This window comes from Pristiophorus japonicus, unplaced genomic scaffold (assembly GCF_044704955.1).
Source record: "Pristiophorus japonicus isolate sPriJap1 unplaced genomic scaffold, sPriJap1.hap1 HAP1_SCAFFOLD_312, whole genome shotgun sequence".
Taxonomy (NCBI): domain Eukaryota; kingdom Metazoa; phylum Chordata; class Chondrichthyes; family Pristiophoridae; genus Pristiophorus; species Pristiophorus japonicus.
The window spans coordinates 316053-388141 of record NW_027252911.1 but is presented as its reverse complement, the minus strand read 5'-3'; the positions used below and the strand labels follow the sequence as shown (position 1 = coordinate 388141).

Genomic DNA, 72089 nt, shown 5'->3' with positions numbered 1-72089 from the left:
CCTACGCTCCACTGTATCACAGGCATTCCCTTTTGTCCTTCCTCGCTACCTATTTTTCCAGGCGCTATTTTCCAGGAAAAATCAGTAAACTTTACATTTTTCTTAAAATATCGGAATGATCATCTGACTGAACGTGAGCCCGGGAAATTCATCCATAGAATGTTCACGGCCTGCTGAGTTTTACAGAATGCTTTGTTTATGTTCATTGTGTTTCTGTATCCCTTTTAAGGTGATGTGCTGGTCTGCCCGGGGTCATTCTCTGTCTCTCCAAAATGGTGTGCTATCAGTATCGGATCATTATCTATCTGTTTAAAAGGAATGTGCTGTCTGCCCCGGATTTCAAATTTCAAATTTCAAAAACTGCCTTTGGAGAGTGCAGAATTTTTAGTTTGTTGGTGTGTTTGTGTAAGTGAGAGAGTGCGTGGAAACGTTCTGCTCGATCTTACTGTGCATTTCATGTCATGGGAGGAAAAATGCATTACATGCAACTTGAAGCCACACTGATTTGATTCAACACGCATTCAGGGACTGACTGACAGGAGAAGAGTCTGCTGTGGGATTTTGCTATTCCACATGTGAAAGAAGGCAAATTATATAAGTTAGAAACATAGAGATTTTAGCGAGAGCTTGCGGATGGGCTGTGTGACATGATGAGCTTCTTCCCCCTTATTTTCAAATACAAATCAAATCAAGACAAGACAAGACATGACTGACTGACTGACTTTGTTTATATAAATTTCTGTATCAATATTTATATATGCATATATTTACATACATTCCCTACTTTTTAACTTTCACAATAAATGTGCTTTTCTGTTCTGCCTGCATTGGCTCTATTACATTTGACCTCTTTCACAGCACACGCTGCTTCTGTCTGATCCTGCAGAAAAGCACTCGCGACTTTAAAAATGGCCTTTGTTTCCCACATCTTCCCTCGTGGCTTGTCTTACACCATGGGCTTACTGTGTTTGGGAATTTACTGACTGCACACCCTGATTTCCAGTGGATTTCATGCAGTCGCACAGACTTCTTTCAATCAAAAATATATAGATTAAGAAACAATTATTTATTTATTTCAATCAAATCAAATTCAATTTTTTGCAATAAAATTGTAAATTTATTTATTTTCTTATTATGATAAATATATATATGTTTTAAATTGTCTTTTTGTCTGGGTTGGTTTTATTTCCCTCCCTCTTTCCTGCTTGTCTATCACCTGTGGCTTCAACAACCGTCCCAGTCCCGCGTGCTCATGAGAACCGCGCTCATTCACGCACAACACAATTGCATTCAGGAATGAAAGAAATCCCACTTTATTCTTCTGAAAGGGAACTGCTGTCCGTGAAGGACAATTCTACAGCTGTGTAAGAGGGATGTGCTTCTGGTCCAGGATCATTCGGTGTCTGTTTCAACGGGATGGTTGTCAGTTCCGGTTCATCAATTGCCCCTTTAAAACGTATTTTCTCAATATCCGGATCATCCTGTACATTTAAAAAGGAGTGTGATTATCAGCTGTGATAACCGAATTGTTAAACTGTTGTGTTTCAAGCTGCATTGACTTTGCCTGTGTCCGTGTACATCCATATCGCAGCGCATCTGTTCATTACTCAAAATATGCTCATGTTTTCCGATATCCACTCCTTGATGTAACCCTTGTCCCAAATTTGCTCTCAATATAAAAAACAACAAATTATGTACCGACTGTGGCGGCCGCGTGGACTAAAGGATAAGGTGTCTGATTTCGATTGTAACTGTGATCTTATCAGATGATTGCAAGTTCGAGACCGGCAGTGGTCAGCTATTGCGCTGCGTGAACTTTTATATTCTTTGTTTTGATTCTGCCTCAAAACCAACCATCTCGGACAGTCACTCACCTGAAGTAAAGGAAGGCTGTGTGCTTTAAGAAGCTAATGACACATTTTCATCACTGTCGATCTGGTTGCACGGGCAAAACAAGTGGTGAAGTAGACTTTCGTGCACAATATTTCTGTTTGAATGCAAAAAGTAGGGGATGGATGTCTGACTTTGCATTAAATCGGAGACAAGGTGACTGACAAGTTGAAGCAATGGACTGCTGATCCAGTATGCCCCCAGCTTTGTCGTTATTGTGTTAAACATTTTCCCCTAGTTTTTTTACACAATCACATTTATCCTCATTGATAAATTCACCTTTTACTGAAAAGGATGCAGCTCGTTGGTGAAGTAATGTAACAAAAAATAATCACTTCATCAAAGGGAAAACATTAGCAGAACGATGGAGAGGGGGACTCATGAAATCGGTCTCTGAGAGTCAGCACAGGCACGATGGGCCGAATAGCAAACTAACGTCAGAAACTGAGAGCGACGTTCCCCACTGTCGGCGGCTCGTTGGTCTAGGGTTGCGATTCTCACTTTGGGATTATAATAATTGAAATGCGAGAGGTCCCGAGTTCAAATCCCGGACGAGCCCTGCCAACTTTTTGTCAAAAAACGACTTCTCAGCCGGTCGACATGTGAGAAAACTGACATGTTTCAAATTAAAACGTGTGATTGCACTCCGTTGTTCACACAGCGTACAAAAATCCTGGAGATTCCCAGGAGCAAAGTGAAACTCACCGAACTGAGTAAACTTCATGTCTCTCAGATGTACTCGGCTCTGCGTCTCATTGGACAACATAAACCCCGGTTTGATTCCGGCAAATACTTGATCAGTGTATCTTCCTTTCTGCACGCATGAGCTCACCTCCATAGGGATAAGCATACATTCAACATCAATCTCAAATTCAACGTGAAACAGACTCTGCCCTGAATATGAGTGCGTCCTGTTTCTCTCGCGCTGAAAAGATGTGAGAAGCTGGCTTTGGATTTAGTCCCTTGGCTGCCGAATTTAAACCGTGCAGGAAATCAATCCGGTGTGGCCAAGCTGCCTGGTCTAATTAAAAGGGGTTCAAACCCTACATTCCAAGCAGGTTATAGTGTTCTGGCCTCAACATTCGGTTCAACGTATCGGATCATAAGCACCGCTCCCATTGTCTGCTAATGGTTCTGCTGTTCACACCAACACCTCCTCTGATCCATCCTTTGTTACTTTATTGCCCGCTTACCACTCACTTTGCCTTTTCGCATTGAGCCATTTATTATTCAATCACTCCTACGCTCTACTGTATCACAGGCATTCCCTTTTGTCCTTCCTCGCTGCCTATTTTTCCAGGCGCTATTTTCCAGGAAAAATCTGTAAACTTTACATTTTTCTTAAAATATCGGAATGATCATCTGACTGAACGTGAGCCCGGGAAATTCATCCACAGAATGTTCACGGCCTGCTGAGTTTTACAGAATGCTTTGTTTTTGTTCATTGAGTTTCTGTATCCCTTTTAAGGTGAGGTGCTGGTCTGCCCGGGGTCATTCTCTGTCTCTCCAAAATGGTGTGCTATCAGTATCGGATCATTATCTATCTGTTTAAAAGGAATGTGCTGTCTGTCCCGGATTTCAAATTTCAAATTTCAAAAACTGCCTTTGGAGAGTGCAGAATTTTTAGTTTGTTGGTGTGTTTGTGTAAGTGAGAGAGTGCGTGGAAATGTTCAGCGCGATCTTACTGTGCATTTCATGTCATGGGAGGAAAAATGCATTACATGCAACTTGAAGCCACACTGATTTGATTCAACACGCATTCAGGGACTGACTGACAGGAGAAGAGACTGCTGTGGGATTTTGCTATTCTACATGTGAAAGAAGGCAAATTATATAAGTTAGAAACATAGCGATTTTAGCGAGAGCTTGCGGATGGGCTGTGTGACATGATGAGCTCCTTCCCCCTTATTTTCAAATACAAATCAAATCAAGACAAGACAAGACATGACTGACTGACTGACTTTGTTTATATAAATTTCTCTATCAATATTTATATATGCATATATTTACATACATTCCCTACTTTTTAACTTTCACAATAAATGTGCTTTTCTGTTCTGCCTGCATTGGCTCTATTACATTTGACCTCTTTCACAGCACATGCAGCTTCTGTCTGATCCTGCAGAAAAGCACTCGCGACTTTAAAAGATGGCCTTTGTTGCCCACATCTTCCCTCGTGGCTTGTCTTACACCATGGGCTTACTGTGTTTGGGAATTTACTGACTGCACACCCTGATTTCCAGTGCATTTCATGCAGTCGCACAGACTTCGTTCAATCAAAAATATATAGATTAAGAAACAATTATTTATTAATTTCAATCAAATCAAATTCAATTTTTTGCAATAAAATTGTAAATTTATTTATTTTCTTATTATAATAAATATATATATGTTTTAAATTGTCTTTTTGTCTGGGTTGGTTTTATTTCCCTCCCTCTTTCCTGCTTGTCTATCACCTGTGGCTTCAACAACCGTCCCAGTCCCGCGTGCTCATGAGAACCGCGCTCATTCACGCACAACACAATTGCATTCAGGAATGATAGAAATTCCAATTTATTCTTCTGAAAGGGAACTGCTGTCCGTGAAGGGCAATTCTACAGCTGTGTAAGAGGGATGTGCTTCCTGTCCAGGATCATTCGGTGTCTGTTTCAACGGGATGGTTGTCAGTTCCGGTTCATCAATTGCCCCTTTAAAACGTATTTTCTCATTATCCGGATCATCCTGTACATTTAAAAAGGAGTGTGATTATCAGCTGTGATAACCGAAATGTTAAACTGTTGTGTTTCAAGATACATTGACTTTGCCTGTGTCCGTGTACATCCATATCGCAGCGCATCTGTTCATTACTCAAAATATGCTCATGTTTTCCGATATCCACTCCTTGATGTAACCCTTGTCCCAAATTTGCTCTCAATATAAAAAACAACAAATTATGCACCGACGGTAGCGGCCGCGTGGCCTAAAGGATAAGGTGTCTGATTTCGATTGTAACTGTGATCTTATCAGATGATTGCAGGTTAGAGTCCGGCAGTGGTCAGCTATCGCGCTTTGTGAAATTTTATATTCTTTGTTTTGATTCTGCCTCAAAACCAACCATCTCGGACAGTCACTCACCTGAAGTAAAGGAAGGCTGTGTGCTTTAAGAAGCTAATGGCACATTTTCATCACTGTCGATCTGGTTGCACGGGCAAAACAAGTGGTGAAGTAGATTTTCGTGCACATTATTTCTGTCTGAATGCAAAAAGTAGGGGATGGATGTCTGACTTTGCAGTAAATAGGAGACAAGGGGACTGACAGGTTGAAGCAATGGACTGCTGATCCAGTATGCCCTAGCTTCGTCGTTATTGTGTTAAACATTTTCCCCTAGTTTTTTTATTCAATCACATTTATCCTCATTGTCAAATTCACCTTTTACTGAAAAGGATGCAGCTCGTTGGTGAAGTAATGTCACAAAAAATAATCACTTCATCAAAGGGAAAACATTAGCAGGACGATGGAGAGGGGGACTCATGAAATCGGTCTCTGAGAGTCAGCACAGGCACGATGGGCCGAATAGCAAACTTTCCTCAGAAACTGAGAGCTACGCTCCTCACTGTCGGCGGCTCGTTGGTCTAGGGGTATGATTCTCGCTTTGGGATTATAATAATTGAAATGCGAGAGGTCCCGGGTTCAAATCCCGGACTAGCCCTGCCAACCTTTTGTCAAAAAACGACTTCTCAGCCGGTCGACATGTGAGAAAACTGACTTGTTTCAAATTAAAACGTGTGATTGCACTCCGTTGTTCACACAGCGTCCAAAAATCCTGGAGATTCCCAGGAGCAAAGTGAAACTCACCGAACTGAGTAAAGTTCATGTTTCTCAGATGTGCTCGGCTCTGCGTCTCATTGGACAACATAAACCCCGTTTTGATTCCGGCAAATACTTGATCAGTGTATCTTCCTTTCTGCACGCATGAGCTCACCTCCATAGGGATAAGCATACATTCAACGCCAATCTCAAATTCAACGTGAAACAGACTCTGCCCTGAATATGAGTGCGTCCTGTTTCTCTCGCGCTGAAAAGATGTGAGAAGCTGGCCTTGGCTGCCGAATTTAAACCGTGCAGGAAATCAATCCGGGGTGGCCAAGCTGCCTGGTCTAATTAAAAGGCATTCAAACCCTACATTCCAGGCAGGTTATAGTGTTCTGCCCTCAACATTCGGTTCAACGTATCGGATCATAAGCACAGCTCCCATTGTCTGCTAATGGTTCTGCTGTTCACACTAACACCTCCTCTGGTCCATCCTTTGTTACTTTATTGCCCGCTTACCACTCACTTTGCCTTTTTGCATTGTGCCATTTATTATTCAATCACTCCTACGCTCCACTGTATCACAGGCATTCCATTTTGTCCTTCCTCGCTGCCTATTTTTCCAGGCGCTATTTTCCAGGGAAAATCTGTAAACTTTACATTTTTCTTAAAATATCGGAATGATCATCTGACTGAACGTGAGCCCGGGAAATTCATCCACAGAATGTTCACGGCCTGCTGAGTTTTACAGAATGCTTTGTTTTTGTTCATTGTGTTTCTGTATCCCTTTTAAGGTGATATGCTGGTCTGCCCGGGGTCATTCTCTGTCTCTCCAAAATGGTGTGCTATCAGTATCGGATCATTATCTATCTGTTTAAAAGGAATGTGCTGTCTGTCCCGGATTTCAAATTTCAAATTTCAAAAACTGCCTTTGGAGAGTGCAGAATTTTTAGTTTGTTGGTGTGTTTGTGTAAGTGAGAGAGTGCGTGGAAACGTTCTGCGCGATCTTACTGTGCATTTCATGTCATGTGAGGAAAAATGCATTACATGCAACTTGAAGCCACACTGATTTGATTCAACACGCATTCAGGGACTGACTGACAGGAGAAGAGTCTGCTGTGGGATTTTGCTATTCCACATGTGAAAGAAGGCAAATTATATAAGTTAGAAACATAGCGATTTTAGCGAGAGCTTGCGGATGGGCTGTGTGACATGATGAGCTCCTTCCCCCTTATTTTCAAATACAAATCAAATCAAGACAAGACAAGACATGACTGACTGACTGACTTTGTTTATATAAATTTCTGTATCAATATTTATATATGCATATATTTACATACATTCCCTACTTTTTAACTTTCACAATAAATGTGCTTTTCTGTTCTGCCTGCATTGGCTCTATTACATTTGACCTCTTTCACAGCACACGCAGCTTCTGTCTGATCGTGCAGAAAAGCACTCGCGACTTTAAAAGATGGCCTTTGTTTCCCACATCTTCCTTCGTGGCTTGTCTTACACCATGGGCTTACTGTGTTTGGGAATTTACTGACTGCACACCCTGATTTCCAGTGTATTTCATGCAGTCGCACAGACTTCGTTCAATCAAAAATATATAGATTAAGAAACAATTATTTATTTATTTCAATCAAATCAAATTCAATTTTTTGCAATAAAATTGTAAATTTATTTATTTTCTTATTATGATAAATATATATATGTTTTAAACTGTCTTTTTGTCTGGGTTGGTTTTATTCCCCTCCCTCTTTCCTGCTTGTCTATCACCTGTGGCTTCAACAACCGTCCCAGTCCCGCGTGCTCATGAGAACCGCGCTCATTCACGCACAACACAATTGCATTCAGGAATGATAGAAATTCCAATTTATTCTTCTGAAAGGGAACTGCTGTCCGTGAAGGGCAATTCTACAGCTGTGTAAGAGGGATGTGCTTCCTGTCCAGGATCATTCGGTGTCTGTTTCAACGGGATGGTTGTCAGTTCCGGTTCATCAATTGCCCCTTTAAAACGTATTTTCTCATTATCCGGATCATCCTGTACATTTAAAAAGGAGTGTGATTATCAGCTGTGATAACCGAATTGTTAAACTGTTGTGTTTCAAGATACATTGACTTTGCCTGTGTCCGTGTACATCCATATCGCAGCGCATCTGTTCATTACTCAAAATATGCTCATGTTTTCCGATATCCACTCCTTGATGTAACCCTTGTCCCAAATTTGCTCTCAATATAAAAAACAACAAATTATGCACCGACGGTAGCGACCGCGTGGCTTAAAGTATAAGGTGTCTGATTTTGATTGTAACTGTGATCTTATCAGATGATTGCAGGTTCGAGTCCGGCAATGGTCAGCTATCGCGCTTTGTGAAATGTTATATTCTTTGTTTTGATTCTGCCTCAAAACCAACCATCTCGGACAGTCACTCACTTGAAGTAAAGGAAGGCTGTGTGCTTTAAGAAGCTAATGGCACATTTTCATCACTGTCGATCTGGTTGCACGGGCAAAACAAGTGGTGCAGTAGATTTTCGTGCATATTATTTCTGTTTGAATGCAAAAAGTAGGGGATGGATGTCTGACTTTGCAGTCAATAGGAGACAAGGTGACTGACAGGTTGAAGCAATGGACTGCTGATCCAGTATGCCCCCAGCTTCGTCGTTATTGTGTTAAACATTTTCCTCTAGTTTTTTTATTCAATCACATTTATCCTCATTAGCAAATTCACCTTTTACTGAAAAGGATGCAGCTCGTTGATGAAGTAATGTCACAAAAAATAATCACTTCATCAACGGGAAAACATTAGCAGAACGATGGAGAGGGGGACTCACGAAATCGGTCTCTGAGAGTCAGCACAGACACGATGGGCCGAATAGCAAACTAACGTCAGAAACTGAGAGCTACGCTCTTCACTGTCGGCGGCTCGTTGCTCTAGGGGTATGATTCTCGCTTTGGGATTATAATAATTGAAATGCGAGAGGTCCCGGGTTCAAATCCCGGACGAGCCCTGCCAACCTTTTGTCAAAAAACGACTTCTCAGCCGGTCGACATGTGAGAAAACTGACATGTTTCAAATTAAAACGTGTGATTGCACTCCGTTGTTCACACAGCGTACAAAAATCCTGGAGGTTCCCAGGAGCAAAGTGAAACTCACCGAACTGAGTAAAGTTCATGTTTCTCAGATGTGCTCGGCTCTGTGTCTCATTGGACAACATAAACCCCGTTTTGATTCCGGCAAATACTTGATCAGTGTATCTTCCTTTCTGCACGCATGAGCTCACCTCCATAGGGATAAGCATACATTCAACGTCAATCTCAAATTCAACGTGAAACAGACTCTGCCCTGAATATGAGTGCGTCCTGTTTCTCTCGCGCTGAAAAGATGTGAGAAGCTGGCCTTGGCTGCCGAATTTAAACCGTGCAGGAAATCAATCCGGGGTGGCCAAGCTGCCTGGTCTAATTAAAAGGCATTCAAACCCTACATTCCAGGCAGGTTATAGTGTTCTGCCCTCAACATTCGGTTCAACGTATCGGATCATAAGCACCGCTCCCATTGTCTGCTAATGGTTCTGCTGTTCACACTAACACCTCCTCTGGTCCATCCTTTGTTACTTTATTGCCCGCTTACCACTCACTTTGCCTTTTTGCATTGTGCCATTTATTATTCAATCACTCCTACGCTCCACTGTATCACAGGCATTCCATTTTGTCCTTCCTCGCTGCCTATTTTTCCAGGCGCTATTTTCCAGGAAAAATCTGTAAACTTTACATTTTTCTTAAAATATCGGAATGATCATCTGACTGAACGTGAGCCCGGGAAATTCATCCACAGAATGTTCACGGCCTGCTGAGTTTTACAGAAAGCTTTGTTTTTGTTCATTGTGTTTCTGTATCCCTTTTAAGGTGATATGCTGGTCTGCCCGGGGTCATTCTCTGTCTCTCCAAAATGGTGTGCTATCAGTATCGGATCATTATCTATCTGTTTAAAAGGAATGTGCTGTCTGTCCCGGATTTCAAATTTCAAATTTCAAAAACTGCCTTTGTAGAGTGCAGAATTTTTAGTTTGTTGGTGTGTTTGTGTAAGTGAGAGAGTGCGTGGAAACGTTCTGCGCGATCTTACTGTGCATTTCATGTCATGTGAGGAAAAATGCATTACATGCAACTTGAAGCCACACTGATTTGATTCAACACGCATTCAGGGACTGACTGACAGGAGAAGAGTCTGCTGTGGGATTTTGCTATTCCACATGTGAAAGAAGGCAAATTATATAAGTTAGAAACATAGCGATTTTAGCGAGAGCTTGCGGATGGGCTGTGTGACATGATGAGCTCCTTCCCCCTTATTTTCAAATACAAATCAAATCAAGACAAGACAAGACATGACTGACTGACTGACTTTGTTTACATAAATTTCTTTATCAATATTTATATATGCATATATTTACATACATTCCCTACTTTTTAACTTTCACAATAAATGTGCTTTTCTGTTCTGCCTGCATTGGCTCTATTACATTTGACCTCTTTCACAGCACACGCAGCTTCTGTCTGATCGTGCAGAAAAGCACTCGCGACTTTAAAAGATGGCCTTTGTTTCCCACATCTTCCTTCGTGGCTTGTCTTACACCATGGGCTTACTGTGTTTGGGAATTTACTGATTGCACACGCTGATTTCCAGTGTATTTCATGCAGTCGCACAGACTTCGTTCAATCAAAAATATATAGATTAAGAAACAATTATTTATTTATTTCAATCAAATCAAATTCAATTTTTTGCAATAAAATTGTAAATTTATTTATTTTCTTATTATGATAAATATATATATGTTTTAAACTGTCTTTTTGTCTGGGTTGGTTTAATTTCCCTCCCTCTTTCCTGCTTGTCTATCACCTGTGGCTTCAACAACCGTCCCAGTCCCGCGTGCTCATGAGAACCGCGCTCATTCACGCACAACACAATTGCATTCAGGAATGATAGAAATTCCAATTTATTCTTCTGAAAGGGAACTGCTGTCCGTGAAGGGCAATTCTACAGCTGTGTAAGAGGGATGTGCTTCCTGTCCAGGATCATTCGGTGTCTGTTTCAACGGGATGGTTGTCAGTTCCGCTTCATCAATTGCCCCTTTAAAACGTATTTTCTCATTATCCCGATCATCCTGTACATTTAAAAAGGAGTGTGATTATCAGCTGTGATAACCGAATTGTTAAACTGTTGTGTTTCAAGATACATTGACTTTGCCTGTGTCCGTGTACATCCATATCGCAGCGCATCTGTTCATTACTCAAAATATGCTCATGTTTTTCGATATCCACTCCTTGATGTAACCCTTGTCCCAAATTTGCTCTCAATATAAAAAACAACAAATTATGCACCGACGGTAGCGACCGCGTGGCTTAAAGTATAAGGTGTCTGATTTCGATTGTAACTGTGATCTTATCAGATGATTGCAGGTTCGAGTCCGGCAATGGTCAGCTATCGCGCTTTGTGAAATGTTATATTCTTTGTTTTGATTCTGCCTCAAAAGCAACCATCTCGGACAGTCACTCACCTGAAGTAAAGGAAGGCTGTGTGCTTTAAGAAGCTAATGGCACATTTTCATCACTGTCGATCTGGTTGCACGGGCAAAACAAGTGGTGAAGTAGATTTTCGTGCATATTATTTCTGTTTGAATGCAAAAAGTAGGGGATGGATGTCTGACTTTGCAGTCAATAGGAGACAAGGTGACTGACAGGTTGAAGCAATGGACTGCTGATCCAGTATGCCCCCAGCTTCGTCGTTATTGTGTTAAACATTTTCCCCTAGTTTTTTTATTCAATCACATTTATCCTCATTGCCAAATTCACCTTTTACTGAAAAGGATGCAGCTCGTTGATGAAGTAATGTCACAAAAAATAATCACTTCATCAAAGGGAAAACATTAGCAGAACGATGGAGAGGGGGACTCACGAAATCGGTCTCTGAGAGTCAGCACAGACACGATGGGCCGAATAGCAAACTAACGTCAGAAACTGAGAGCTACGCTCCTCACTGTCGGCGGCTCGTTGGTCTAGGGGTATGATTCTCGCTTTGGGATTATAATAATTGAAATGCGAGAGGTCCCGGGTTCAAATCCCGGACGAGCCCTGCCAACCTTTTGTCAAAAAACGACATCTCAGCCGGTCGACATGTGAGAAAACTGACATGTTTCAAATTAAAACGTGTGATTGCACTCCGTTGTTCACACAGCGTACAAAAATCCTGGAGATTCCCAGGAGCAAAGTGAAACTCACCGAACTGAGTAAAGTTCATGTTTCTCAGATGTGCTCGGCTCTGTGTCTCATTGGACAACATAAACCCCGTTTTGATTCCGGCAAATACTTGATCAGTGTATCTTCCTTTCTGCACGCATGAGCTCACCTCCATAGGGATAAGCATACATTCAACGTCAATCTCAAATTCAACGTGAAACAGACTCTGCCCTGAATATGAGTGCGTCCTGTTTCTCTCGCGCTGAAAAGATGTGAGAAGCTGGCCTTGGCTGCCGAATTTAAACCGTGCAGGAAATCAATCCGGGGTGGCCAAGCTGCCTGGTCTAATTAAAAGGCATTCAAACCCTACATTCCAGGCAGGTTATAGTGTTCTGCCCTCAACATTCGGTTCAACGTATCGGATCATAAGCACAGCTCCCATTGTCTGCTAATGGTTCTGCTGTTCACACTAACACCTCCTCTGGTCCATCCTTTGTTACTTTATTGCCCGCTTACCACTCACTTTGCCTTTTTGCATTGTGCCATTTATTATTCAATCACTCCTACGCTCCACTGTATCACAGGCATTCCATTTTGTCCTTCCTCGCTGCCTATTTTTCCAGGCGCTATTTTCCAGGAAAAATCTGTAAACTTTACATTTTTCTTAAAATATCGGAATGATCATCTGACTAAACGTGAGCCCGGGAAATTCATCCACAGAATGTTCACGGCCTGCTGAGTTTTACAGAATGCTTTGTTTTTGTTCATTGTGTTTCTGTATCCCTTTTAAGGTGATATGCTCGTCTGCCCGGGGTCATTCTCTGTCTCTCCAAAATGGTGCGCTATCAGTATCGGATCATTATCTATCTGTTTAAAAGGAATGTGCTGTCTGTCCCGGATTTCAAATTTCAAATTTCAAAAACTGCCTTTGGAGAGTGCAGAATTTTTAGTTTGTTGGTGTGTTTGTGTAAGTGAGAGAGTGCGTGGTAACGTTCTGCGCGATCTTACTGTGCATTTCATGTCATGTGAGGAAAAATGCATTACATGCAACTTGAAGCCACACTGATTTGATTCAACACGCATTCAGGGACTGACTGACAGGAGAAGAGTCTGCTGTGGGATTTTGCTATTCCACATGTGAAAGAAGGCAAATTATATAAGTTAGAAACATAGCGATTTTAGCGAGAGCTTGCGGATGGGCTGTGTGACATGATGAGCTCCTTCCCCCTTATTTTCAAATACAAATCAAATCAAGACAAGACAAGACATGACTGACTGACTGACTTTGTTTATATAAATTTCTGTATCAATATTTATATATGCATATATTTACATACATTCCCTACTTTTTAACTTTCACAATAAATGTGCTTTTCTGTTCTGCCTGCATTGGCTCTATTACATTTGACCTCTTTCACAGCACACGCAGCTTCTGTCTGATCGTGCAGAAAAGCACTCGCGACTTTAAAAGATGGCCTTTGTTTCCCACATCTTCCTTCGTGGCTTGTCTTACACCATGGGCTTACTGTGTTTGGGAATTTACTGATTGCACACGCTGATTTCCAGTGTATTTCATGCAGTCGCACAGACTTCGTTCAATCAAAAATATATAGATTAAGAAACAATTATTTATTTATTTCAATCAAATCAAATTCAATTTTTTGCAATAAAATTGTAAATTTATTTATTTTCTTATTATGATAAATATATATATGTTTTAAACTGTCTTTTTGTCTGGGTTGGTTTAATTTCCCTCCCTCTTTCCTGCTTGTCTATCACCTGTGGCTTCAACAACCGTCCCAGTCCCGCGTGCTCATGAGAACCGCGCTCATTCACGCACAACACAATTGCATTCAGGAATGATAGAAATTCCAATTTATTCTTCTGAAAGGGAACTGCTGTCCGTGAAGGGCAATTCTACAGCTGTGTAAGAGGGATGTGCTTCCTGTCCAGCATCATTCGGTGTCTGTTTTAACGGGATGGTTGTCAGTTCCGGTTCATCAATTGTGCCTTTAAAACGTATTTTCTCATTATCCGGATCATCCTGTACATTTAAAAAGGAGTGTGATTATCAGCTGTGATAACCGAATTGTTAAACTGTTGTGTTTCAAGATACATTGACTTTGCCTGTGTCCGTGTACATCCATATCGCAGCGCATCTGTTCATTACTCAAAATATGCTCATGTTTTCCGATATCCACTCCTTGATGTAACCCTTGTCCCAAATTTGCTCTCAATATAAAAAACAACAAATTATGCACCGACGGTAGCGGCCGCGTGGCCTAAAGGATAAGGTGTCTGATTTCGATTGTAACTGTGATCTTATCAGATGATTGCAGGTTCGAGTCCGGCAGTGGTCAGCTATCGCGCTTTGTGAAATTTTATATTCTTTGTTTTGATTCTGCCTCAAAAGCAACCATCTCGGACAGTCACTCACCTGAAGTAAAGGAAGGCTGTGTGCTTTAAGAAGCTAATGGCACATTTTCATCACTGTCGATCTGGTTGCACGGGCAAAACAAGTGGTGAAGTAGATTTTCGTGCATATTATTTCTGTTTGAATGCAAAAAGTAGGGGATGGATGTCTGACTTTGCAGTCAATAGGAGACAAGGTGACTGACAGGTTGAAGCAATGGACTGCTGATCCAGTATGCCCCCAGCTTCGTCGTTATTGTGTTAAACATTTTCCCCTAGTTTTTTTATTCAATCACATTTATCCTCATTGCCAAATTCACCTTTTACTGAAAAGGATGCAGCTCGTTGATGAAGTAATGTCACAAAAAATAATCACTTCATCAAAGGGAAAACATTAGCAGAACGATGGAGAGGGGGACTCATGAAATCGGTCTCTGAGAGTCAGCACAGGCACGATGGGCCGAATAGCAAACTAACATCAGAAACTGAGAGCTACGCTCCTCACTGTCGGCGGCTCGTTGGTCTAGGGGTATGATTCTCGCTTTGGGATTGTAATAATTGAAATGCGAGAGGTCCCGGGTTCAAATCCCGGACGAGCCCTGCCAACCTTTTGTCAAAAAACGACTTCTCAGCCGGTCGACATGTGAGAAAACTGACATGTTTCAAATTAAAAGGTGTGATTGCACTCCGTTGTTCACACAGCGTCCAAAAATCCTGGAGATTCCCAGGAGCAAAGTGAAACTCACCGAACTGAGTAAAGTTCATGTTTCTCAGATGTGCTCGGCTCTGCGTCTCATTGGACAACATAAACCCCGTTTTGATTCCGGCAAATACTTGATCAGTGTATCTTCCTTTCTGCACGCATGAGCTCACCTCCATCGGGATAAGCATACATTCAACGTCAATTCAAATTCAACGTGAAACAGACTCTGCCCTGAATATGAGTGCGTCCTGTTTCTCTCGCGCTGAAAAGATGTGAGAAGCTGGCTTTGGATTTAGTCCCTTGGCTGCCGAATTTAAACCGTGCAGGAAATCGATCCGGGGTGGCCAAGCTGCCTGGTCTAATTAAAAGCCGTTCAAACCCTAGATTCCAGGCAGGTTATAGTGTTCTGGCCTCAACATTCGGTTCAACGTATCGGATCATAAGCACCGCTCCCATTGTCTGCTAATGGTTCTGCTGTTCACACGAACACCTCCTCTGGTCCATCCTTTGTTACTTTATTGCCCGCTTACCACTCACTTTGCCTTTTTGCATTGTGCCATTTATTATTCAATCACTCCTACGCTCCACTGTATCACAGGCATTCCCTTTTGTCCTTCCTCGCTGCCTATTTTTCCAGGCGCTATTTTCCAGGAAAAATCTGTAAACTTTACATTTTTCTTAAAATATCGGAATGATCATCTGACTGAACGTGAGCCCGGGAAATTCATCCACAGAATGTTCACGGCCTGCTGAGTTTTACAGAATGCTTTGTTTTTGTTCATTGTGTTTCTGTATCCCTTTTAAGGTGATGTGCTGGTCTGCCCGGGGTCATTCTCTGTCTCTCCAAAATGGTGTGCTATCAGTATCGGATCATTATCTATCTGTTTAAAAGGAATGTGCTGTCTGTCCCGGATTTCAAATTTCAAATTTCAAAAACTGCCTTTGGAGAGTGCAGAATTTTTAGTTTGTTGGTGTGTTTGTGTAAGTGAGAGAGTGGCTGAAACGTTCTGCGCGATCTTACTGTGCATTTCATGTCATGGGAGGAAAAATGCATTACATGCAACTTGAAGCCACACTGATTTGATTCAACACGCATTCAGGGACTGACTGACAGGAGAAGAGTCTGCTGTGGGATTTTGCTATTCCACATGTGAAAGAAGGCAAATTATATAAGTTAGAAACATAGCGATTTTAGCGAGAGCTTGCGGATGGGCTGTGTGACATGATGAGCTCCTTCCCCCTTATTTTCAAATACATATCAAATCAAGACAAGACAAGACATGACTGACTGACTGACTTTGTTTATATAAATTTCTGTATCAATATTTATATATGCATATATTTACATACATTCCCTACTTTTTAACTTTCACAATAAATGTGCTTTTCTGTTCTGCCTGCATTGGCTCTATTACATTTGACCTCTTTCACAGCACACGCAGCTTCTGTCTGATCGTGCAGAAAAGCACTCGCGACTTTAAAAGATGGCCTTTGTTTCCCACATCTTCCTTCGTGGCTTGTCTTACACCATGGGCTTACTGTGTTTGGGAATTTACTGATTGCACACGCTGATTTCCAGTGTATTTCATGCAGTCGCACAGACTTCGTTCAATCAAAAATATATAGATTAAGAAACAATTATTTATTTATTTCAATCAAATCAAATTCAATTTTTTGCAATAAAATTGTAAATTTATTTATTTTCTTATTATGATAAATATATATATGTTTTAAACTGTCTTTTTGTCTGGGTTGGTTTAATTTCCCTCCCTCTTTCCTGCTTGTCTATCACCTGTGGCTTCAACAACCGTCCCAGTCCCGCGTGCTCATGAGAACCGCGCTCATTCACGCACAACACAATTGCATTCAGGAATGATAGAAATTCCAATTTATTCTTCTGAAAGGGAACTGCTGTCCGTGAAGGGCAATTCTACAGCTGTGTAAGAGGGATGTGCTTCCTGTCCAGGATCATTCGGTGTCTGTTTCAACGGGATGGTTGTCAGTTCCGGTTCATCAATTGCCCCTTTAAAACGTATTTTCTCATTATCCGGATCATCCTGTACATTTAAAAAGGAGTGTGATTATCAGCTGTGATAACCGAATTGTTAAACTGTTGTGTTTCAAGATACATTGACTTTGCCTGTGTCCGTGTACATCCATATCGCAGCGCATCTGTTCATTACTCAAAATATGCTCATGTTTTCCGATATCCACTCCTTGATGTAACCCTTGTCCAAATTTTGATCTCAATATAAAAAACAACAAATTATGCACCGACGGTAGCGGCCGCGTGGCCTAAAGGATAAGGTGTCTGATTTCGAATGTAACTGTGATCTTATCAGATGATTGCAGGTTCGAGTCCGGCAATGGTCAGCTATCGCGCTTTGTGAAATTTTATATTCTTTGTTTTGATTCTGCCTCAAAACCAACCATCTCGGACAGTCACTCACCTGAAGTAAAGGAAGGCTGTGTGCTTTAAGAAGCTAATGGCACATTTTCATCACTGTCGATCTGGTTGCACGGGCAAAACAAGTGGTGAAGTAGATTTTCGTGCATATTATTTCTGTTTGAATGCAAAAAGTAGGGGATGGATGTCTGACTTTGCAGTCAAAAGGAGACAAGGTGACTGACAGGTTGAAGCAATGGACTGCTGATCCAGTATGCCCCCAGCTTCGTCGTTATTGTGTTAAACATTTTCCCCTAGTTTTTTTATTCAATCACATTTATCCTCATTGCCAAATTCACCTTTTACTGAAAAGGATGCAGCTCGTTGGTGAAGTAATGTCACAAAAAATAATCACTTCATCAAAGGGAAAACATTAGCAGGACGATGGAGAGGGGGACTCATGAAATCGGTCTCTGAGAGTCAGCACAGGCACGATGGGCCGAATAGCAAACTAACGTCAGAAACTGAGAGCTACGTTCCTCACTGTCGGCGGCTCGTTGGTCTAGGGGTATGATTCTCGCTTTGGGATTATAATAATTGAAATGCGAGAGGTCACGGGTTCAAATCCCGGATGAGCCCTGCCAACCTTTTGTCAAAAAACGACTTCTCAGCCGGTCGACATGTGAGAAAACTGACTTGTTTCAAATTAAAACGTGTGATTGCACTCCGTTGTTCACACAGCGTCCAAAAATCCTGGAGATTCCCAGGAGCAAAGTGAAACTCACCGAACTGAGTAAAGTTCATGTTTCTCAGATGTGCTCGGCTCTGCGTCTCATTGGACAACATAAACCCCGTTTTGATTCCGGCAAATACTTGATCAGTGTATCTTCCTTTCTGCACGCATGAGCTCACCTCCATAGGGATAAGCATACATTCAACGTCAATCTCAAATTCAACGTGAAACAGACTCTGCCCTGAATATGAGTGCGTCCTGTTTCTCTCGCGCTGAAAAGATGTGAGAAGCTGGCCTTGGCTGCCGAATTTAAACCGTGCAGGAAATCAATCCGGAGTGGCCAAGCTGCCTGGTCTAATTAAAAGGCATTCAAACCCTACATTCCAGGTAGGTTATAGTGTTCTGGCCTCAACATTCGGTTCAACGTATCGGATCATAAGCACAGCTCCCATTGTCTGCTAATGGTTCTGCTGTTCACACTAACACCTCCTCTGGTCCATCCTTTGTTACTTTATTGCCCGCTTACCACTCACTTTGCCTTTTTGCATTGTGCCATTTATTATTCAATCACTCCTACGCTCCACTGTATCACAGGCATTCCATTTTGTCCTTCCTCGCTGCCTATTTTTCCAGGCGCTATTTTCCAGGAAAAATCTGTAAACTTTACATTTTTCTTAAAATATCGGAATGATCATCTGACTGAACGTGAGCCCGGGAAATTCATCCACGGAATGTTCACGGCCTGCTGAGTTTTACAGAATGCTTTGTTTTTGTTCATTGTGTTTCTGTATCCCTTTTAAGGTGATGTTCTGGTCTGCCCGGGGTCATTCTCTGTCTCTCCAAAATGGTGTGCTATCAGTATCGGATCATTATCTATCTGTTTAAAAGGAATGTGCTGTCTGTCCCGGATTTCAAATTTCAAATTTCAAAAACTGCCTTTGGAGAGTGCAGAATTTTTAGTTTGTTGGTGTGTTTGTGTAAGTGAGAGAGTGCGTGGAAACGTTCTGCGCGATCTTACTGTGCATTTCATGTCATGTGAGGAAAAATGCATTACATGCAACTTGAAGCCACACTGATTTGATTCAACACGCATTCAGGGACTGACTGACAGGAGAAGAGTCTGCTGTGGGATTTTGCTATTCCACATGTGAAAGAAGGCAAATTATATAAGTTAGAAACATAGCGATTTTAGCGAGAGCTTGCGGATGGGCTGTGTGACATGATGAGCTCCTTCCCCCTTATTTTCAAATACAAATCAAATCAAGACAAGACAAGACATGACTGACTGACTGACTTTGTTTATATAAATTTCTCTATCAATATTTATATATGCATATATTTACATACATTCCCTACTTTTTAACTTTCACAATAAATGTGCTTTTCTGTTCTGCCTGCATTGGCTCTATTACATTTCACCTCTTTCACAGCACACGCAGCTTCTGTCTGATCGTGCAGAAAAGCACTCGCGACTTTAAAAGATGGCCTTTGTTTCCCACATCTTCCTTCGTGGCTTGTCTTACACCATGGGCTTACTGTGTTTTGGAATTTACTGACTGCACACCCTGATTTCCAGTGTATTTCATGCAGTCGCACAGACTTCGTTCAATCAAAAATATATAGATTAAGAAACAATTATTTATTTATTTCAATCAAATCAAATTCAATTTTTTGCAATAAAATTGTAAATTTATTTATTTTCTTATTATAATAAATATATATATGTTTTAAATTGTCTTTTTGTCTGGGTTGGTTTTATTTCCCTCCCTCTTTCCTGCTTGTCTATCACCTGTGGCTTCAACAACCGTCCCAGTCCCGCGTGCTCATGAGAACCGCGCTCATTCACGCACAACACAATTGCATTCAGGAATGATAGAAATTCCAATTTATTCTTCTGAAAGGGAACTGCTGTCCGTGAAGGGCAATTCTACAGCTGTGTAAGAGGGATGTGCTTCCTGTCCAGGATCATTCGGTGTCTGTTTCAACGGGATGGTTGTCAGTTCCGGTTCATCAATTGCCCCTTTAAAACGTATTTTCTCATTATCCGGATCATCCTGTACATTTAAAAAGGAGTGTGATTATCAGCTGTGATAACCGAATTGTTAAACTGTTGTGTTTCAAGATACATTGACTTTGCCTGTGTCCGTGTACATCCATATCGCAGCGCATCTGTTCATTACTCAAAATATGCTCATGTTTTCCGATATCCACTCCTTGATGTCACCCTTGTCCCAAATTTGCTCTCAATATAAAAAACAACAAATTATGCACCGACGGTAGCGGCCGCGTGGCCTAAAGGATAAGGTGTCTGATTTCGATTGTAACTGTGATCTTATCAGATGATTGCAGGTTAGAGTCCGGCAGTGGTCAGCTATCGCGCTTTGTGAAATTTTATATTCTTTGTTTTGATTCTGCCTCAAAACCAACCATCTCGGACAGTCACTCACCTGAAGTAAAGGAAGGCTGTGTGCTTTAAGAAGCTAATGGCACATTTTCATCACTGTCGATCTGGTTGCACGGGCAAAACAAGTGGTGAAGTAGATTTTCGTGCATATTATTTCTGTTTGAATGCAAAAAGTAGGGGATGGATGTCTGACTTTGCAGTCAATAGGAGACAAGGTGACTGACAGGTTGAAGCAATGGACTGCTGATCCAGTATGCCCCCAGCTTCGTCGTTATTGTGTTAAACATTTTCCCCTAGTTTTTTTATTCAATCACATTTATCCTCATTGCCAAATTCACCTTTTACTGAAAAGGATGCAGCTCGTTGATGAAGTAATGTCACAAAAAATAATCACTTCATCAAAGGGAAAACATCAGCAGAACGATGGAGAGGGGGACTCATGAAATCGGTCTCTGAGAGTCAGCACAGGCACGATGGGCCGAATAGCAAACTAACGTCAGAAACTGAGAGCTACGCTCCTCACTGTCGGCGGCTCGTTGGTCTAGGGGTATGATTCTCGCTTTGGGATTATAATAATTGAAACGCGAGAGGTCCCGGGTTCAAATCCCGGACGAGCCCTGCCAACCTTTTGTCAAAAAACGACTTCTCAGCCGGACGACATGTGAGAAAACTGACATGTTTCAAATTAAAACGTGTGATTGCACTCCGTTGTTCACACAGCGTACAAAAATCCTGGAGATTCCCAGGAGCACAGTGAAACTCACCGAACTGAGTAAAGTTCATGTTTCTCAGATGTGCTCGGCTCTGCGTCTCATTGGACAACATAAACCCCGGTTTGATTCCGGCAAATACTTGATCAGTGTATCTTCCTTTCTGCACGCATGAGCTCACCTCCATAGGGATTAGCATACATTCAACGTCAATCTCAAATTCAACGTGAAACAGACTCTGCCCTGAATATGAGTGCGTCCTGTTTCTCTCGCGCTGAAAAGATGTGAGAAGCTGGCCTTGGCTGCCGAATTTAAACCGTGCAGGAAATCAATCCGGGGTGGCCAAGCTGCCTGGTCTAATTAAAAGGCGTTCAAACCCGACATTCCAGGCAGGTTATAGTGTTCTGGCCTCAACATTCGGTTCAATTTATCGGATCATAAGCACCGCTCCCATTGTCTGTTATGGTTCTGCTGTTCACACTAACACCTCCTCTGGTCCATCCTTTGTTACTTTATTGCCCGCTTACCACTCACTTTGCCTTTTTGCATTGTGCCATTTATTATTCAATCACTCCTACGCTCCACTGTATCACAGGCATTCCCTTTTGTCCTTCCTCGCTGCCTATTTTTCAAGGCGCTATTTTCCAGGAAAAATCTGTAAACTTTACATTTTTCTTAAAATATCGGAATGATCATCTGACTGAACGTGAGCCCGGGAAATTCATCCACAGAATGTTCACGGCCTGCTGAGTTTTACAGAATGCTTTGTTTTTGTTCATTGTGTTTCTGTATCCCTTTTAAGGTGATGTGCTGGTCTGCCCGGGGTCAATCTCTGTCTCTCCAAAATGGTGTGCTATCAGTATCGGATCATTATCTATCTGTTTAAAAGGAATGTGCTATCTGTCTCGGATTTCAAATTTCAAATTTCAAAATCTGCCTTTGGAGAGTGCAGAATTTTTAGTTTGTTGGTGTGTTTGTGTAAGTGAGAGAGTGCGTGGAAACGTTCTGCGCGATCTTACTGTGCATTTCATGTCATGGGAGGAAAAATGCATTACATGCAACTTGAAGCCACACTGATTTGATTCAACACGCATTCAGGGACTGACTGACAGGAGAAGAGTCTGCTGTGGGATTTTGCTATTCCACATGTGAAAGAAGGCAAATTATATAAGTTAGAAACATAGCGATTTTAGCGAGAGCTTGCGGATGGGCTGTGTGACATGATGAGCTCCTTCCCCCTTATTTTCAAATACAAATCAAATCAAGACAAGACAAGACATGACTGACTGACTGACTTTGTTTATATAAATTTCTGTATCAATATTTATATATGCATATATTTACATACATTCCCTACTTTTTAACTTTCACAATAAATGTGCTTTTCTGTTCTGCCTGCATTGGCTCTATTACATTTGACCTCTTTCACAGCACACGCAGCTTCTGTCTGATCCTGCAGAAAAGCACTCGCGACTTTAAAAGATGGCCTTTGTTGCCCACATCTTCCCTCGTGGCTTGTCTTACACCATGGGCTTACTGTGTTTTGGAATTTACTGACTGCACACCCTGATTTCCAGTGCATTTCATGCAGTCGCACAGACTTCGTTCAATCAAAAATATATAGATTAAGAAACAATTATTTATTTATTTCAATCAAATCAAATTCAATTTTTTGCAATAAAATTGTAAATTTATTTATTTTCTTATTATAATAAATATATATATGTTTTAAATTGTCTTTTTGTCTGGGTTGGTTTTATTTCCCTCCCTCTTTCCTGCTTGTCTATCACCTGTGGCTTCAACAACTGTCCCAGTCCCGCGTGCTCATGAGAACCGCGCTCATTCACGTACAACACAATTGCATTCAGGAATGATAGAAATTCCAATTTATTCTTCTGAAAGGGAACTGCTGTCCGTGAAGGGCAATTCTACAGCTGTGTAAGAGGGATGTGCTTCCTGTCCAGGATCATTCGGTGTCTGTTTCAACGGGATTGTTTTCAGTTCCGGTTCATCAATTGCCCCTTTAAAACGGATTTTCTCATTATCCGGATCATCCTGTACATTTAAAAAGGAGTGTGATTATCAGCTGTGATAACCGAATTGTTAAACTGTTGTGTTTCAAGATACATTGACTTTGCCTGTGTCCGTGTACATCCATATCGCAGCGCATCTGTTCATTGCTCAAAATATGCTCATGTTTTCCGATATCCACTCCTTGATGTAACCCTTGTCCCAAATTTGCTCTCAATATAAAAAACAACAAATTATGCACCGACGGTAGCGGCCGCGTGGCCTAAAGGGTAATGTGTCTGATTTCGATTGTAACTGTGATCTTATCAGATGATTGCAGGTTCGAGTCCGGCAGTGGTCAGCTATCGCGCTTTGTGAAATTTTATATTCTTTGTTTTGATTCTGCCTCAAAACCAACCATCTCGGACAGTCACTCACCTGATGTAAAGGAAGGCTGTGTGCTTTAAGAAGCTAATGGCACATTTTCATCACTGTCGATCTGGTTGCACGGGCAAAACAAGTGGTGAAGTAGATTTTCGTGCATATTATTTCTGTTTGAATGCAAAAAGTAGGGGATGGATGTCTGACTTTGCAGTCAATAGGAAACAAGGTGACTGACAGGTTGAAGCAATGGACTGCTGATCCAGTATGCCCCCAGCTTCGTCGTTATTGTGTTAAACATTTTCCCCTAGTTTTTTTATTCAATCACATTTATCCTCATTGTCAAATTCACCTTTTACTGAAAAGGATGCAGCTCGTTGGTGAAGTAATGTCACAAAAAATAATCACTTCATCAAAGGGAAAACATTAGCAGGACGATGAGGAGGGGGACTCATGAAATCGGTCTCTGAGAGTCAGCACAGGCACGATGGGCCGAATAGCAAACTAACGTCAGAAACTGAGAGCTACGTTCCTCACTGTCGGCGGCTCGTTGGTCTAGGGGTATGATTCTTGCTTTGGGATTATAATAATTGAAATGCGAGAGGTCACGGGTTCAAATCCCGGATGAGCCCTGCCAACCTTTTGTCAAAAAACGACTTCTCAGCCGGTCGACATGTGAGAAAACTGACTTGTTTCAAATTAAAACGTGTGATTGCACTCCGTTGTTCACACAGCGTCCAAAAATCCTGGAGATTCCCAGGAGCAAAGTGAAACTCACCGAACTGAATAAAGTTCATGTTTCTCAGATGTGCTCGGCTCTGTGTCTCATTGGACAACATAAACCCCGTTTTGATTCCGGCAAATACTTGATCAGTGTATCTGCCTTTCTGCACGCATGAGCTCACCTCCATAGGGATAAGCATACATTCAACGTCAATCTCAAATTCAACGTGAAACAGACTCTGCCCTGAATATGAGTGCGTCCTGTTTCTCTCGCGCTGAAAAGATGTGAGAAGCTGGCTTTGGATTTAGTCCCTTGGCTGCCGAATTTAAACCGTGCAGGAAATCGACCCGGGGTGGCCAAGCTGCCTGGTCTAATTAAAAGGCGTTCAAACCCTACTTTCCAGGCAGGTTATAGTGTTCTGGCCTCAACATTCGGTTCAACGTATCGGATCATAAGCACCGCTCCTATTGTCTGCTAATGGTTCTGCTGTTCACACTAACACCTCCTCTGGTCCATCCTTTGTTACTTTATTGCCCGCATTCCACTCACTTTGCCTTTTTGCATTGTGCCATTTATTATTCAATCACTCCCACGCTCCACTGTATCACAGGCATTCCCTTTTGTCCTTCCTCGCTGCCTATTTTTCCAGGCGCTATTTTCCAGAAAAAATCTGTAAACTTTACATTTTTCTTAAAATATCGGAATGATCATCTGACTGAACGTGAGCCCGAGAAATTCATCCACAGAATGTTCACGGCCTGCTGAGTTTTACAGAATGCTTTGTTTTTGTTCCTTGTGTTTCTGTATCCCTTTTAAGGTGATGTGCTGGTCTGCCCGGGGTCATTCTCTGTCTCTCCAAAATGGTGTGCTATCAGTATCGGATCATTATCTATCTGTTTAAAAGGAATGTGCTGTCTGTCTCGGATTTCAAATTTCAAATTTCAAAAACTGCCTTTGGAGAGTGCAGAATTTTTAGTTTGTTGGTGTGTTTGTGTAAGTGAGAGAGTGCGTGGAAACGTTCTGCGCGATCTTACTGTGCATTTCATGTCATGGGAGGAAAAATGCATTACATGCAACTTGAAGCCACACTGATTTGATTCAACACGCATTCAGGGACTGACTGACAGGAGAAGAGTCTGCTGTGGGATTTTGCTATTCCACCTGTGAAAGAAGGCAAATTATATAAGTTAGAAACATAGCGATTTTAGCGAGAGCTTGCGGATGGGCTGTGTGACATGATGAGCTCCTTCCCCCTTATTTTCAAATACAAATCAAATCAAGACAAGACAAGACATGACTGACTGACTGACTTTGTTTATATAAATTTCTGTATCAATATTTATATATGCATATATTTACATACATTCCCTACTTTTTAACTTTCACAATAAATGTGCTTTTCTGTTCTGCCTGCATTGGCTCTATTACATTTGACCTCTTTCACAGCACACGCAGCTTCTGTCTGATCCTGCAGAAAAGCACTCGCGACTTTAAAAGATGGCCTTTGTTGCCCACATCTTCCCGAGTGGCTTGTCTTACACCATGGGCTTACTGTGTTTGAGAATTTACTGACTGCACACCCTGATTTCCAGTGCATTTCATGCAGTCGCACAGACTTCGTTCAATCAAAAATATATAGATTAAGAAACAATTATTTATTAATTTCAATCAAATCAAATTCAATTTTTTGCAATAAAATTGTAAATTTATTTATTTTCTTATTATAATAAATATATATATGTTTTAAATTGTCTTTTTGTCTGGGTTGGTTTTATTTCCCTCCCTCTTTCCTGCTTGTCTATCACCTGTGGCTTCAACAACCGTCCCAGTCCCGCGTGCTCATGCGAACCGCGCTCATTCACGCACAACACAATTGCATTCAGGAATGATAGAAATTCCAATTTATTCTTCTGAAAGGGAACTGCTGTCCGTGAAGGGCAATTCTACAGCTGTGTAAGAGGGATGTGCTTCCTGTCCAGGATCATTCGGTGTCTGTTTCAACGGGATGGTTGTCAGTTCCGGTTCATCAATTGCCCCTTTAAAACGTATTTTCTCATTATCCGGATCATCCTGTACATTTAAAAAGGAGTGTGATTATCAGCTGTGATAACCGAATTGTTAAACTGTTGTGTTTCAAGATACATTGTCTTTGCCTGTGTCCGTGTACATCCATATCGCAGCGCATCTGTTCATTACTCAAAATATGCTCATGTTTTCCGATATCCACTCCTTGATGTAACCCTTGTCCCAAATTTGCTCTCAATATAAAAAACAATAAATTATGCACTGACAGTAGCGACCGCGTGGCTTAAAGTATAAGGTGTCTGATTTCGATTGTAACTGTGATCTTATCAGATGATTGCAGGTTCGAGTCTGGCAATGGTCAGCTATCGCGCTTTGTGAAATTTTATATTCTTTGTTTTGATTCTGCCTCAAAACCAACCATCTCGGACAGTCACTCACCTGAAGTAAAGGAAGGCTGTGTGCTTTAAGAAGCTAATGGCACTTTTTCATCACTGTCGATCTGGTTGCACGGGCAAAACAAGTGGTGAAGTAGATTTTCGTGCATATTATTTCTGTTTGAATTCAAAAAGTAGGGGATGGATGTCTGACTTTGCAGTCAATAGGAGACAAGGTGACTGACAGGTTGAAGCAATGGACTGCTGATCCAGTATGCCCCCAGCTTCGTCGTTATTGTGTTAAACATTTTCCCCTAGTTTTTTTATTCAATCACATTTATCCTCATTGCCAAATTCACCTTTTACTGAAAAGGATGCAGCTCGTTGATGAAGTAATGTCACAAAAAATAATCACTTAATCAAAGGGAAAACATTAGCAGAACGATGGAGAGGGGGACTCATGAAATCGGTCTCTGAGAGTCAGCACAGGCACGATGGGCCGAATAGCAAACTAACGTCAGAAACTGAAAGCTACGCTCCTCACTGTCGGCGGCTCGTTGGTCTAAGGGTATGATTCTCGCTTTGGGATTATAATAATTGAAATGCGAGAGCTCCCGGGTTCAAATCCCGGACGAGCCCTGCCAACCTTTTGTCAAAAAACGACTTCTCAGCCGGTCGACATGTGACAAAACTGACATGTTTCAAATTAAAACGTGTGATTGCACTCCGTTGTTCACACAGCGTACAAAAATCCTGGAGATTCCCAGGAGCAAAGTGAAACTCACCGAACTGAGTAAAGTTCATGTTTCTCAGATGTGCTCGGCTCTGTGTCTCATTGGACAACATAAACCCCATTTTGATTCCGGCAAATACTTGATCAGTGTATCTTCCTTTCTGCACGCATGAGCTCACCTCCTTCGGGATAAGCATACATTCAACGTCAATCTCAAATTCAACGTGAAACAGACTCTGCCCTGAATATGAGTGCGTCCTGTTTCTCTCGCGCTGAAAAGATGTGAGAAGCTGGCCTTGGCTGCAAATTTAAACCGTGCAGGAAATCAATCCGGGGTGGCCAAGCTGCCTGGTCTAATTAAAAGGCATTCAAACCCTACATTCCAGGCAGGTTATAGTGTTCTGGCCTCAACATTCGGTTCAACGTATCGGATCATAAGCACAGCTCCCATTATCTGCTAATGGTTCTGCTGTTCACACTAACACCTCCTCTGGTCCATCCTTTGTTACTTTATTGCCCGCTTACCACTCACTTTGCCTTTTTGCATTGTGCCATTTATTATTCAATCACTCCTACGCTCCACCGTATCACAGGCATTCAATTTTGTCCTTCCTCGCTGCCTATTTTTCCAGGCGCTATTTTCCAGGAAAAATCTGTAAACTTTACATTTTTCTTAAAATATCGGAATGATCATCTGACTGAACGTGAGCCCGGGAAATTCATCCACAGAATGTTCACGGCCTGCTGAGTTTTACAGAATGCTTTGTTTTTGTTCATTGTGTTTCTGTATCCCTTTTAAGGTGATGTGCTGGTCTGCCCGGGGTCATTCTCTGTCTCTCCAAAATGGTGTGCTATCAGTATCGGATCATTATCTATCTGATTAAAAGGAATGTGCTGTCTGTCCCGGATTTCAAATTTCAAATTTCAAAAACTGCCTTTGGAGAGTGCAGAATTTTTAGTTTGTTGGTGTGTTTGTGTAAGTGAGAGAGTGCGTGGAAACGTTCTGCGCGATCTTACTGTGCATTTCATGTCATGTGAGGAAAAATGCATTACATGCAACTTGAAGCCACACTGATTTGATTCAACACGCTTTCAGGGACTGACTGACAGGAGAAGAGTCTGCTGTGGGATTTTGCTATTCCACATGTGAAAGAAGGCACATTATATAAGTTAGAAACATAGCGATTTTAGCGAGAGCTTGCGGATGGGCTGTGTGACATGATGAGCTCATTCCCCCTTATTTTCAAATACAAATCAAATCAAGACAAGACAAGACATGACTGACTGACTGACTTTGTTTATATAAATTTCTGTATCAATATTTATATATGCATATATTTACATACATTCCCTACTTTTTAACTTTCACAATAAATGTGCTTTTCTGTTCTGCCTGCATTGGCTCTATTACATTTGACCTCTTTCACAGCACACGCAGCTTCTGTCTGATCGTGCAGAAAAGAACTCGCGACTTTAAAAGATGGCCTTTGTTTCCCACATCTTCCTTCGTGGCTTGTCTTACACCATGGGCTTACTGTGTTTGGGAATTTACTGACTGCACACGCTGATTTCCAGTGTATTTCATGCAGTCGCACAGACTTCGTTCAATCAAAAATATATAGATTAAGAAACAATTATTTATTTATTTCAATCAAATCAAATTCAATTTTTTGCAATAAAATTGTAAATTTATTTATTTTCTTATTATGATAAATATATATATGTTTTAAATTGTCTTTTTGTCTGGGTTGGTTTTATTTCCCTCCCTCTTTCCTGCTTGTCTATCACCTGTGGCTTCAACAACCGTCCCAGTCCCGCGTGCTCATGAGAACCGCGCTCATTCACGCACAACACAATTGCATTCAGGAATGATAGAAATTCCAATTTATTCTTCTGAAAGGGAACTGCTGTCCGTGAAGGGCAATTCTACAGCTGTGTAAGAGGGATGTGCTTCCTGTCCAGGATCATTCGGTGTCTGTTTCAACGGGATGGTTGTCAGTTCCGGTTCATCAATTGCCCCTTTAAAACGTATTTTCTCATTATCCGGATCATCCTGTACATTTAAAAAGGAGTGTGATTATCAGCTGTGATAACCGAATTGTTAAACTGTTGTGTTTCAAGATACATTGACTTTGCCTGTGTCCGTGTACATCCATATCGCAGCGCATCTGTTCATTACTCAAAATATGCTCATGTTTTCCGATATCCACTCCTTGATGTAACCCTTGTCCAAAATTTGCTCTCAATATAAAAAACAACAAATTATGCACCGACGGTAGCGGCCGCGTGGCCTAAAGGATAAGGTGTCTGATTTCGATTGTAACTGTGATCTTATCAGATGATTGCAGGTTCGAGTCCGGCAGTGGTCAGCTATCGCGCTTTGTGAAATTTTATATTCTTTGTTTTGATTCTGCCTCAAAACCAACCATCTCGGACAGTCACTCACCTGAAGTAAAGGAAGGCTGTGTGCTTTAAGAAGCTAATGGCACATTTTCATCACTGTCGATCTGGTTGCACGGGCAAAACAAGTGGTGAAGTAGATTTTCGTGCATATTATTTCTGTTTGAATGCAAAAAGTAGGGGATGGATGTCTGACTTTGCAGTCAATAGGAGACAAGGTGACTGACAGGTTGAAGCAATGGACTGCTGATCCAGTATGCCCCCAGCTTCGTCGTTATTGTGTTAAACATTTTCCCCTAGTTTTTTTATTCAATCACATTTATCCTCATTGCCAAATTCACCTTTTACTGAAAAGGATGCAGCTCGTTGATGAAGTAATGTCACAAAAAATAATCACTTCATCAAAGGGAAAACATTAGCAGAACGATGGAGAGGGGGACTCATGAAATCGGTCTCTGAGAGTCAGCACAGGCACGATGGGCCGAATAGCAAACTAACATCAGAAACTGAGAGCTACGCTCCTCACTGTCGGCGGCTCGTTGGTCTAGGGGTATGATTCTCGCTTTGGGATTATAATAATTGAAATGCGAGAGGTCCCGGGTTCAAATCCCGGACGAGCCCTGCCAACCTTTTGTCAAAAAACGACTTCTCAGCCGGTCGACATGTGAGAAAACTGACATGTTTCAAATTAAAACGTATGATTGCACTCCGTTGTTCACACAGCGTACAAAAATCCTGGAGATTCCCAGGAGCAAAGTGAAACTCACCGAACTGAGTAAAGTTCATGTTTCTCAGATGTGCTCGGCTCTGCGTCTCATTGGACAACATAAACCCCGTTTTGATTCCGGCAAATACTTGATCAGTGTATCTTCCTTTCTGCACGCATGAGCTCACCTCCATCGGGATAAGCATACATTCAACGTCAATCTCAAATTCAACGTGAAACAGACTCTGCCCTGAATATGAGTGCGTCCTGTTTCTCTCGCGCTGAAAAGATGTGAGAAGCTGGCTTTGGATTTAGTCCCTTGGCTGCCGAATTTAAACCGTGCAGGAAATCGATCCGGGGTGGCCAAGCTGCCTGGTCTAATTAAAAGGCGTTCAAACCCTAGATTCCAGGCAGGTTATAGTGTTCTGGCCTCAACATTCGGTTCAACGTATCGGATCATAAGCACCGCTCCCATTTTCTGCTAATGGTTCTGCTGTTCACACGAACACCTCCTCTGGTCCATCCTTTGTTACTTTATTGCCCGCTTACCACTCACTTTGCCTTTTTGCATTGTGCCATTTATTATTCAATCACTCCTACGCTCCACTGTATCACAGGCATTCCCTTTTGTCCTTCCTCGCTGCCTATTTTTCCAGGCGCTATTTTCCAGGAAAAATCTGTAAACTTTACATTTTTCTTAAAATATCGGAATGATCATCTGACTGAACGTGAGCCCGGGAAATTCATCCACAGAATGTTCACGGCCTGCTGAGTTTTACAGAATGCTTTGTTTTTGTTCATTGTGTTTCTGTATCCCTTTTAAGGTGATGTGCTGGTCTGCCCGGGGTCATTCTCTGTCTCTCCAAAATGGTGTGCTATCAGTATCGGATCATTATCTATCTGTTTAAAAGGAATGTGCTGTCTGTCCCGGATTTCAAATTTCAAATTTCAAAAACTGCCTTTGGAGAGTGCAGAATTTTTAGTTTGTTGGTGTGTTTGTGTAAGTGAGAGAGTGCGCGGAAACGTTCTGCGCGATCTTACTGTGCATTTCATGTCATGTGAGGAAAAATGCATTACATGCAACTTGAAGCCACACTGATTTGATTCAACACGCATTCAGGGACTGACTGACAGGAGAAGAGTCTGCTGTGGGATTTTGCTATTCCACATGTGAAAGAAGGCAAATTATATAAGTTAGAAACATAGCGATTTTAGCGAGAGCTTGCGGATGGGCTGTGTGACATGATGAGCTCCTTCCCCCTTATTTTCAAATAAAAATCAAATCAAGACAAGACAAGACATGACTGACTGACTGACTTTGTTTATATAAATTTCTGTATCAATATTTATATATGCATATATTTACATACATTCCCTACTTTTTAACTTTCACAATAAATGTGCTTTTCTGTTCTGCCTGCATTGGCTCTATTACATTTGACCTCTTTCACAGCACACGCAGCTTCTGTCTGATCCTGCAGAAAAGCACTCGCGACTTTAAAAGATGGCCTTTGTTGCCCACATCTTCCCTCGTGGCTTGTCTTACACCATGGGCTTACTGTGTTTTGGAATTTACTGACTGCACACCCTGATTTCCAGTGCATTTCATGCAGTCGCACAGACTTCGTTCAATCAAAAATATATAGATTAAGAAACAATTATTTATTTATTTCAATCAAATCAAATTCAATTTTTTGCAATAAAATTGTAAATTTATTTATTTTCTTATTATAATAAATATATATATGTTTTAAATTGTCTTTTTGTCTGGGTTGGTTTTATTTCCCTCCCTCTTTCCTGCTTGTCTATCAAATGTGGCTTCAACAACCGTCCCAGTCCCGCGTGCTCATGAGAACCGCGCTCATTCACGCACAACACAATTGCATTCAGGAATGATAGAAATTCCAATTTATTCTTCTGAAAGGGAACTGCTGTCCGTGAAGGGCAATTCTACAGCTGTGTAAGAGGGATGTGTTTCCTGTCCAGGATCATTCGGTGTCTGTTTCAACGGGATGGTTGTCAGTTCCGGTTCATCAATTGCCCCTTTAAAACGTATTTTCTCATTATCCGGATCATCCTGTACATTTAAAAAGGAGTGTGATTATCAGCTGTGATAACCGAATTGTTAAACTGTTGTGTTTCAAGATACATTGACTTTGCCTGTGTCCGTGTACATCCATATCGCAGCGCATCTGTTCATTACTCAAAATATGCTCATGTTTTCCGATATCCACTCCTTGATGTAACCCTTGTCCAAATTTTGCTCTCAATATAAAAAACAACAAATTATGCACCGACGGTAGCGGCCGCGTGGCCTAAAGGATAAGGTGTCTGATTTCGATTGTAACTGTGATCTTATCAGATGATTGCAGGTTCGAGTCCGGCAGTGGTCAGCAATCGCGCTTTGTGAAATTTTATATTCTTTGTTTTGATTCTGCCTCAAAACCAACCATCTCGGACAGTCACTCACCTGAAGTAAAGGAAGGCTGTGTGCTTTAAGAAGCTAATGGCACATTTTCATCACTGTCGATCTGGTTGCACGGGCAAAACAAGTGGTGAAGTAGATTTTCGTGCATATTATTTCTGTTTTAATGCAAAAAGTAGGGGATGGATGTCTGACTTTGCAGTCAATAGGAGACAAGGTGACTGACAGGTTGAAGCAATGGACTGCTGATCCAGTATGCCCCCAGCATCGTCGTTATTGTGTTAAACATTTTCCCCTAGTTTTTTTATTCAATCACATTTATCCTCATTGCCAAATTCACCTTTTACTGAAAAGGATGCAGCTCGTTGGTGAAGTAATGTCACAAAAAATAATCACTTCATCAAAGGGAAAACATTAGCAGGACGATGGAGAGGGGGACTCATGAAATCGGTCTCTGAGAGTCAGCACAGGCACGATGGGTCGAATAGCAAACTAACGTCAGAAACTGAGAGCTACGTTCCTCACTGTCGGCGGCTCGTTGGTCTAGGGGTATGATTCTCGCTTTGGGATTATAATAATTGAAATGCGAGAGGTCACGGGTTCAAATCCCGGATGAGCCCTGCCGACCTTTTGTCAAAAAACGACTTCTCAGCCGGTCGACATGTGAGAAAACTGACTTGTTTCAAATTAAAACGTGTGATTGCACTCCGTTGTTCACACAGCGTCCAAAAATCCTGGAGATTCCCAGGAGCAAAGTGAAACTCACCGAACTGAGTAAAGTTCATGTTTCTCAGATGTGCTCGGCTCTGCGTCTCATTGGACAACATAAACCCCGTTTTGATTCCGGCAAATACTTGATCAGTGTATCTTCCTTTCTGCACGCATGATCTCACCTCCATAGGGATAAGCATACATTCAACGTCAATCTCAAATTCAACGTGAAACAGTCTCTGCCCTGAATATGAGTGCGTCCTGTTTCTCTCGCGCTGAAAAGATGTGAGAAGCTGGCCTTGGCTGCCGAATTTAAACCGTGCAGGAAATCAATCCGGGGTGGCCAAGCTGCCTGGTCTAATTAAAAGGCATTCAAACCCTACATTCCAGGCAGGTTATAGTGTTCTGGCCTCAACATTCGGTTCAACGTATCGGATCATAAGCACAGCTCCCATTGCCTGCTAATGGTTCTGCTGTTCACACTAACACCTCCTCTGGTCCATCCTTTGTTACTTTATTGCCCGCTTACCACTCACTTTGCCTTTTTGCATTGTGCCATTTATTATTCAATCACTCCTACGCTCCACTGTATCACAGGCATTCCATTTTGTCCTTCCTCGCTGCCTATTTTTCCAGGCGCTATTTTCCAGGAAAAATCTGTAAACTTTACATTTATCTTAAAATATCGGAATGATCATCTGACTGAACGTGAGCCCGGGAAATTCATCCACAGAATGTTCACGGCCTGCTGAGTTTTACAGAATGCTTTGTTTTTGTTCATTGTGTTTCTGTATCCCTTTTAAGGTGATGTGCTGGTCTGCCCGGGGTCATTCTCTGTCTCTCCAAAATGGTGTGCTATCAGTATCGGATCATTATCTATCTGTTTAAAAGGAATGTGCTGTCTGTCCCGGATTTCAAATTTCAAATTTCAAAAACTGCCTTTGGAGAGTGCAGAATTTTTAGTTTGTTGGTGTGTTTGTGTAAGTGAGAGAGTGCGTGGAAACGTTCTGCGCGATCTTACTGTGCATTTCATGTCATGTGAGGAAAAATGCATTACATGCAACTTGAAGCCACACTGATTTGATTCAACACGCATTCAGGGACTGACTGACAGGAGAAGAGTCTGCTGTGGGATTTTGCTATTCCACATGTGAAAGAATGCAAATTATATAAGTTAGAAACATAGCGATTTTAGCGAGAGCTTGCGGATGGGCTGTGTGACATGATGAGCTCATTCCCCCTTATTTTCAAATACAAATCAAATCAAGACAAGACAAGACATGACTGACTGACTGACTTTGTTTATATAAATTTCTGTATCAATATTTATATATGCATATATTTACATACATTCCCTACTTTTTAACTTTCACAATAAATGTGCTTTTCTGTTCTGCCTGCATTGGCTCTATTACATTTGACCTCTTTCACAGCACACGCAGCTTCTGTCTGATCGTGCAGAAAAGCACTCGCGACTTTAAAAGATGGGCTTTGTTTCCCACATCTTCCCTCGTGGCTTGTCTTACACCATGGGCTTACTGTGTTTTGGAATTTACTGACTGCACACCCTGATTTCCAGTGCATTTCATGCAGTCGCACAGACTTCGTTCAATCAAAAATATATAGATTAAGAAACAATTATTTATTTATTTCAATCAAATCAAATTCAATTTTTTGCAATAAAATTGTAAATTTATTTATTTTCTTATTATAATAAATATATATATGTTTTAAATTGTCTTTTTGTCTGGGTTGGTTTTATTTCCCTCCCTCTTTCCTGCTTGTCTATTAAATGTGGCTTCAACAACCGTCCCAGTCCCGCGTGCTCATGAGAACCGCGCTCATTCACGCACAACACAATTGCATTCAGGAATGATAGAAATTCCAATTTATTCTTCTGAAAGGGAACTGCTGTCCGTGAAGGGCAATTCTACAGCTGTGTAAGAGGGATGTGCTTCCTGTCCAGGATCATTCGGTGTCTGTTTCAACGGGATGGTTGTCAGTTCCGGTTCATCAATTGCCCCTTTAAAACGTATTTTCTCATTATCCGGATCATCCTGTACATTTAAAAAGGAGTGTGATTATCAGCTGTGATAACCGAATTGTTAAACTGTTGTGTTTCAAGATACATTGACTTTGCCTGTGTCCGTGTACATCCATATCGCAGCGCATCTGTTCATTACTCAAAATATGCTCATGTTTTCCGATATCCACTCCTTGATGTCACCCTTGTCCCAAATTTGCTCTCAATATAAAAAACAACAAATTATGCACCGACGGTGGCGGCCGCGTGGCCTAAAGGATAAGGTGTCTGATTTCGATTGTAACTGTGATCTTATCAGATGATTGCAGGTTAGAGTCCGGCAGTGGTCAGCTATCGCGCTTTGTGAAATTTTATATTCTTTGTTTTGATTCTGCCTCAAAACCAACCATCTCGGACAGTCACTCACCTGAAGTAAAGGAAGGCTGTGTGCTTTAAGAAGCTAATGGCACATTTTCATCACTGTCGATCTGGTTGCACGGGCAAAACAAGTGGTGAAGTAGATTTTCGTGCATATTATTTCTGTTTGAATGCAAAAAGTAGGGGATGGATGTCTGACTTTGCAGTCAATAGGAGACAAGGTGACTGACAGGTTGAAGCAATGGACTGCTGATCCAGTATGCCCCCAGCTTCGTCGTTATTGTGTTAAACATTTTCCCCTAGTTTTTTTATTCAATCACATTTATCCTCATTGCCAAATTCACCTTTTACTGAAAAGGATGCAGCTCGTTGATGAAGTAATGTCACAAAAAATAATCACTTCATCAAAGGGAAAACATCAGCAGAACGATGGAGAGGGGGACTCATGAAATCGGTCTCTGAGAGTCAGCACAGGCACGATGGGCCGAATAGCAAACTAACGTCAGAAACTGAGAGCTACGCTCCTCACTGTCGGCGGCTCGCTGGTCTAGGGGTATGATTCTCGCTTTGGGATTATAATAATTGAAATGCGAGAGGTACCGGGTTCAAATCCCGGACGAGCCCTGCCAACCTTTTGTCAAAAAACGACTTCTCAGCCGGACGACATGTGAGAAAACTGACATGTTTCAAATTAAAACGTGTGATTGCACTCCGTTGTTCACACAGCGTACAAAAATCCTGGAGATTCCCAGGAGCACAGTGAAACTCACCGAACTGAGTAAAGTTCATGTTTCTCAGATGTGCTCGGCTCTGCGTCTCATTGGACAACATAAACCCCGGTTTGATTCCGGCAAATACTTGATCAGTGTATCTTCCTTTCTGCACGCATGAGCTCACCTCCATAGGGATTAGCATACATTCAACGTCAATCTTAAATTCAACGTGAAACAGACTCTGCCCTGAATATGAGTGCGTCCTGTTTCTCTCGCGCTGAAAAGATGTGAGAAGCTGGCCTTGGCTGCCGAATTTAAACCGTGCAGGAAATCAATCCGGGGTGGCCAAGCTGCCTGGTCTAATTAAAAGGCGTTCAAACCCTACATTCCAGGCAGGTTATAGTGTTCTGGCCTCAACATTCGGTTCAACGTATCGGATCATAAGCACCGCTCCCATTGTCTGTTATGGTTCTGCTGTTCACACTAACACCTCCTCTAGTCCATCCTTTGTTACTTTATTGCCCGCTTACCACTCACTTTGCCTTTTTGCATTGTGCCATTTATTATTCAATCACTCCTACGCTCCACTGTATCACAGGCATTCCCTTTTGTCCTTCCTCGCTGCCTATTTTTCAAGGCGCTATTTTCCAGGAAAAATCTGTAAACTTTACATTTTTCTTAAAATATCGGAATGATCATCTGACTGAACGTGAGCCCGGGAAATTCATCCACGGAATGTTCACGGCCTGCTGAGTTTTACAGAATGCTTTGTTTTTGTTCATTGTGTTTCTGTATCCCTTTTAAGGTGATGTGCTGGTCTGCCCGGGGTCAATCTCTGTCTCTCCAAAATGGTGTGCTATCAGTATCGGATCATTATCTATCTGTTTAAAAGGAATGTGCTATCTGTCCCGGATTTCAAATTTCAAATTTCAAAAACTGCCTTTGGAGAGTGCAGAATTTTTAGTTTGTTGGTGTGTTTGTGTAAGTGAGAGAGTGCGTGGAAACGTTCTGCGCGATCTTACTGTGCATTTCATGTCATGTGAGGAAAAATGCATTACATGCAACTTGAAGCCACACTGATTTGATTCAACACGCATTCAGGGACTGACTGACAGGAGAAGAGTCTGCTGTGGGATTTTGCTATTCCACATGTGAAAGAAGGCAAATTATATAAGTTAGAAACATAGCGATTTTAGCGAGAGCTTGCGGATGGGCTGTGTGACATGATGAGCTCATTCCCCCTTATTTTCAAATACAAATCAAATCAAGACAAGACAAGACATGACTGACTGACTGACTTTGTTTATATAAATTTCTGTATCAATATTTATATATGCATATATTTACATACATTCCCTACTTTTTAACTTTCACAATAAATGTGCTTTTCTGTTCTGCCTGCATTGGCTCTATTACATTTGACCTCTTTCACAGCACACGCAGCTTCTGTCTGATCGTGCAGAAAAGCACTCGCGACTTTAAAAGATGGCCTTTGTTTCCCACATCTTCCTTCGTGGCTTGTCTTACACCATGGGCTTACTGTGTTTGGGAATTTACTGACTGCACACCCTGATTTCCAGTGCATTTCATGCAGTCGCACAGACTTCGTTCAATCAAAAATATATAGATTAAGAAACAATTATTTATTTATTTCAATCAAATCAAATTCAATTTTTTGCAATAAAATTGTAAATTTATTTATTTTCTTATTATAATAAATATATATATGTTTTAAATTGTCTTTTTGTCTGGGTTGGTTTTATTTCCCTCCCTCTTTCCTGCTTGTCTATTAAATGTGGCTTCAACAACCGTCCCAGTCCCGCGTGCTCATGAGAACCGCGCTCATTCACGCACAACACAATTGCATTCAGGAATGATAGAAATTCCAATTTATTCTTCTGAAAGGGAACTGCTGTCCGTGAAGGGCAATTCTACAGCTGTGTAAGAGGGATGTGCTTCCTGTCCAGGATCATTCGGTGTCTGTTTCAACGGGATGGTTGTCAGTTCCGGTTCATCAATTGCCCCTTTAAAACATATTTTCTCATTATCCGGATCATCCTGTACATTTAAAAAGGAGTGTGATTATCAGCTGTGATAACCGAATTGTTAAACTGTTGTGTTTCAAGATACATTGACTTTGCCTGTGTCCGTGTACATCCATATCGCAGCGCATCTGTTCATTACTCAAAATATGCTCATGTTTTCCGATATCCACTCCTTGATGTAACCCTTGTCCCAAATTTTCTCTCAATATAAAAAACAACAAATTATGCACCGACGGTAGCGGCCGCGTGGCCTAAAGGATAAGGTGTCTTATTTCGATTGTAACTGTGATCTTATCAGATGATTGCAGGTTAGAGTCCGGCAGTGGTCAGCTATCGCCCTTTGTGAAATCTTATATTCTTTGTTTTGATTCTGCCTCAAAACCAACCATCTCGGACAGTCACTCACCTGAAGTAAAGGAAGGCTGTGTGCTTTAAGAAGCTAATGGCACATTTTCATCACTGTCGATCTGGTTGCACGGGCAAAACAAGTGGTGAAGTAGATTTTCGTGCATATTATTTCTGTTTGAATGCAAAAAGTAGGGGATGGATGTCTGACTTTGCAGTCAATAGGAGACAAGGTGACTGACAGGTTGAAGCAATGGGCTGCTGATCCAGTATGCCCCCAGCTTCGTCGTTATTGTGTTAAACATTTTCCCCTAGTTTTTTTATTCAATCACATTTATCCTCATTGCCAAATTCACCTTTTACTGAAAAGGATGCAGCTCGTTGATGAAGTAATGTCACAAAAAATAATCACTTCATCAAAGGGAAAACATCAGCAGAACGATGGAAAGGGGGACTCATGAAATCGGTCTCTGAGAGTCAGCACAGGCACGATGGGCCGAATAGCAAACTAACGTCAGAAACTGAGATCTACGCTCCTCACTGTCGGCGGCTCGTTGGTCTAGGGGTATGATTCTCGCTTTGGGATTATAATAATGGAAATGCGAGAGGTCCCGGGTTCAAATCCCGGACGAGCCCTGCCAACCTTTTGACAAAAAACGACTTCTCAGCCGGACGACATGTGAGAAAACTGACATGTTTCAAATTAAAACGTGTGATTGCACTCCGTTGTTCACACAGCGTACAAAAATCCTGGAGATTCCCAGGAGCACAGTGAAACTCACCGAACTGAGTAAAGTTCATGTTTCTCAGATGTGCTCGGCTCTGCGTCTCATTGGACAACATAAACCCCGGTTTGATTCCGGCAAATACTTGATCAGTGTATCTTCCTTTCTGCACGCATGAGCTCACCTCCATAGGGATAAGCATACATTCAACGTCAATCTCAAATTCAACGTGAAACAGACTCTGCCCTGAATATGAGTGCGTCCTGTTTCTCTCGCGCTGAAAAGATGTGAGAAGCTGGCTTTGGATTTATTCCCTTGGCTGCCGAATTTAAACCGTGCAGGAAATCAATCCGGGGTGGCCAAGCTGCCTGGTCTAATTAAAAGGCGTTCAAACCCTACATTCCAGGCAGGTTATAGTGTTCTGGCCTCAACATTCGGTTCAACGTATCGGATCATAAGCACCGCTCCCATTGTCTGTTATGGTTCTGCTGTTCACACTGACACCTCCTCTGGTCCATCCTTTGTTACTTTATTGCCCGCTTACCACTCACTTTGCCTTTTTGCATTGTGCCATTTATTATTCAATCACTCCTACGCTCCACTGTATCACAGGCATTCCCTTTTGTCCTTCCTCGCTGCCTATTTTTCCAGGCGCTATTTTCCAGGAAAAATCTGTAAACTTTACATTTTTCTTAAAATATCGGAATGATCATCTGACTGAACGTGAGCCCGGGAAATTCATCCACAGAATGTTCACGGCCTGCTGAGTTTTACAGAATGCTTTGTTTTTGTTCATTGTGTTTCTGTATCCCTTTTAAGGTGATGTGCTGGTCTGCCCGGGTCATTCTCTGTCTCTCCAAAATGGTGTGCTATCAGTATCGGATCATTATCTATCTGTTTAAAAGGAATGTGCTGTCTGTCTCGGATTTCAAATTTCAAATTTCAAAAACTGCCTTTGGAGAGTGCAGAATTTTTAGTTTGTTGGTGTGTTTGTGTAAGTGAGAGAGTGCGTGGAAACGTTCTGCGCGATCTTACTGTGCATTTCATGTCATGGGAGGAAAAATGCATTACATGCAACTTGAAGCCACACTGATTTGATTCAACACGCATTCAGGGACTGACTGACAGGAGAAGAGTCTGCTGTGGGATTTTGCTATTCCACCTGTGAAAGAAGGCAAATTATATAAGTTAGAAACATAGCGATTTTAGCGAGAGCTTGCGGATGGGCTGTGTGACATGATGAGCTCCTTCCCCCTTATTTTCAAATACAAATCAAATCAAGACAAGACAAGACATGACTGACTGACTGACTTTGTTTATATAAATTTCTGTATCAATATTTATATATGCATATATTTACATACATTCCCTACTTTTTAACTTTCACAATAAATGTGCTTTTCTGTTCTGCCTGCATTGGCTCTATTACATTTGACCTCTTTCACAGCACACGCAGCTTCTGTCTGATCCTGCAGAAAAGCACTCGCGACTTTAAAAGATGGCCTTTGTTGCCCACATCTTCCTTCGTGGCTTGTCTTACACCATGGGCTTACTGTGTTTTGGAATTTACTGACTGCACACCCTGATTTCCAGTGCATTTCATGCAGTCGCACAGACTTCGTTCAATCAAAAATATATAGATTAAGAAACTATTATTTATTTATTTCAATCAAATCAAATTCAATTTTTTGCAATAAAATTGTAAATTTATTTATTTTCTTATTATAATAAATATATATATGTTTTAAATTGTCTTTTTGTCTGGGTTGGTTTTATTTCCCTCCCTCTTTCCTGCTTGTCTATTAAATGTGGCTTCAACAACCGTCCCAGTCCCGCGTGCTCATGAGAACCGCGCTCATTCACGCACAACACAATTGCATTCAGGAATGATAGAAATTCCAATTTATTCTTCTGAAAGGGAACTGCTGTCCGTGAAGGGCAATTCTACAGCTGTGTAAGAGGGATGTGCTTCCTGTCCAGGATCATTCGGTGTCTGTTTCAACGGGATGGTACTCAGTTCCGGTTCATCAATTGCCCTTTAAAACGTATTTTCTCATTATCCGGATCATCCTGTACATTTAAAAAGGAGTGTGATTATCAGCTGTGATAACCGAATTGTTAAACTGTTGTGTTTCAAGATACATTGACTTTGCCTGTGTCCGTGTACATCCATATCGCAGCGCATCTGTTCATTACTCAAAATATGCTCATGTTTTCCGATATCCACTCCTTGATGTAACCCTTGTCCCAAATTTGCTCTCAATATAAAAAACAACAAATTATGCACCGACGGTAGCGGCCGCGTGGCCTAAAGGATAAGGTGTCTGATTTCGATTGTAACTGTGATCTTATCAGATGATTGCAGGTTAGAGTCCGGCAGTGGTCAGCTATCGCGCTTTGTGAAATTTTATATTCTTTGTTTTGATTCTGCCTCAAAACTAACCATCTCGGACAGTCACTCACCTGAAGTAAAGGAAGGCTGTGTGCTTTAAGAAGCTAATGGCACATTTTCATCACTGTCGATCTGGTTGCACGGGCAAAACAAGTGGTGAAGTAGATTTTCGTGCATATTATTTCTGTTTGAATGAAAAAGTAGGGGATGGATGTCTGACTTTGCAGTCAATAGGAGACAAGGTGACTGACAGGTTGAAGCAATGGACTGCTGATCCAGTATGCCCCCAGCTTCGTCGTTATTGTGTTAAACATTTTCCCCTAGTTTTTTTATTCAATCACATTTATCCTCATTGTCAAATTCACCTTTTACTGAAAAGGATGCAGCTCGTTGATGAAGTAATGTCACAAAAAATAATCACTTCATCAAAGGGAAAACATCAGCAGAACGATGGAGAGGGGGACTCATGAAATCGGTCTCTGAGAGTCAGCACAGGCACGATGGGCCGAATAGCAAACTAACGTCAGAAACTGAGAGCTACGCTCCTCACTGTCGGCGGCTCGTTGGTCTAGGCGTATGATTCTCGCTTTGGGATTATAATAATTGAAATGCGAGAGATCCCGGGTTCAAATCCCGGACGAGCCCTGCCAACCTTTTGTCAAAAAACGACTTCTCAGCCGGACGACATGTGAGAAAACTGACATGTTTCAAATTAAAACGTGTGATTGCACTCCGTTGTTCACACAGTGTACAAAAATCCTGGAGATTCCCAGGAGCACAGTGAAACTCACCGAACTGAGTAAAGTTCATGTTTCTCAGATGTGCTCGGCTCTGCGTCTCATTGGACAACATAAACCCCGGTTTGATTCCGGCAAATACTTGATCAGTGTATCTTCCTTTCTGCACGCATCAGCTCACCTCCATAGGGATAAGCATACATTCAACGTCAATCTGAAATTCAACGTGAAACAGACTCTGCCCTGAATATGAGTGCGTCCTGTTTCTCTCGCGCTGAAAAGATGTGAGAAGCTGGCTTTGGATTTATTCCCTTGGCTGCCGAATTTAAACCGTGCAGGAAATCAATCCGGGGTGGCCAAGCTGCCTGGTCTAATTAAAAGGCGATCAAACCCTACATTCCAGGCAGGTTATAGTGTTCTGGCCTCAACATTCGGTTCAACGTATCGGATCAAAAGCACCGCTCCCATTGTCTGTTATGGTTCTGCTGTTCACACTAACACCTCCTCTGGTCCATCCTTTGTTGCTTTATTGCCCGCTTACCACTCACTTTGCCTTTTTGCATTGTGCCATTTATTATTCAATCACTCCTACGCTCCACTGTATCACAGGCATTCCCTTTTGTCCTTCCTCGCTGCCTATTTTTCCAGGCGCTATTTTCCAGGAAAAATCTGTAAACTTTACATTTTTCTTAAAATATCGGAATGATCATCTGACTGAACGTGAGCCCGGGAAATTCATCCACAGAATGTTCACGGCCTGCTGAGTTTTACAGAATGCTTTGTTTTTGTTCATTGTGTTTCTGTATCCCTTTTAAGGTGATGTGCTGGTCTGCCCGGGGTCATTCTCTGTCTCTCCAAAATGGTGTGCTATCAGTATCGGATCATTATCTATCTGTTTAAAAGGAATGTGCTGTCTGTCTCGGATTTCAAATTTCAAATTTCAAAAACTGCCTTTGGAGAGTGCAGAATTTTTAGTTTGTTGGTGTGTTTGTGTAAGTGAGAGAGTGCGTGGAAACGTTCTGCGCGATCTTACTGTGCATTTCATGTCATGGGAGGAAAAATGCATTACATGCAACTTGAAGCCACACTGATTTGATTCAACACGCATTCAGGGACTGACTGACAGGAGAAGTGTCTGCTGTGGGATTTTGCTATTCCACCTGTGAAAGAAGGCAAATTATATAAGTTAGAAACATAGCGATTTTAGCGAGAGCTTGCGGATGGGCTGTGTGACATGATGAGCTCCTTCCCCCTTATTTTCAAATACAAATCAAATCAAGACAAGACAAGACATGACTGACTGACTGACTTTGTTTATATAAATTTCTGTATCAATATTTATATATGCATATATTTACATACATTCCCTACTTTTTAACTTTCACAATAAATATGCTTTTCTGTTCTGCCTGCATTGACTCTATTACATTTGACCTCTTTCACAGCACACGCAGCTTCTGTCTGATCCTGCAGAAAAGCACTCGCGACTTTAAAAGATGGCCTTTGTTGCCCACATCTTCCCTCGTGGCTTGTCTTACACCATGGGCTTACTGTGTTTTGGAATTTACTGACTGCACACCCTGATTTCCAGTGCATTTCATGCAGTCGCACAGACTTCGTTCAATCAAAAATATATAGATTAAGAAACAATTATTTATTTATTTCAATCAAATCAAATTCAATTTTTTGCAATAAAATTGTAAATTTATTTATTTTCTTATTATAATAAATATATATATGTTTTAAATTGTCTTTTTGTCTGGGTTGGTTTTATTTCCCTCCCTCTTTCCTGCTTGTCTATTAAATGTGGCTTCAACAACCGTCCCAGTCCCGCGTGCTCATGAGAACCGCGCTCATTCACGCACAACACAATTGCATTCAGGAATGATAGAAATTCCAATTTATTCTTCTGAAAGGGAACTGCTGTCCGTGAAGGGCAATTCTACAGCTGTGTAAGAGGGATGTGCTTCCTGTCCAGGATCATTCGGTGTCTGTTTCAACGGGATGGTTGTCAGTTCCGGTTCATCAATTGCCCCTTTAAAACGTATTTTCTCATTATCCGGATCATCCTGTACATTTAAAAAGGAGTGTGATTATCAGCTGTGATAACCGAATTGTTAAACTGTTTTGTTTCAAGATACATTGACTTTGCCTGTGTCCGTGTACATCCATATCGCAGCGCATCTGTTCATTACTCAAAATATGCTCATGTTTTCCGATATCCACTCCTTGATGTAACCCTTGTCCCAAATTTGCTCTCAATATAAAAAACAACAAATTATGCACCGACGGTAGCGGCCGCGTGGCCTAAAGGATAAGGTGTCTGATTTCGATTGTAACTGTGATCTTATCAGATGATTGCAGGTTAGAGTCCGGCAGTGGTCAGCTATCGCGCTTTGTGAAATTTTATATTCTTTGTTTTGATTCTGCCTCAAAACGAACCATCTCGGACAGTCACTCACCTGAAGTAAAGGAAGGCTGTGTGCTTTAAGAAGCTAATGGCACATTTTCATCACTGTCGATCTGGTTGCACGGGCAAAACAAGTGGTGAAGTAGATTTTCGTGCATATTATTTCTGTTTGAATGAAAAAGTAGGGGATGGATGTCTGACTTTGCAGTCAATAGGAGACAAGGTGACTGACAGGTTGAAGCAATGGACTGCTGATCCAGTATGCCCCCAGCTTCGTCGTTATTGTGTTAAACATTTTCCCCTAGTTTTTTTATTCAATCACATTTATCCTCATTGTCAAATTCACCTTTTACTGAAAAGGATGCAGCTCGTTGATGAAGTAATGTCACAAAAAATAATCACTTCATCAAAGGGAAAACATCAGCAGAACGATGGAGAGGGGGACTCATGAAATCGGTCTCTGAGAGTCAGCACAGGCACGATGGGCCGAATAGCAAACTAACGTCAGAAACTGAGAGCTACGCTCCTCACTGTCGGCGGCTCGTTGGTCTAGGCGTATGATACTCGCTTTGGCATTATAATAATTGAAATGCGAGAGGTCCCGGGTTCAAATCCCGGACGAGCCCTGCCAACCTTTTGTCAAAAAACGACTTCTCAGCCGGACGACATGTGAGAAAACTGACATGTTTCAAATTAAAACGTGTGATTGCACTCCGTTGTTCACACAGTGTACAAAAATCCTGGAGATTCCCAGGAGCACAGTGAAACTCCCCGAACTGAGTAAAGTTCATGTTTCTCAGATGTGCTCGGCTCTGCGTCTCATTGGACAACATAAACCCCGGTTTGATTCCGGCAAATACTTGATCAGTGTATCTTCCTTTCTGCACGCATGAGCTCACCTCCATAGGGATAAGCATACATTCAACGTCAATCTTAAATTCAACGTGAAACAGACTCTGCCCTGAATATGAGTGCGTCCTGTTTCTCTCGCGCTGAAAAGATGTGAGAAGCTGGCTTTGGATTTATTCCCTTGGCTGCCGAATTTAAACCGTGCAGGAAATCAATCCGGGGTGGCCAAGCTGCCTGGTCTAATTAAAAGGCGATCAAACCCTACATTCCAGGCAGGTTATAGTGTTCTGGCCTCAACATTCGGTTCAACGTATCGGATCATAAGCACCGCTCCCATTGTCTGTTATGGTTCTGCTGTTCACACTAACACCTCCTCTGGTCCATCCTTTGTTACTTTATTGCCCGCTTACCACTCACTTTGCCTTTTTGCATTGTGCCATTTATTATTCAATTACTCCTACGCTCCACTGTATCACAGGCATTCCCTTTTGTCCTTCCTCGCTGCCTATTTTTCCAGGCGCTATTTTCCAGGATAAATCTGTAAACTTTTACATTTTTCTTAAAATATCGGAATGATCATCTGACTGAACGTGAGCCCGGGAAATTCATCCACAGAATGTTCACGGCCTGCTGAGTTTTACAGAATGCTTTGTTTTTGTTCATTGTGTTTCTGTATCCCTTTTAAGGTGATGTGCTGGTCTGCCCGGGGTCATTCTCTGTCTCTCCAAAATGGTGTGCTATCCGTATCGGATCATTATCTATCTGTTTAAAAGGAATGTGCTGTCTGTCTCGGATTTCAAATTTCAAATTTCAAAAACTGCCTTTGGAGAGTGCAGAATTTTTAGTTTGTTGGTGTGTTTGTGTAAGTGAGAGAGTGCGTGGAAACGTTCTGCGCGATCTTACTGTGCATTTCATGACATGTGAGGAAAAAATGCATTACATGCAACTTGAAGCCACACTGATTTGATTCAACACGCATTCAGGGACTGACTGACAGGAGAAGAGTCTGCTGTGGGATTTTGCTATTCCACATGTGAAAGAAGGCAAATTATATAAGTTAGAAACATAGCGATTTTAGCGAGAGCTTGCGGATGGGCTGTGTGACATGATGAGCTCATTCCCCCTTATTTTCAAATACAAATCAAATCAAGACAAGACAAGACATGACTGACTGACTGACTTTGTTTATATAAATTTCTGTATCAATATTTATATATGCATATATTTACATACATTCCCTACTTTTTAACTTTCACAATAAATGTGCTTTTCTGTTCTGCCTGCATTGACTCTATTACATTTGACCTCTTTCACAGCACAGGCAGCTTCTGTCTGATCCTGCAGAAAAGCACTCGCGACTTTAAAAGATGGCCTTTGTTTCCCACATCTTCCTTCGTGGCTTGTCTTACACCATGGGCTTACTGTGTTTTGGAATTTACTGACTGCACACCCTGATTTCCAGTGCATTTCATGCAGTCGCACAGACTTCGTTCAATCAAAAATATATAGATTAAGAAACAATTATTTATTTATTTCAATCAAATCAAATTCAATTTTTTGCAATAAAATTGTAAATTTATTTATTTTCTTATTATAATAAATATATATATGTTTTAAATTGTCTTTTTGTCTGGGTTGGTTTTATTTCCCTCCCTCTTTCCTGCTTGTCTATTAAATGTGGCTTCAACAACCGTCCCAGTCCCGCGTGCTCATGAGAACCGCGCTCATTCACGCACAACACAATTAAATTCAGGAATGATAGAAATTCCAATTTATTCTTCTGAAAGGGAACTGCTGTCCGTGAAGGGCAATTCTACAGCTGTGTAAGAGGGATGTGCTTCCTGTCCAGGATCATTCGGTGTCTGTTTCAACGGGATGGTTGTCAGTTCCGGTTCATCAATTGCCCCTTTAAAACGTATTTTCTCATTATCCGGATCATCCTGTACATTTAAAAAGGAGTGTGATTATCAGCTGTGATAACCGAATTGTTAAACTGTTGTGTTTCAAGATACATTGACTTTGCCTGTGTCCGTGTACATCCATATCGCAGCGCATCTGTTCATTACTCAAAATTTGCTCATGTTTTCCGATATCCACTCCTTGATGTAATCCTTGTCCCAAATTTGCTCTCAATATAAAAAACAACAAATTATGCACCGACGGTAGCGGCCGCGTGGCCTAAAGGATAAGGTGTCTGATTTCGATTGTAACTGTGATCTTATCAGATGATTGCAGGTTCGAGTCCGGCAATGGTCAGCTATCGCGCTTTGTGAAATTTTATATTCTTTGTTTTGATTCTGCCTCAAAACCAACCATCTCGGACAGTCACTCACCTGAAGTAAAGGAAGGCTGTGTGCTTTAAGAAGCTAATGGCACATTTTCATCACTGTCGATCTGGTTGCACGGGCAAAACAAGTGGTGAAGTAGATTTTCGTGCATATTATTTCTGTTTGAATGCAAAAAGTAGGGGATGGATGTCTGACTTTGCAGTCAATAGGAGACAAGGTGACTGACAGGTTGAAGCAATGGACTGCTGATCCAGTATGCCCCCAGCTTCGTCGTTATTGTGTTAAACATTTTCCCCTAGTTTTTTTATTCAATCACATTTATCCTCATTGCCAAATTCACCTTTTACTGAAAAGGATGCAGCTCGTTGATGAAGTAATGTCACAAAAAATAATCACTTCATCAAAGGGAAAACATTAGCAGAACGATGGAGAGGGGGACTCATGAAATCGGTCTCTGAGAGTCAGCACAGGCACGATGGGCCGAATAGCAAACTAACGTCAGAAACTGAGAGCTACGCTCCTCACTGTCGGCGGCTCGTTGGTCTAGGGGTATGATTCTCGCTTTGGGATTATAATAATTGAAATGCGAGAGGTACCGGGTTCAATATCCCGGACGAGCCCTGCCAACCTTTTGTCAAAAAACGATTTCTCAGCCGGTCGACATGTGAGAAAACTGACATGTTTCAAATTAAAACGTGTGATTGCACTCCGTTATTCACACAGCGTACAAAAATCCTGGAGATTCCCAGGAGCAAAGTGAAACTCACCGAACTGAGTAAAGTTCATGTTTCTCAGATGTGCTCGGCTCTGCGTCTCATTGGACAACATAAACCCCGTTTTGATTCCGGCAAATACTTGATCAGTGTTTCTTCCTTTCTGCACGCATGAGCTCACCTCCATAGGGATAAGCATACATTCAACGTCAATCTCAAATTCAACGTGAAACAGACTCTGCCCTGAATATGAGTGCGTCCTGTTTCTCTCGCGCTGAAAAGATGTGAGAAGCTGGCTTTGGATTTAGTCCCTTGGCTGCCGAATTTAAACCGTGCAGGAAATCGATCCGGGGTGGCCAAGCTGCCTGGTCTAATTAAAAGGCGTTCAAACCCTACATTCCAGGCAGGTTATAGTGTTCTGGCCTCAACATTCGGTTCAACGTATCGGATCATAAGCACCGCTCCCATTGTCTGCTAATGGTTCTGCTGTTCACACGAACACCTCCTCTGCTCCATCCTTTGTTACTTTATTGCCCGCTTACCACTCACTTTGCCTTTTTGCATTGTGCCATTTATTATTCAATCACTCCTACGCTCCACTGTATCACAGGCATTCCCTTTTGTCCTTCCTCGCTGCCTATTTTTCCTGGCGCTATTTTCCAGGAAAAATCTGTAAACTTTACATTTTTCTTAAAATATCGGAATGATCATCTGACTGAACGTGAGCCCGGGAAATTCATCCACAGAATGTTCACGGCCTGCTGAGTTTTACAGAATGCTTTGTTTTTGTTCATTGTGTTTCTGTATCCCTTTTAAGGTGATGTGCTGGTCTGCCCGGGGTCAATCTCTGTCTCTCCAAAATGGTGTGCTATCAGTATCGGATCATTATCTATCTGTTTAAAAGGAATGTGCTGTCTGTCTCGGATTTCAAATTCCAAATTTCAAAAACTGCCTTTGGAGAGTGCAGAATTTTTAGTTTGTTGGTGTGTTTGTGTAAGTGAGAGAGTGCGTGGAAACGTTCTGCGCGATCTTACTGTGCATTTCATGACATGTGAGGAAAAATGCATTACATGCAACTTGAAGCCACACTGATTTGATTCAACACTCATTCAGGTACTGACTGACAGGAGAAGAGTCTGCTGTGGGATTTTGCTATTCCACATGTGAAAGAAGGCAAATTATATAAGTTAGAAACATAGCGATTTTAGCGAGAGCTTGCGGATGGGCTGTGTGACATGATGAGCTCATTCCCCCTTATTTTCAAATACAAATCAAATCAAGACAAGACAAGACATGACTGACTGACTGACTTTGTTTATATAAATTTCTGTATCAATATTTATATATGCATATATTTACATACATTCCCTACTTTTTAACTTTCACAATAAATGTGCTTTTCTGTTCTGCCTGCATTGACTCTATTACATTTGACCTCTTTCACAGCACAGGCAGCTTCTGTCTGATCCTGCAGAAAAGCACTCGCGACTTTAAAAGATGGCCTTTGTTTCCCACATCTTCCTTCGTGGCTTGTCTTACACCATGGGCTTACTGTGTTTTGGAATTTACTGACTGCACACCCTGATTTCCAGTGCATTTCATGCAGTCGCACAGACTTCGTTCAATCAAAAATATATAGATTAAGAAACAATTATTTATTTATTTCAATCAAATCAAATTCAATTTTTTGCAATAAAATTGTAAATTTATTTATTTTCTTATTATAATAAATATATATATGTTTTAAATTGTCTTTTTGTCTGGGTTGGTTTTATTTCCCTCCCTCTTTCCTGCTTGTCTATCACCTGTGGCTTCAACAACCGTCCCAGTCCCGCGTGCTCATGAGAACCGCGCTCATTCACGCACAACACAATTAAATTCAGGAATGATAGAAATTCCAATTTATTCTTCTGAAAGGGAACTGCTGTCCGTGAAGGGCAATTCTACAGCTGTGTAAGAGGGATGTGCTTCCTGTCCAGGATCATTCGGTGTCTGTTTCAACGGGATGGTTGTCAGTTCCGGTTCATCAATTGCCCCTTTAAAACGTATTTTCTCATTATCCGGATCATCCTGTACATTTAAAAAGGAGTGTGATTATCAGCTGTGATAACCGAATTGTTAAACTGTTGTGTTTCAAGATACATTGACTTTGCCTGTGTCCGCGTACATCCATAACGCAGCGCATCTGTTCATTACTCAAAATTTGCTCATGTTTTCCGATATCCACTCCTTGATGTAATCCTTGTCCCAAATTTGCTCTCAATATAAAAAACAACAAATTATGCACCGAAGGTAGCGGCCGCGTGGCCTAAAGGATAAGGTGTCGGATTTCGATTGTAACTGTGATCTTATCAGATGATTGCAGGTTCGAGTCCGGCAGTGGTCAGCTATCGCGCTTTGTGAAATTTTATATTCTTTGTTTTGATTCTGCCTCAAAACCAACCATCTCGGACAGTCACTCACCTGAAGTAAAGGAAGGTTGTGTGCTTTAAGAAGCTAATGGCACATTTTCATCACTGTCGATCTGGTTGCACGGGCAAAACAAGTGGTGAAGTTGATTTTCGTGCATATTATTTCTGTTTGAATGCAAAAAGTAGGGGATGGATGTCTGACTTTGCAGTCAATAGGAGACAAGGTGACTGACAGGTTGAAGCAATGGACTGCTGATCCAGTATGCCCCCAGCTTCGTCGTTATTGTGTTAAACATTTTCCCCTAGTTTTTTTATTCAATCACATTTATCCTCATTGCCAAATTCACCTTTTACTGAAAAGGATGCAGCTCGTTGATGAAGTAATGTCACAAAAAATAATCACTTCATCAAAGGGAAAACATTAGCAGAACGATGGAGAGGGGGACTCATGAAATCGGTCTCTGAGAGTCAGCACAGGCACGATGGGCCGAATAGCAAACTAACATCAGAAACTGAGAGCTACGCTCCTCACTGTCGGCGGCTCGTTGGTCTAGGGGTATGATTCTCGCTTTGGGATTATAATAATTGAAATGCGAGAGGTCCCGGGTTCAAATCCCGGACGAGCCCTGCCAACCTTTTGTCAAAAAACGACTTCTCAGCCGGTCGACATGTGAGAAAACTGACATGTTTCAAATTAAAACGTGTGATTGCACTCCGTTGTTCACACAGCGTACAAAAATCCTGGAGATTCCCAGGAGCAAAGTGAAACTCACCGAACTGAGTTCATGTTTCTCAGATGTGCTCGGCTCTGCGTTTCATTGGACAACATAAACCCCGTTTTGATTCCGGCAAATACTTGATCAGTGTATCTTCCTTTCTGCACGCATGAGCTCACCTCCATAGGGATAAGCATACATTCAACGTCAATCTCAAATTCAACGTGAAACAGACTCTGCCCTGAATATGAGTGCGTCCTGTTTCTCTCGCGCTGAAAAGATGTGAGAAGCTGGCTTTGGATTTAGTCCCTTGGCTGCCGAATTTAAACCGTGCAGGAAATCAATTCGGGGTGGCCAAGCTGCCTGGTCTAATTAAAAGGCGTTCAAACCCTACATTCCAGGCAGGTTATAGTGTTCTGGCCTCAACTTTCGGTTCAACGTATCGGATCATAAGCACCGGTCCCATTGTCTGCTAATGGTTCTGCTGTTCACACTAACACCTCCTCTGGTCCATCCTTTGTTACTTTATTGCCCGATTACCACTCACTTTGCCTTTTTGCATTGTGCCATTTATTATTCAATCACTCCTACGCTCCACTGTATCACAGGCATTCCCTTTTGTCCTTCCTCGCTGCCTATTTTTCCAGGCGCTATTTTCCAGGAAAAATCTGTAAACTTTACATTTTTCTTAACATATCGGAATGATCATCTGACTGAACGTGAGCCCGGGAAATTCATCCACAGAATGTTCACGGCCTGCTGAGTTTTACAGAATGCTTTGTTTTTGTTCATTGTGTTTCTGTATCCCTTTTAAGGTGATGTGCTGGTCTGCCCGGGGTCATTCTCTGTCTCTCCAAAATGGTGTGCTATCAGTATCGGATCATTATCTATCTGTTTAAAAGGAATGTGCTGTCTGTCCCGGATTTCAAATTTCAAATTTCAAAAACTGCCTTTGGAGAGTGCAGAATTGTTAGTTTGTTGGTGTGTTTGTGTAAGTGAGAGAGTGCGTGGAAACGTTCTGCGCGATCTTACTGTGCATTTCATGTCATGTGAGGAAAAATGCATTACATGCAACTTGAAGCCACACTGATTTGATTCAACACGCATTCAGGGACTGACTGACAGGACAAGAATCTGCTGTGGGATTTTGCTATTCCACATGTGAAAGAAGGCAAATTATATAAGTTAGAAACATAGCGATTTTAGCGAGAGCTTGCGGATGGGCTGTGTGACATGATGAGCTCCTTCCCCCTTATTTTCAAATACAAATCAAATCAAGACAAGACAAGACATGACTGACTGACTGACTTTGTTTATGTAAATTTCTGTATCAATATTTATATATGCATATATTTACATACATTCACTACTTTTTAACTTTCACAATAAATGTGCTTTTCTGTTCTGCCTGCATTGGCTCTATTACATTTGACCTCTTTCACAGCACACGCAGCTTCTGTCTGATCCTGCAGAAAAGCACTCGCGACTTTAAAAGATGGCCTTTGTTGCCCACATCTTCCCTCGTGGCTTGTCTTACACCATGGGCTTACTGTGTTTGGGAATTTACTGACTGCACACCCTGATTTCCAGTGCTTTTCATGCAGTCGCACAGACTTCGTTCAATCAAAAATATATAGATTAAGAAACAATTATTTATTTATTTCAATCAAATCAAATTCAATTTTTTGCAATAAAATTGTAAATTTATTTATTTTCTTATTATGATAAATATATATATGTTTTAAATTGTCTTTTTGTCTGGGTTGGTTTTATTTCCCTCCCTCTTTCCTGCTTGTCTATCAGCTGTGGCTTCAACAACCGTCGCAGTCCCGCGTGCTCATGAGAACCGCGCTCATTCACGCACAACACAATTGCATTCAGGAATGATAGAAATCCCACTTTATTCTTCTGAAAGGGAACTGCTGTCCGTGAAGGGCAATTCTACAGCTGTGTAAGAGAGATGTGCTTCCTGTCCAGGATCATTCGGTGTCTGTTTCAACGGGATGGTTGTCAGTTCCGGTGCATCAATTGCCCCTTTAAAATGTATTTTTTCTCATTATCCGGATCATCCTGTACATTTAAAAAGGAGTGTGATTATCAGCTGTGATAACCGAATTATTAAACTGTTGTGTTTCAAGCTACATTTACTTTGCCTGTGTCCGTGTACATCCATATCGCAGCGCATCTGTTCATTACTCAAAATATGCTCATGTTTTCCGATGTTTTTGATGTCTCAGTGTAAGGGCTCCCTGGATTTGATGCCTCAGTGGAAGGGGTCCCTGGATTTGGTGCCTCAGTGTAAGTGTTTCCTGTATTTGGTGCCTTAGTGTAAGGGGTCCCTGGATTTGATGCCTCAGTGTTTGGATTTGGTGCCTCAGTGTAAGGGTTTCCTGTATTTGGTGCCTCAGTGTAAGGGGTCCCTGGATTTGATGCCTCAGTGTAAGGGGTCCCTGGATTTGATGCCTCAGTGTAAGGGGTCCCTGGATTTGGTGCCTCAGTGAAAAGGGTCCCTGGATTTGGTGTCTCAGTGTAAGGGGTTCATGGATTTGGTGTCTCAGTGTAAGGGATCCCTCGATTTGATGCCTCAGTGTAAGGGGTCCCTGGATTTGATGCCACAGTGTAAGTGGTCCCTGGATTTGGTGCCTCAGTGTAAGTGCTTCCTGTATTTGGTGCCTCAGTGTAAGGGGTCCCTGGATTTGATGCCTCAGTGTTTGGATTTGGTGCCTCAGTGTAAGGGTTTCCTGTATTTGGTGACTCAGTGTAAGGGGTCCCTGGATTTGATGTCTCAGTGTAAGGGGTCCCTGGATTTGATGTCTCAGTGTAAGTGGTCCCTGGATTTGATGTCTCTGTGTAAGGGGTCCCTGGATTTTATGTCTCAGTGTAAGGGGTCCCTGGATTTGATGTCTCTGTGTAAGGTGTCCCTGGATTTGATGTCTCATTGTAAGGGGTCCCTGGATTTGATGTCTCAGTGTAAAGGGTCCGTGGATTTGATGTCTCATTGTGAGGGCTCCCTGGATTTGATGCCTCAGTGTAAGGGGTCCCTGGATTTGGTGCCTCAGTGTAAGGGTTTCCTGTATTGGTGCCTCAGTGTAAGGGGTCCCTGGATTTGATGCCTCAGTGTAAGGGGTCCCTATATTTGGTGCATCAGTGTAAGGGGTTCATGGATTTGGTGCCTCAGAGCAAGCGGTCCCTGGATTTGGTGTCTCATTGTAAGGGGTCCCTGGATTTGGTGCCTCAGTGTAAAAGTTCCCTGGATTTGGTGCCTCAGATTAAGGGTACCCTGGATTTGGTCTCTCAGTGTAAGGGATCCCTGGATTTGATGCCTCAGTGTAAAGGTTCCTTGGATTTGATGCCTCAGCGTAAGGGGTCCCTGGATTTGGTGCCTCAGTGTCAAGGTTCCCTGGATTTGATGCCTCAGTGTAAGGGGTCCCTGGATTTGGTGTCTCAGTGTGAGCGGTCCCTGGATTTGGTGCCTCAGTGTAAGGGGTCCCTGGATTTGATCCCTCAGTGTAAGGGCTCCCTGGATTTGGTGCCTCAGTGTAAGGGGTCCCTGGATTTGATGCCTCATTTCCTGTGGTCCCTGGATTTGGTGTCACAATGTAAGGGAATCTTGGATTTGTTGTCAACAGCACCTCGTCATTGGGACTGATGACAAACCTGCAGCCCAGCAGCGCATTCAGCACAGAAAAATATCATTAAAATCTATTCCCAATTAACACTAACCCATAGTAATTCACCAGTAACAGTCCAGTGCCTGCAAGGAACTGCTGCCCCGCATTTCGCTTCAGTGGAACACAGTGCAAAACATTTTAAAAGAAAAATAAACCAATCATAGTTCAACAAATGCAATTAATGGGCAGTAAATCCCACTGATTCATACACCTCCTTCACCCCTACTCTCCAACTCCCCCTCGCCAACTATTCTTTCACCCCTACTTACCAAACCCCTCACCCCAACTCCTCTATCACCCCATTTCTTTCAAACCTTCACCCCAACTCCTCTTTCACCCTACTCTCCAAACCCACGTCCTCCAACTCCTCTTTCATCCCTACAGTTTCATTTTCAACATCACTTACACAAGTCATCCACACTGGAGGTAAATCTAGGATCTTCTGTGTGATGGTGAGGTGATCACTGGACAATAAAGTGCAGAGACTGATGGATGGCTGCTCATTACCCTCGGTGATAGTTAATCCCCTTTCCCACTGAATACTCTGGACAGACGGTCACCTTGGTAACGGAATGGTCATTGTGACATCACTTTCTATCCAATAGCACACAAGACAATGCGTCATCAATAAATGGCAAATGAATTATCACTCTTCAATTACATTGTAAATAATAGGAAATAAAATGCTGGAAAATAACTGGTGCAGATAATAGCTTATCTCTATCAAACATTAAGAATGATGTGTTTTATTTACACACACACACAGCATTGACTCTGTGTGCATTCTTTTCAGTTGTTCGACTTAACCTGATGCAATTTTATTTCTTCGGAGTTTAGGAACCGCGGGAAGCCATCAGGCGGTGTTTGCTGTTTCAGTATCTCAAGAGATAGCGCGCAGTTGCTCCTCCCACTGCCCGGGGGAATCGGGTAGCTATTTAAACGGACAGGGACTCTCTTTTCTCTGCCTATTTAAACTTAAAGGAACAGTCCAGTTCATCTCAGAGTGTTGGCGGACTTCACGAACCGAGCTACCATTACCATTCGCTCCCTTCTGTACTGTGCTGTGATTGTAAAGCTGTCTATTTCAGTGACTTGAGCCTTTCCAAAATGTCACATTGTTTTTATAATCCATTTGACTTGCTTGTTTTATTTGTCAAAATTTCAGAATTGTGCAGTTTGACAAAGGTTTTGTTTAAAGGTAGAGTAAAATTAGTTTCAAAATATTCTTTCTAACCCTCCCTCAGCTCCCAAATTTTAGAATACTCGGCAATACTGACTGGGAAGGTGCCAAGTTCGGTCCTTGATCTGGGCTGTTAGTTGATCTCAGCCAAGGCAGCAATTCACGGGTTATAGTTGTCCTCAGTACCACTGTGCTAAATATGAGTAAAATTTAGCCACTGCAATTGATCTTAATACTGATCCAGTATGTGTCGCGTGTGTCTTTCTGCTGGATCTGACAGCAGCTGCTTGTGCTGTGAAAGAGGTCAAATGTAATCGAGCCCCGTGCAGGCAGAACAGAAAAAGTACATTTATTTTGGAAGTTAAAAAGTTGGGATTGGATATAAATATACATATATTTAAATATACAAAGTCAGTCAGTCAGTCATGTCTTGTCTTGTCTTGTCTCGTCTTTTCTTGATTTTATTTCATTTGATTTGAATTTGAAAATAAGGGTGGAGGATGTCATCATGTCACACAGCCCACACGCAAGCCCTCGATAAAATCGCTATATTTCTAACTTGTGTATTTTCCCTTCTTTTAGATGTGGAATAGCAAAATCCCACAGCAGATCCTTCTACCGTCAGAGAGTCCACGAAGGAGTGTTCAATCAAATCAGTACGGTTTCAAGCTGCATGTAATGCATTTTTCTCACATGATAGTAAGATCGCACAGCACGTTTGCACACACACTGGCTTACACAAACACACACGCAAACTAAAATTCCTGCACCCTCTAAGGCAGTTTTTGAAATTTGAAATGTGAACTCCGGGACAGACAGCACATCGCTTTTACACAGACACAGAATGATGCGGGTCTGATAGCACACCATTTTAAACAGATAGAGAATGATCTCGGACAGACAGCACATCCCCTTAAAAGGGACACGGAAATAGAATGAATAAAAACAGATAAATATGTAAAACTCAGCAGATCGTGCAGATTCTGTGGATGCAGAACCCGGTTTCACGTTCTGTCGGATAATTATTCCGATATTTTAGGAAACATTTCAAGATTACAGATTTTTTTCAACAAAAATAGCGCCTGGAAATAATACGCAGCGAGAAAGGTCAAATGGGAATGTCTGTGATACAGTGGAACGCAGGAGTGATTAATAATAAATGGCACAATGGAGAAGGAAATGTGGGTGGTAATCGGGTAATAAGGTTACAAAGGATGGTCCAAAGGAGGTGTTCGTGGGAATAGCAGAACCATTACTAGACAATGGGAGCGGTGCTTATCACCCGATACGTTGAACCTAATGTTGAGGCCAGAAGACTATAACATGCCTGCAATATTAGGTGTCAACGCCTTTTCATCAGATCAGGTAGCTTGGCCACCCCGGATTGATTTCCTGTCCGCTCTGAATCCGTCAACCAAGAGGCTAATTCAAAAGCTAGCTTCTCACATCTTTTCAGCTCCAGAGAAAGAAGACGCCTTCATATTCAGGGCAGAGGTGGAGATTGACGCTGAATGTATGCGTATCCCCACTGAGCAGAGCTGATGCGGACAGACAGGAGGATATACTGATCAATTATTGGCCGGAACTAAACACGGGTTTAGGTTATCCACGAATCACAGAGCCGAGTACCTTTGAGATACTTTAACTTTACTCAGTTGTGTGAGTTTCACTTTGCTCTGGGATTTGGACGCTGTGGGAACAATCGGCGCAAAATTACACGTTTTAATGTGAAATATGTCTGTTTTCTCACATGTCAAGCGGCTGTGAGAAGCGGAACTTTGAATAAAAAATGACGGGGCTCGTTCAGGATTTGGCCCGAGACCTCACGCATTTCAAATGTGATCATTCCTAAGCGAGAATCATAACCCGAGAACAAGAGCCGCCGACAGTGAAAAGCGCAGCTCTCAGATTCTGACGGTAGTGAAAAAAGATATTAGGCCCATCGTGCTTGCGCTGTCCCTCAGAGAGCTATCTAATTAGTACCCCTCTCCGCAGTCCTGCAACTGTTATCCTTTTGACGAATATATTATTAATTTGAGACATAACATGAGCAAAGTGCAGCATCCTTGTCAGTGAAAGGGAAACTCGGCGATGAGGTTAATGTGATTGACAAAGTGACCAGGGGAGTCAAAGCTGAACACAAATACGACGAGGATGGGATTCGAACCCATGCGTGTAGAACAAAATTGATTAGTAGTTCATCGCCTTAACTTCTCGGCCACCTCGCCTTTTATTCAGCCAAGCGTCAGCCTTTCAATCTCCTGCTTTTTGTAACCCAACAGAAATAATGTGCAAGAAAGTCCACTTCACAGCTTGCTGCGCCCGTGCATGCAGATCGACAATGATGAAAACGTGCTATTAGATTCCAAAAGCAAACATCCTTCCTTTCCTTCAGCTGAGTGACTGGAAGTGATGGTTGGTTTCTCGGCAGAATCAAAACAACGAATATAAAATTTCAGGCAGCGGGTCAATTGACCGCGGCAAGATCCGACTCTGCAATGTTTTGATAAGTTCGCGGTTATAATCGAAGTCAGACGCTGTATCCATTAGACCACGCGGCCGCTGCCCCCATCACCCAATGTGTTATTGTGTATATTGCGAGCAAAATCAAGGAGTGGATTGAGGAAAAGATGAGCATATTTCGAGTAAATGAACAGATGCACTGCGATCTGGGTGCGCACCCGGCAGAGGAAACCCCAATGTAAATTGGAACACAACAGTTTAACAATTCGGTCATTGCAGCTGAAATCATACTCCTTCTCAAACTATAAAGGATGACCCGGGTTTATGAGACAATCCGTTTTAAAGGGAAAGATTATGAACCGGAACTGACAACCAGCCCTTTTAAAGAGATACAGAATGATCGGGGACTGCAATAACATCCCTTTTACCCAGATGCAGAATCACCCTTGACTGACCGCAGTTCCCTTTTAAATGAATAAAGTGAGATTTCTATCATCACTGAAGGCAATTGTGCAGTGGGGCTCAGGACCACGCGGGGCAGAGACGGTTATTGAAGCCACAGGTGATAGACAGACAGGAAAGAGGGAGGTACGTAAAACCAGCCCACTGAAAGCCAATTTACAAATATATATATATTAAACAACTTAAGAAAATAAATACATTTAATTTTTATTTAAAAAAAATTGAATTTGATTTGTTTTAAATAAATAAATAATTGATTCATAATCTAGATATTTTTTGATTGAACGAAGGCTGTGTGACTGGAAGAATTCCATTGGAAATGAGGGGGTGCCTCTTATCAACAAAGGCAGACATTGATGTGGAGATTCAGCATCTCCTCCAGTGCTCCAGTGCAGCCTTCGGCCGCCTGCGGAAAAGACTGTTTGAAGACCAGGCCCTGAAATCTACCACCTAACTCATGGTCTACAGGGCTGTAATAGTACCCGCCCTCCTGTATGGGTCTGAGGCATGGACGATGTGCAGAAGGCACCTCAGGTCGCTGGAGATATATCACCAACGATGTCTCCGCAAGATCCTGCAAATCTCCTGGCAGGACAGACGCATCAACATCAGTGTCCTCGACCAGGGTAACATCCCCAGTACTGAAGCACTGACCACACTCGATCAGCTTCGCTGGGCAGGCAACATAGCACGCATGCCAGATGTGAGACTCCATAAGCAATGCTTTATGCGGAACTCCTTCATGGTAAATGAGCCAAAGGAGGACAGCGTAAACGTTATAAGGACACCCTGAAAGCCTCGCTGGGAAAGTGCGACATCACCACTGACACCTGTGAGACCCTGGCCGCAGATAGCCCGAGGTGGAGAAAATCCATCCGGGAGGGCGTTGAGCTCTTTGAGGCTCGATGCAAGGAGCATGAAGAGCCCAGGCGCACGCAGCAGAAGGAGCGTGCGGCAAACCAGTCCTACCGACCCCTTCCCCTGACGAATGTTTGTCCCACCTGTGAAAGGGTCTGTGGCTCTCGTATCGGACTGCTCAGCCATCAAAGAATTCACTTTGGGAGTGGAAGCAACTCCTCCATAGGACCCCTGGACCTGATGGCTTATATCCTGTGGATACAACCAATGCATCCATAGGATATAAGCCATCAGGTCCAGGGGACTTGTCCGCCTTTAGTCCCATTATTTTACCTCATACTGCTTCATTAGTGATAATGATAGTATTAAGTTCCTCCCTCCATATAGCCCTTGGATTATCCACTATTTGAATGTTTTTACTGACTTCTACCGTGAGAACTGAAACAAAATATTTGTTCAAAGTCTCTGCCATTTCCCTGTTCTCGATTATTAATCCCCCAGTCTCATCCTCCACGAGACTAACATTTACTTTACCGACTCTTTTCCTTTTTACATACCGATAGAAACTCTTACTATCTGTTTTTATATTTCGTTCAAGTTAACATTCATAATCTACCCTCTTTTAACCATATTGTTAGTCATTCTTTGCTGGATTATAGAAATGTCCCAATCCTCTGGACTCGCGCGAGTGGATGATTGGGTGAGCGTGACGGAACAGGTGGCCGAAAAGTTGCTGCAAAATTATTCAAAACAATTACACCTCAAACGACCTCCAAACAGAGCGGATTACGTGCGAATGCCTACAGCTACTGATTCATTGTGAACAGGGCTCGAACTTATTCAGAAGCAATTCGATTACATTCCTAATCCAACAATTTAACCACCCAGCCACGGCAGCTAGCACGTCGCATTTTTTTAAACACACACTGAATGAAGCAGCACTGAGAGCGCAACCCTTTTAAACAGATAAAGCCTGATCCGAGACTGACAGTACAACAACTTGATGTCGCTGTATTACACAATAGAAAGCGGGAATGGCTGAATTGCTTTCGGCGGGAATTAAATGCTGTACTCCCTGCTTGTCTCAGCTAATCAGCTCGTTGGTCAAGGGGTATGATTGTCACTTATATAGGAAAATAATGGAACCCTTACTAATGGAGAAAATAGAAGAACATCTAGAAACCAAAAGTATAAAAATGAATAATCAGCATGGATTTCAATAGGGAAAGTACTGCTGGACCAAACTCATAATGTTTGAAGAGGTTATAGAGAGGGTATACATTGATCATGCAATAAGTATAAGGTATCTAGATTTTCAAAAGACCCTCGCTATGATACCCAATAATAACCTGCTGAGCAACGTCAGGGTATAAGCAGCAGAATGCATAGCGAGCTAGCTTCAAGACTGAAATCAGAGATTGGAGGTAAAAGGCAGATATTCACATTGGCAGAAGATGGGTAGTGGTGTTCCAAAAGGATCAATGCCGGAACCACTATTGTTCACAATTTATTTTAACGATTTAGAATTTGGAACTAAAAACAGAATTTCCAAATTTGCCAATGATACCAAATTGGAGGAAATTGAAACTGAGGAGGGCTGCAACAAATTAAGGACAACATTAATAACACGCAGAATGGGCAGATAATTTTCAATTAAGTTCCACGCACACACATGTGAGGTATTACATTTTGGTAGGAAGAATATGGAGGTCACTAATTACTTGGCACAAACGACTCTCGGTGGGGTAGAGGAACAATAGGATATCTGAGTACAACTACACAAATCACAAAAATTGTCACAGAGTTTAGCAAGACAAAATAAAGGTAACTAAGAAGTGGATGTTATTTCTAGTGGTATAAAATTGCAAAATAGAAAGGTTATGCTAAACCTGTATTGAACCTCGGTTAGACCACACTTAGAGTTCTGCATGCAGTTCTGGTCATCCTATTATAAAGATGATATAGAGGCATTTGGGAGGGTGCAGAGAAGATTTACACGGATGCTACCAGAAATGGGAGGTTATTCATAAGTGGAAATACTGAACAAGCTGGGTCTCTTTTCTCTTGAAGATTGATCTATAGGGGTGACCTAATAGATTTATTTAAAATTATGAAAGATTTTGATGGATTGTTTACAGAGAGAATGTTTTCACATGTGGGGAAGAGCATAACTGGAGGCCACCAATATAAGATAGTCATCAAGAAATCCAGGAATCAAATAGAGAATTCAGAAGCAACTTCTTTCTGGAAAGAGTGATGAGAATGTGGAACTCAAAAGCGTAGGAGTGGTTCAAGCGAATAGTATAGATACATTTACGGAGAAGCTATACAAGCATATGAGGTAGAAAGGAATAGATGGCTATGCTGATAGATTTAAATCAAGAAAGACTCCAGAATATTCGAGAAAGGCTGTATACGCTATGCTGTCCTTTGTAAGCCTATTTAATTCAGTTATCTGCAGCATTATGCATTGGATTCAATGACAAGCTCTCTGAGTATAGGTAGGAGTGTCTGTGTCACTGTAAGAGCCTTCTGTTTCTGTGTAATAGTTTCTGAGTCTCTTTAGGTGCTGTCTGGGTCTGTGTTGCAGCTGCCTGTATCAGAATTTGAGCTGACTGTGTCTGTTTAAGTGTTGTCCGGGTTTGTGTAGGAGCGTTGGGCTTTGTGTTGCAGCTCCATGTGTCAGGTTTGGAGCTGACTGGGTCTCTGCAAGAGTTGTCTCTTTTTGGGCCGGAGAGTCTGCATCTGTGATGGAGTGTATCTGTCTATGGTTGATCCCCCTGGGTCAGTGTGGTTCTGCATTGAGCTTTTTGATTCAGTACCGGTGCTGTCTTTATCTTTAAATGAGATGTCTGCATCTCCGAAGCGAGCTGTCTGGCTCGGTGAACGAGCAGTCTGGTCCTTTGTCGGAACAGTCTGCGCCCGTGCAAGAACTGCTTATATCTGTGTAGGAGTTCTTGGATCTGTGTTGGTGATGCCTTGGCCAGGGTAGAGCTGTCTATGTCTATGTAGGAGGGACTTAATCTGTCTCGGAGGTCCCAATGTCTCTGAACGGAGCTGTATGGGTTTGTGTAGGAAGGTTTATGCCTGTGCTGTTAATCCCTGCTTCAGTGTAGCACCTGTCTGGTTCTGTACAGGAGCTGCCTACTTTCGCGAAGGAAATGTCAGTGTCTCTGTCGAAGCTCTCTGGAAATGTATTGGTATTGTCTGCGGCTGATGAGGACATGTTTGCTCCTGTGCAGGTGATGCTGGGTCTCTGAAAGGAACTGTCTGAGTCAGTGCACAAGCATTTTGATGCTGTGTATGAGCTTTGCCTGTCTGCACTGGAGTGTATGGATCTGTGCAGTAATGTCTGAATCGGTGTAGGATCAGTACCCCTCTGTGCGGGAGCTGCATGGATCTGTTTAGCTGCTGTCTGGGTCGGTGCAGGAAAAGTCTGGATCTGTGAAGGTAGATTGTGGGACTGTGTCGGAAGATTGTGAATCTGTGAAGGTAGAGTCTGGGACTGTGAAAGAGCCGTCTGAATATGTGTTGCAGCGTTCTTGGTCTGTGAAGGAATAGTCTGGGGCTGTGAAAGTAAATATAAATCTAGAAATCCACAGCGCTGAAGGAGGCCAATTCGGCCCATAGTATACATGCCAGCCGACAAAGAGCCACAGAGCCCTTTGATCAACAACCCTGAAGGCTATATATGAACCTGTGAAGTATGACAATGGCGGAAAGATAAAGAACGCCCAGCCCAATAAGTCCACCCCACACAACTTCTACACACCTTGCACCGAAAAATTAAACACACCGCCCCAACCCGAGCCATGCGAACGCATGGGAGAAGCAAAAAAGCAGAAAAAAAACCCAGGCCAATTGTGCAGAAAAAATCTGTTAACATTCCTCTCCATCTACGCGATCAAAATTAGTCCAAGAGATCAACTTGGTCGTATTGGAATCCCTGCAGTACTTACCATCGTATCTGCGCCAGCCAACAAAAGGTTATCCAACCGAATCCCACTTACCAGCTCTCGGTCCGTAACTCTGCTGGTTACAGCAAGGACATTGTACTTGACTGTATAAAACATTGGTTAGGCCGCTGCTGGAGTACTGTGTGCAGTTCTGGTCAACACATTTAAAAAAAAAGCTGTGATTGCGCTGGAAAGGGTACTGAGGAGATTTGCAAAAAAGTTGCCTGGACTGGAGAATTTTGGTGATGAGGAAAGATTGGAAATGCTGAGTCTGTTTTCTTTGGACCAGAGGAGGCTGAGGGGAGACTATATTGAGGTGCATAACTTTATGTGGGCTCTAGATAGTGTTGGTAGGAAGGTCCTGTTTCCCTTTGCAGAGTGGTCAACAACCAGGGGGAATAGATTTAAACTAATTTCGGGGTGGACCAATTTCCCTCTCTCGGGCGCCTCCTATCAACAAGAGCAGGCTTTGATGATGAGATCCAACACTGCCTGCAGTACGCCAGTACAGCTTTCGGCCGCCTGAGGAAAAGAGTGTTTGAAGATTAGTCCCTCAAAACTTTCACCAAGCTCATGGTCTACAAGGCTGAAGTAATACCCGCCCTCCTGTATGGCTCAGGGACGTGGACTATGTACAGTAAACACCTCAAGTCGCTGGAGACATGCCACCAGCGATGTTTCCTCAAGATCCTGCAAATCCCCTGGCAGGACAGACGCGCAAACATTCGCGGCCTCGTCCAAGACATCATCCCCAGCATTGCACCACTTACCACACTTGATCAGCTCCGCTGGGCAGGCCATATGCCAGACACTAGACTGCCAGAGCAAGCGCTCTTCTCGGAACTCGTCCACGGCAAATGAGCAAAAGGTGGACAAAGGAAACGTTACAAAGACACCCTCAAAGCCTCCCTGATAAAGTGTGACATCCCCACTGTGACCTGGGAGTCCTTGGCCATAGGTCGCCCGAAATGGAGGAAGTGCATGCGGGAGTGTGCTGAGCTCCTCGAGTATCGTCGCCGAGAACATGCAGAAATCAGGTGCAGGCAGCGGAATGAGCTGTGGCAAACCAGGCTCCCTGCCCATCCTTTCCCTGAACGACGGTCTGTCTGACCTGTGACAAAGACTGTGGTTCCCGTATTGAACTGTACAGCCATCTAAGAACACATGCCAAGAGTGGAAGCAAGTCTTCCTCGATTCCGAGGGACTGCCTATGATGATGAATTAGGGGGAGGGTTAGATGAGCTGCGAGGATAAATGTCTTTACCCAGGACGTCATGGTGGTCGGGAACTCAATGACTCAATGCGGCAGAAACCCTGACACATTTTTAAAATACTTGGATGCCACTTAAATTGCTGTAACCCATAGGACGCACTTAGAGCTGGGAAGTGGGAATTAGGCTGGAAAGCTCGAGATCGGCCTCCTCGGGCACTATTGGCTGAAATGGCCTCCTTCCAAGCTGTACATTTTTGCATGTCCTACACTACAAAGTGATCACATTTTAAAAGTAATTAATTTGTTGTGAACTGCTTTGGGAAGTGCTGAGGTGAAAGTCGCTATAGGAATGCTATCATTTTAATGTAAAAGTGCCATAAGAAAGTACATAGCATGAAGGCCGATTGCCTCACTTGGTTAGCGCTTGGTGTTACTAACGCCCAATTGGCGAGTTCGAACCCATTACAGGCCATTTATTTTAATTTTGGTGGTGCAGTTGGGCTGCAAGTATTTTAGAGCAGCTTAAACATTCAGGGACGAAACTCACACCAAACCTGTAATACATTGAAGCAATACTGCAAAACATTAGTTCTGCCGAGAGCTGGTGGCCCCGCGGAGTGTTTCCAGCATTAAATGAACAGTTCCATATCCTCCGGGGATTTAGTACTTCTCGTATTTCAATCAGTGAAAGGCTCACTGCCGCTGATTGGTTTGCAGTGCAAAGTATGGAACTGATCTAAATACAATTCCACTGCGTAATCCCTCATTATAAGAACATAAGAATGAGGAACAGGAGTAGGCCATCTAGCCCCTCGAGCCTGATCCGCCATTCAACAAGATCATGGCTGATCTGGCCGTGGACTCAGCTCCACTGACCCTCCCGCTCCCCGTAACCCTTAATTCCCTTATTGGTTAAAAATGTATCTATCTGTGATTTGAATAGATTCAATGAGCGAGCCTCAACTGCTTCCTTGGGCAGAGAATTCGACAGATTCACAACACTCTGGGAAAATAAATTCCTTCTCAACTCGGTATAAATTTGGCTCCCTCGTATTTTGAGGCTGTGCCCCCTAGTTCTAGTCACCCCGGCCAGTGGAAACAACCTCTCTGCCTCTATCTTGTCTATCCCTTTCATTATTTTAAATGTTTCTTTCAGATCACCCCTCATCCTTCAAAAATCCAACGAGTAAAGACCCAGTCTACGCAATCTATCATAATAAGGTAACCCCCTCATCTCCGGAATCTGCCTAGTGAATCGTCTCTGTACCCCCTTCAAAGCTAGTATATCCTTCCTAAAGTAAGGTGATCAAAACTTCACGCAATACTCCAGGTGCGTCCTCAACAACACAGTTGCAGCAGGAGCTCCCTGCTTTTGTACGCCATCCCTCTCGCAATGAAATCCAACATTCCATTCGCCTTCCTGCTTACTTGCTGCACCTGCAAACTAACATTTTGGGATTCATGAAGTTTCATGCACAAGGACCCCCAGGTCCCTCTGCATCTCAGCATGTTGTAATTTCTCCCCATTCAAATAATATTCCTTTTTATTGTTTTTATTCCCCAAGGTGGATGACCTCACATTTTCCGCCATTGTATTCCATCTGCCAAATCTTAGCCCATTCACTTAACCTCCCTAAATCTCTTTGCAGCCTCTCTGTGTCCTCTACACAATCCGCTTTCCCAATAATCTTTGTGTCATCTGCAAATTTTGTTACACTACACTCTGTCCCCTCTTCCAGGTCATCTATGCATATTGTAAGCAGTTGTGTTCCCAGCACCGAGCCCTGTGGCACACCACTAACCACCGATTTCCAACCTGAAAAGGACCCATTTATCCCGACTCTCTGCTTTCTGTCAGCTAGCCAATTCGCTATCTATGCTAATAGATTTCCTATGACTCTGCGTACCTTTATCTTCTGCAGTAACCTTTTGTGTGGCATCGTATCGAAAGTCTTTTGGAAATCTAAATACACCACATCCATCGGTACACCTCTATCCACCATGCTCATTATATCCTCAAGGAATTCCAGCAAATTATTTAAACATGCTTTCCCCTTCCTGAATCCATGTTGCGTCTGCTTGATTGTACTATTCCTATCTAAATGCCCCGCTATTTCTTCCTTAATGATAGCTTCAAGCATTTTCCGCACTATAGATGTTAAACTAACCGGCCTATAGTTACCTGCCTTTTATCTGCCCCCTTTTTGTAAAAAGAGGCGTTACATTTATTGATTTTTAATTCGCTGGTACCTCCCCAGAGTCCAGAGAATTTTGGTAGATTATAACGAATGCATCTGCTAGAACGTCCGCCATCTCTTTTAATACCCTGGGATACATTTCATCAGGACCAGGGGACTTTTCTACCTTGAGTCCGATTAGTCTGTCCAGCACTACCCCCCTAGTGACAGTGATTATCTCAAGGTCCTTCCTTCCCACATTCCCGTGATCGGCAGTTTTTGGCATGGTTTTTGTGTGTTCCACTGTGAAGACCGAAGCAAAATAATTGTTTGAGGTCTCAGCCATTTCCACATTTCCCATTATTAAATCCCCCTTCTCATCTTCTCAGGGACCAACATTTACTTTAGTCACTCTTTTCCGTTTTATATATCGGTACAAGCTTTTACTAACTATTTTTATGTTTTGTGCAAGTTTACCTTCGTAATCTATCTTTCCTTTCTTTATTGCTTTCTTCGTCATTCTTTGCTGTCGTTTAAAATGTTCCCAATCTGCTAGTTTCCCACTAACCTTCGCCACCTTATACACATTGGTTTTCATTTTGATACTCTCCTTTATTTCCTTGGTTATCCACGGCTGGTTATCCCTTCTCTTACTGCCCTTCTTTTTCACTGGAATATATTTTTGTTGGGCACTATGAAAGAGCTCCATAAAGGTCCTTCACCATTCCTCAATTGTGCCACCATTTAGTCTGTGTTTCCAGTCTACGTCCGCCAACTCTGCCCTCATCCCACTATAGTCACCTTTGGTTAAGCATAGTACGCTCGTTTGAGACACTACTTCCTCACCCTCAATCTGTATTGCAAATTCAACCATACTGTGGTCACTCATTCCGAGAGGAGCTTTTACTGGGAGATCGTTAATTATTCCTGTCTCATTACACAGGACCAGATCTAAGATAGCTTGCTCCCTTGTATGTTCTGTAACATACTGTTCTAAGAAACAATCCCGTATGCATTCTATGAATTCCTCCTCAAGGCTACCCAGTGCGATTTGATTTGACCAATCGATATGTAGGTTAAAATCCCCCATGATAACTGCCGTTTCTTTTTCACATGCCTCCATTATTCCCTAGGTTATTGCCCGCCCCACCGTGAAGCTATTATTTGGGAGCCTATAAACTATGCCCACCAGTGACTTTTTCCCCTGACAACTCGAATCTCCACTCACAATGATTCAACATTTTGTTCATAGAGCCAATATCATCTCTCACAACATCCTTTATTAACAGAGCTACTCCACCTCCTTTCCTTTCTTGTCTATCTTTCCGAATTGTCAGATACCGCTGTATGTTTAATTCCCTGTCCTGGCCAACCTGCAACGTTTCTGTAATGGTCATCAAATCATACCCATTTATGATGATTTGTGCCGTCAACTCATTTACTTTATTTCGAATGTTGCGTGCGGTTAGGTAAAGTGTTTTAATACTAGTTTTTAAACCATGATTTTTAGTTTTGGCCCCTCCTGCAGCCCCTTTATTTTCATACATATTGTCCCTTCCTATCACCTTGTCGTTTACACTTGCCCCAGTGCTACTCTGCTCTGTTGCCTCCTGCCTTTTGCATTTTTTCTTGCGTTCCTGTGATCTGAGCTCTCACCCCCTCTAACTAGCTCAGAGCCCTCTCCTGGGTTCCGAATACTCCTTGCATTGCAGAACCGAGATTTCATACTTGACTTTTTATTACACTTTAACCCTTTAGAATTTTGCTGTACATTCGTCTGCTGCAAACTGCAGGGGCCACGTCGCTTAATGGATAAGGCATCTACTTTGATGCAAACACTGATGTTATCAGAAAATTGCAACGTCAAACACTGCCGTGGTCATTTTGGCAAAACTTGTTCATCTTTATAAAACTAAACCTCGTTCGCACTCATTAACTAAAGGTGAGTTCCTCCCAAACAATGCACTTATCTTTATTAAAAGGCATTTTTTCATGTTGTGTATATTGCTCACTGATTTTTGCAGATAGTTTCCAACAAACTAACAATTAATACCGATATACTATTAATGTTTCCAGTTCGAACAACAGCTTCGCGTCAATCAGTGTAATAAAGAGCAGTGGAGGGAGTTCCAATGAGATCCCCTTTCGTCGATAAAAAAAGAGCACCTGTAGAATCGCTGCGAGCAGGGTTCGAACCTGCGCAGGGAAACCCCCATTGGATTTCGAGTCCAACGCCTTAACCACTCGGCCATCGCAGCTACACAGTAGAGCTGCTTTAATAGTTCAATCGTCGGTGCAATTTATCACAGAGACCGCCTGCATGCTTGCCCTCTTGGATCTCCCAGACGATGTGAAAATTAAATCGTAGAATCACAGAATCTCACAGCAAAGAAGGAAACATTTCGGTCAGAACTGAAAGAATTTACATTTCGGGGAAAACTGAACAGTGTGGGGAGCTTCTTTCTCGAAAAACAAGTGAGATATATTTTTAACATTATTAAGGTATTTGATCGAATTGATGTGGAGAAAATGTTTGCTGTTGTGGAGGAGTTCAGAACGGGAGGTCACCGATAAATTCAGTAGACAATTCAAGAGCAACTTATTTACCAAAGAGTGGTTAGAATGTGGAAGATGCTACATAAACAGTAGTTGAGCCGAATAGCACAGATTCATTTTAAAGGGAATTACCTAAGCACATGAGTGAGAAAGAAATAGAACAATATGCTGATAGGATCAAGTGAAGTAGGGACGTGTGCAGCATTAACTCTAGCAACACCAGTTAGGTACATTTGTCTCTTTCTGTGATGCAATCTCTATATAACGTTATGTAACACACATTTTAAACAACAACAATAACTTATATATAATTAGCACCTTGAAATTAGCGAAACGTCCAAGGCGCTTCACAAGAGTATTATGCGATACAAATTTGACAGCGAACCACTAAATACAAATTAGCGCAGGTGACTAAAAGATTGGTCAACCAGGTATGCTTGATAATGAGGAAGAAAGCTGTACATTGAAGGTAGATATCAAAGAACTGGTCAGGGGTTTAATGGAATTCAACCCGGAGAAGTGTTAGATAATGCATTTGGGGAGTGCTTATAGGGAAAGCGAATAAACATTAAATGTTAGGCCACTGATGAGTGTAGAGGTGCAAATGACCTTGGAATGCATGTCCACAGAATCTTTGACGGTAGCAGGGCAGGTCGATAAGATGCTTGTGAACGATGGACAGAAAGGAAAAGGAGGCGGGGTGGCTTTGCTGGTTAGAGAGGAAATTAATGCAATGAAAAGCAGGGACATTAGATTGGATGATTTGGAAGCTGTATGGGGTGAGCTGCAGAATTCCAAATGGCAGAAAACGTTGGTGGGAATTGTGTACAGACCTCCAAACAGTAGTAGTGAGGTTGGGGACAGCATCAAACAACAAATAAGGGATGTGTGCAATAAAGATACAGCAGTTACCATGGGCGACTTTAATCTATATAATGATTGGGCTGACAAAATGGTAGCAATGCTGTGGAGGACGATTTCCTGGAGTACATTAGGGATGGTGTTTCAGACCAATATGTCGAGGAACCACCTAGAGAGCTGGCCATCGTGGACTAGG

At 42.2% G+C, this 72089-nt stretch overlaps 8 non-coding genes across 8 annotated transcripts; 7 read left to right on the top strand and 1 right to left on the bottom strand.

The window, feature by feature from the left end:
- Positions 1-8606: 8606 nt before the first annotated feature.
- On the top strand, positions 8607-8694 carry trnap-ugg (transfer RNA proline (anticodon UGG)). The gene is given in 2 exon segments: positions 8607-8642; positions 8659-8694. It is a non-coding gene; the product is annotated as a tRNA-Pro (tRNA).
- A 3028-nt stretch (positions 8695-11722) lies between these two features.
- trnap-ugg (transfer RNA proline (anticodon UGG)) lies at positions 11723-11810 on the top strand. The gene is given in 2 exon segments: positions 11723-11758; positions 11775-11810. It is a non-coding gene; the product is annotated as a tRNA-Pro (tRNA).
- Positions 11811-14838: 3028 nt separating this feature from the next.
- trnap-ugg (transfer RNA proline (anticodon UGG)) lies at positions 14839-14926 on the top strand. Its single transcript is given in 2 exon segments — positions 14839-14874; positions 14891-14926. It is a non-coding gene; the product is annotated as a tRNA-Pro (tRNA).
- Positions 14927-21082: 6156 nt separating this feature from the next.
- On the top strand, positions 21083-21170 carry trnap-ugg (transfer RNA proline (anticodon UGG)). Its single transcript is given in 2 exon segments — positions 21083-21118; positions 21135-21170. It is a non-coding gene; the product is annotated as a tRNA-Pro (tRNA).
- Positions 21171-30442: 9272 nt separating this feature from the next.
- Positions 30443-30530, top strand: trnap-ugg (transfer RNA proline (anticodon UGG)). Its single transcript is given in 2 exon segments — positions 30443-30478; positions 30495-30530. It is a non-coding gene; the product is annotated as a tRNA-Pro (tRNA).
- A 9273-nt stretch (positions 30531-39803) lies between these two features.
- trnap-ugg (transfer RNA proline (anticodon UGG)) lies at positions 39804-39891 on the top strand. Its single transcript is given in 2 exon segments — positions 39804-39839; positions 39856-39891. It is a non-coding gene; the product is annotated as a tRNA-Pro (tRNA).
- A 12428-nt stretch (positions 39892-52319) lies between these two features.
- On the top strand, positions 52320-52407 carry trnap-ugg (transfer RNA proline (anticodon UGG)). Its single transcript is given in 2 exon segments — positions 52320-52355; positions 52372-52407. It is a non-coding gene; the product is annotated as a tRNA-Pro (tRNA).
- Positions 52408-70651: 18244 nt separating this feature from the next.
- Positions 70652-70734, bottom strand: trnas-cga (transfer RNA serine (anticodon CGA)). The gene has a single exon. It is a non-coding gene; the product is annotated as a tRNA-Ser (tRNA).
- Between the last annotated feature and the right edge of the window lie 1355 nt (positions 70735-72089).